General features: G+C 39.1%; 1 protein-coding gene across 2 annotated transcripts; it reads right to left on the bottom strand.

The window, feature by feature from the left end:
• Positions 1-34,843: 34,843 nt before the first annotated feature.
• LOC140693730 (uncharacterized) lies at positions 34,844-53,064 on the bottom strand. Of its 2 annotated transcripts, XR_012069428.1 has the most exons (12): positions 52,133-53,064; positions 50,558-50,643; positions 49,970-50,090; positions 48,610-48,675; positions 47,667-47,730; positions 46,272-46,339; positions 44,180-44,311; positions 42,722-42,829; positions 40,742-40,852; positions 40,299-40,360; positions 37,993-38,077; positions 34,844-35,080 (listed from the first exon to the last, which is right to left on the bottom strand). XR_012069428.1 is itself a non-coding variant. In XM_072957413.1 (3 exons), exons 1-2 carry the CDS (start codon positions 52,923-52,925, stop codon positions 50,588-50,590), a joined length of 849 nt encoding a protein of 282 aa, XP_072813514.1. In that variant the 5' UTR covers positions 52,926-53,064; the 3' UTR covers positions 50,173-50,276; positions 50,558-50,587. The 2 variants fall into 2 exon arrangements, 1 of the variants encoding a protein (XP_072813514.1); XM_072957413.1 differs by lacking the exons at positions 34,844-35,080; positions 37,993-38,077; positions 40,299-40,360; ... (5 more) ...; positions 48,610-48,675; positions 49,970-50,090 and adding an exon at positions 50,173-50,276.
• Positions 53,065-72,089: the final 19,025 nt, after the last annotated feature.

Raw genomic sequence — 72,089 nt, 5'->3', positions numbered from 1 at the left:
GCATGTACTCAACACACTTGTATTTGGAAATCAGAGGCGTGCATTCATATTCGTAAATATTGATTCTTAAGAGCATATCGTGACCTAACCCAAATGCCGATTTGGAAGAAAATAGAGTCCTAGTCCGTGATATAGACTTGCAAGTCTTCCAACAGGATGAATGAATGCCATATTCTTCCCTACGTAGAGAAGAAATGGCATAAGCCTATAACAAAAACAATTAGCTTTGCAATAGTGTACTAAGGGCAAAAAAGACAGACAGTAAAGTGCACATTGGGGTTGGTTTCATTTCTAGGAATTTCAGCCCCCATGAACCAAATGGATCCATGTCCTGAGAGTGCGGGTGTTTCAGCAGAAATCAACCGACGGATATGTGTTCCGGGTGTATGGATATTATAGGAACATAAGTTTCCTTTATTGGGTCTCTGTGTGCTGTGAACTGTTAGAAAGTTTAAAGACGTGTGAAACCATTAACTGAAAATGGACACACTTCCCTCCGTTGGTACTGTGCATACAGATCTGGACCAAAGAAAGAGGGAAGAAGAAAGGCCCATGGGATGCTAGTGGGTAGAATCACATTTACCTTAGGAACCTCTCGTCGGATGCAGCCCCTCCCCCAACACTGACAAGATGCAGCAGCCATTGGGGATGGCAGTTATCTGTTGGATTCCAGGTGGAATATTATTGTGTACCGCGAGGCTTGTTGTGGCTGGTGGATCCTAGGTAACCGGGCAGAGTTCTGTGGGTGGATCAGTTTGATGGAGGGTCTGCCTCCCTCTGTGGAGCTTGGCTTAAGTCTTTGGTCCGGGAAGCTGTGTAAGTTCGAGATACACTTGCTGCCCTATGGCCTGTGTTCACGGGTCAGTTTCAGAAACTTTAAGAGCAAACAGTGGAAGAAATGCCTGTCATCTGCTCACTGGTGATTCTCCGAGGTACTTTCAGAATTGCCCAATCCTTTAGAATTTGACTTTATAGGAGACACGAAGTGAATCTGGCAGAAAAGATATCTGCATTGATTGAGGAGAGATGCAATCTCATTGATGAGATTTGTTTTGCTACAATGAATAATACTGGCATGGAAACAGCTGTAGAGAATACCAAGCTTGGAAGTCATTCATGGACATATTGAGCCTCGTTGATACTGTCATTAACATGTGGAATGTGAACGTGCACTTGAGGAAGGTACTTAATTCTCTGCTCCAAGTACGTGTCCAAGATTTCTTCCATCCAAAACATAAGAGAAGATAGAAATGATAGAAGCTCTCATGTTCTTCGAAGATGTCTTGAAATTCCAAACGTTCCACGGGGCATTTACAAACCACTCAGACGACCAAGCACCAAGCCCTGCTAAGCCTTTTCCCAGGGTTGTTCCTTGCTCTCAAGCACTTGCTTTTCCCTCCCCTTCACTCAGTTATACATTTCAGAGAATCAGCCCTTGAACTGCATTGAAGCCAGTAGGAGCACAGGAAGACCCTCCTAGATTCAGAGTTCCTCCACCTTCACATTCTGTGCACAACAGTGAACTCCTCCATGGTCAAATACTCTGGACTAAAATAGGTTGGTTTGAATTCTTAGCTCACACTGTGAAATGATGACCTTCCCCCAGGTTCAGATCATGCTGGGGTTATATCTACTTTGGTGTGAACGGTGTTTTGTAAGTGAGTGGATTCTTTGCCTGAATTTGAATATTTATTTATCCTCAGTTTTTCAAAACAGTATTTGTAACTATTATAATTCTGTTATTGAAATGAAGTGTAATTGTTGGCATAGATATGTAGTGACACATTTTTTGTGGACCATTTTTCCCTTCAGGCATGTACCGGGTGCAAATATGTGGTTGCCATATTTGTCAGGTTTAATTGTGTTTCTCAACATAATTGGATGATTAAACATTCTCATCTTTCATAGAAGAGCACATGATTCTCAATAGCCTAGCAAAACTTTTGCAGTGTTCTCGTATCTATAATGTCTCTAAGTGCTATTGAAACCAAGCCTATATAAAAATACATTGTTTGGATTTCTTTGTGCTTTCCTAAATAGTAATGTTGCCCCTTGAATCGCCAACATTGACCAGTATGTGCCATTATTAGGAAAGGGCACCACATGAACAATGGAAACCCATGGTTGTGGTTGTTAATGATTCTAAGAATTATTTCATTTTTTTTCTTAGTGTTGGAAGCACCAAGAGAAAAGTGTTGACCTGCCTCCTTCATGACTTTTGGCTGCTAATTTATATTTTCTGTGTATTTTTCTTATTTGGGTATTTCAAGCTGATACCTAAATATGGCAACTCTGTCTTGTAGTTAGATTTAGTATATTTCTAAAATTATCTTTATTTTGATACACTTCCCATAGTATGTAATTCAATTCTGTTAACTATTTGAAAGTCTGCAATGGAGGTATGTACACATTGTCAGACTTGGAATCTTCGAAAACATCCTTCCACAATTGATATAGAGAAAAATATCTAAACAAGGATCAAGTGTCTGTGAGTTATGTCTAAATTGTGTTAATTTATCTATGCCAAACTGGCAGAGTACCAGTGCAAACTTCGCTCACTCTCTCCCATATATACAGCAAGGTAAACATCCACTCTCCCGGCCCTTGGCTCAGGATCCCTGCTGAATAATGGCCAAACATCTCTTACTTCAAAAGTCAGAAAGAATTCTCACATAACCTGGAAAGAGTAGAAGGCAAAGTAGAGAATGGAAATCAGTACAGGTCCTGACCTTTGGTGAAGGAGCAGTAAAGGGGAAACTGTTTTACTGGGATGCACACTCTAAAGTGGACAGGTCATTTAAGATGGAAGACGATGCGCTGAGGGTTAAAAGAGTGCATAGTGGACGTTTGATTGACATAACTGAAAGCAATAATCACAAAATTTCTCTGCAATTGATTCCCAGACCAATACTCCATCTGCCAATTTTGAGTTAGGAGTGCCTGTGGAATCTGTGTGTTAGGGGTGTGGCTGATGTCACAAATTTATTCCCAGGGGTTTGGAGATTGTTTTGGGCTGTGGTTGGTACTATCTAGAGAACAGATCTGCCTGGGTCCTCTCTTAATATTAAATCTGCTGGCATATGTGTTGTGGATTAGCTTAGTAACCCAGGGACTTTGTCACAGTCTTTTCACATCCACAGTATAATTGCTCATTTTCTCCATAAAGGAGAAATGGTCTCAATCAGAGCCATCTTTATCTGGTTTCTAGAATCCAGGGCAATTTAGTGTTGAAATAAGATTCTATAGCCAAAAGATCTGCAACTTTCATAGGCAGGATTGAAATTTCTTATTGTCCAGTGCAGAGGTTTTTGAAATGCTCCATGCTTGCCTTTGAGTTCCCATGCCTTATTGACAAAAGTTCTTGGAGCAGAGATCTGATGAAAAATAGGAGAATTTGAAGCCTTTCCATCAACCTTGCCTACCACATGCTAATGCAACTATAGTTGTGGTGCTGACCCAGTACTACACTAAGGACCCAATTGTGGCACTGCAGGATTGTTTCAGCAGGTTCTAATGCGTGACATCATTAGATTTGTTTCCACTTTTATTTTTGTTTGCAGAGAACCTGAGGGAACCCACTATAAAATTTTGACTTTTCCGTGGCAACAGTGAGGACGAATGCACTTTCATGAGTGTGTATTGGAACAATTCCCTCTCCACATATCCAGCCTGCAGCCCAGAAACCATTTGGAAATCTCTATTCCAGCAAAAATTAGTAGTCCCAGCACTGTCAGAGCTATGATAAACATTTAACCAAAATGACACTCTGCTAACTTTACTAGAATAGGTTATATTCACCACAACAAAAACCGCAGTAGCAATCATAGATATAACAGGCAACAGACACAGAAGGAATGCATGGCATCATTACATACCAAAAACAATCCTCACAGCATTAAAACTAAATGTGCACAGAAATGATTTCACTTACAAAAGCCGTTCAAGTCTATAATAGATAACTGATAATCTTTAACCCATAGCGATAGAGAGATATAATAAAGTTAAAAGAACTATTCCAAATTTTCAAAAAACAGGAGTCTCCTGAAAGAACATCCAATGTATTAGACCCCCAAAATTTAATAGAACATGACTTGAAAAGGGAGGACATAAAAACATTGAAGGAAATCTTGAGTCTATGAATACAAATGCAGGCTAGTATAAATGGAAAGAGAAACACTTTAGATGAGCCAAATATAATCAGAAAACTCAATGGTGAGAATAGCTAAGCTAAAGACAGTCCAAATCGGACTAGATAATGCACAGGAACAAATAAATGACTTAGAAAACAGGATAACCGCAATCACTCAGTCAGAACACGACATAGAAAAGCTAGTGAAAACCAATGCAAGCAATGCAAATGAAATCTGGGATAAGAGAAAACATACCAGTGTATGACTCATAGGGATCCCACATGGAAAAGAATAAAGACAAATGGTTTGAAAAGGTATTTGAAGAAATCAGACTGAAATTTTCTTAAACCAAATATAGAACCGGTTATCTCAACACAACAAGCACAGAGCGTCCAAGCATAACGAACCCCAGTAGGCCTACAACAATATATATTCTAATTTAAATGGCAAAAATTGATAATAAGGAAATGATTCTAATTGCACCAAAATAGAAACAAGTGTCTTGCAAGAGAACTTTTTAATGTCTTCAGCTGATTTCTCAACAGATAGATTGGTATTTTTTTCTTCTCTCTTTCCTTTTGTGTTGATCTCTACTCCAAGAACTGATGAAAGGCAGATTCCTTCAGTCTAAACAAGATGAATGGGCAGAGATTCTAAAAGTGTTCAAGTTCTTGGAAGAGGTCATCAGAATCAACACATCTCAAGGGGCTTTTTCAGACAATACAAGAGACCATGCACCAAGCCCTGTTTATCCTTTTCCCAGGAGTGGGCCAATGTATTAAGACTTGCTGTTCCTTCACACTAAACCAGCCATGCAGGTACACCCTCAGTCTGCTACTGCAGGAGAATTAGATCCAGGTCCAATTTTACCAATACTGTAGGGAGAACCTGAGCCTGCTACTGCAGGAGACACAGCACTGTGTCCCATTTCACCAATCTTTCAAGGAGACCCTAAGCCTACTCCTGCAGGAGACTGAGAGCCGAATCACATTCCACCAGCTGCATAGGAAGACAATCATGCCTTCACTTGCAATGGATCCAGGAATGTGTCCAATTACACTAGCCTTGTAGGGAGACCTTGAGCCTGTTCCTGCAGGAGAAACAGATCTCTGTCATTTTCCACCATCCCTCCAGGAAGATGCAGGGCCTCCTCCTGCAGGAGACTCAGGAATTGGTCCAATTTCACCAGTCCTGCAGGAAGACTCTGAGCCAATTCCTGCAGGAGACCCAGGACTGGGTCCCATTCCATCAATCATGCACTAAGACCTTGAAGTGGGTCCAATTCCACTAGCCTTGCTGGGTGACCCACAAGCCTGATCCTGCAGGAAAATTAGAGATATGTCATATTCCAGAAGCCCTGCAGGAAGACTGAAAGCCTGCTTCTGCAGGAGACCCAGGAATAGGTCCAAATACGCCAGCCTTGCTGGGAGAGCACAAACCTTATCCTGCAGGTGATACACAGTGAGGTACAATTCCAACAGCCCTGCAGGGATATCCTGAGGCCACTTCGGCAGGAAACACATGACTGGGTCACATTCCAATACCCCAGAAGGGAGACCGTGAGCCTGCTACTCCAGGAAACCCAGAACTTAGTCCCATTCCACCAAACCTGCAGTCAAACACTAAGACTGTATCTGCAGAAAACACAGTGCGGGTCACATAACACCAGCCCTGTAGTGAGACTACAAACCTGCTCCTGGGGGAGACCAAGCCATTCACAGAGAATATGAGCCAGCTCCTGCAGGAGAACAAGAGTTGTGTGACATTCTACCAGCTCTGCAGGTAATCCATAGGCTTGCTCCTGCAGGAGACAGACATCCCAGTCCAATTCCATCAGCCTCTCCAGGGAGAACCCCAGCCTCCTCCTGCAGGAGAGCCAGAACTAGATCCCATTCCACCAACCCTGCATGGAAACACTGAGCTTGCTCCTGCAGCATACCCACAGCCAAGTCATATTCAACAAACCCTCCAGGGAGACACTGAGCCTGCAATTGTAAGAGACCCAGGACTGGGACCAATTCCAACAGCTCTCCAGGGAATCCCTCACCTGCTCCCATAGGAGACTAAGAGCCATCAGTTCTGGTGGGGTCCCTGAGCCTGCATCTGCAAAAGAACCACAGGGTGGAGTCACATTCCACCAGCCCTGCAAAGAGAACAGAACCTGCTACTGCAGGAGACACAGGACTAGGTCCCATCCCACCAACCTTGCAGGGATACCCTGAGCCTTGGACCAAGGAATGGGACAAATTCTGCTAACCTTCTAGGGAGACCATGAGCTTCTCCTGCAAGAGAACCAGAGATGGGTCATATTACAGTATTCTTCCAGGAAGAACCAAGGCCTGCTCCTGCAGGAGATGCAAGAACAGGCCCAATTCCACCAGCCTGAAGGCAGAGTCCAAATCTGTTCTGGCAGGTGACCTAGAGAAGGGACCCATTCCACCAGCCCTGCAGGGAGACTCTGAGCCTACTACTACAGGAGACCCAGGAATGGGTCCCACTAAACCAACCCTGAAGGGAGACACAGAATCTACACTTGCAGGAACCACAGAGCCAGGACACATTTAATCAGCCCTGTAGTGATCCCTGAGCTGGGACCAATTACACTATCCTTGCAAGGAGACTCTGTGCCTACTCCTGAAGCAGAACCAGTGATGGGTCATGTTCCAACAGCCCTGCAGGAAGACCTGGAGCTGCTTCTGCAGAAGACTCAGGACAGGGTCTGATTCCACCATCCCAGCAGTGAGAAAACTAGCCTGCTCCTGCAAGTGACCAAGGTCTGAGTCATATTCAACTAGCCATGCAGGAAGGACATAAGCCTGCTGTTGCAGGAAACTCAGAACCATGTGCCATTCCAGCAACACTGCAAGGAGACTCTGAGCCTGCCCCTGCAGGAAACAGAAACCCAGTCACATTCCACAAGCCCTACAGGGATACCAGAGCCTGCACATGCAGGAGACCCAGGCCTGGGACCAATTCTACCAACCCTGTGGAAAGACCCTGAATCAGCTCTAGCATTAGACTAAGAGCCATGTCACATTCCACCAGCCCTACAGGTAATTTATCAGCCTGCAACCTACACCTTCAAAAGACCCAAGAATTGGACCAATTCCAATGGCACTGCAGGGAGACCATGAGCCATGTCAAATTCCACTAGCCCTTCAGGAAGGTCCCAAGCCTACTCCTGCAGGAGAACCTGAGATTCGTCATGTTGCAACATGAGCCTGCTCCTCCAGGAGACCCAGGACTATGTCCCATCCACCAGCCCTGCAGGGAAACCCTGAGACTGTCCCTTCAGGAGAACCACAACTGGGTCACATTTCACTAGCAATGCAGGGAGACTTAGAGCCTACACCTTCAAGACACCCAAGAATTGCAACAATTCCAGCAGCACTGCAGGGACACCATTAGCCAGGTCCAATTCCACTAGCCCTGCATGTAGACCCCGAGCATGCTCCTGTAGGAGACCCAGCACTGGGTCTCATTCCACAAGGCTTGCAGGGAGAAACTCTTCCTGTTTCTGCAAGAGACCAACAGCTGAGTCACATTTCACCAGCCCTGAAGGGAGACCCCAGTACTGCACCTGCAAAGGACCTAAGACTGGAACAAAATCGACTAGCCCTGTAGGGGGACCCTGAGCCTGCTTCTGAAAGAGAATCAGAGATGGGTCATATTCCAATAACCCAGCAGGGACAGTCCAAGCCTGCTCCTGCAGGAGTTATAGAGCAGGGTGAAATTGCAAAACCTTGCAGGGACACCCTGAATCTGCTGCTGCAGGAGAAAAATGATGGGGTCTCATTCCACAAGCCTTACAAGGATACCCTGAGCCTGGTCTTGAATGAGATCCTGAGATGGCTCCTTCAGGAGACCCAGGACTGTGTCCCATTCTAACAACCCTGCTGGGGAACCCGAGCCTGCACCTGCAATACACACAGGACCGTGTCACATCCCACCAGCTCTGCAGACTGTAGGACTAGCCCTACAGGTGACCTAGAGCCAGGTTACATTACCAGTCCTGCAGGGAGACCCTGAGCCTGATTTTGTAGCTCCTCCTGCACCGACACACATACTTCTATGAGGCCCAGAGCCAATTCAGGCATCACCACCCCTACAGGCTGAGATGTCTCTGCAACCACCAACACTGTCATCTAATTCTAAGAATCAACCCACTCCCAGACCCGAACTTTACGTCCCTTCTCCTGGCATCATTTTTGTTTCTTTTTTCTGTCATTTCCTTGTTTTCTTTCATGTCATTTAGAGTACCATCTATTTTTATGTTTTAAGCTTACCATAATAAAATTTAGATGTTTTTTCCATTTTAAATTGTGCAATTCAGGAGCATTAAGTGCATTCACAATGCTGTGTAACCATCGTCACTGTCTAGTTTCAGACTGTTTCTTTCCTCAAAATAAAACCCCGTATCTAAAGCACACATTCTCTTTTCTCCCTCCCCCAACCCCTGACAAGCTCTAATCCTCTTTCTCTCTGTGTGTCTTTCCCTACACTGGATGTTCCCTATCAATGAAATCATACAAAAGATGGCTGTTTGTGTCTGCTCTCATATTTTAACAAGGGATTGGTGTTTTTTTTTTCACTTGAAGTAGCATTTTGGTTATTTCAAAGGGAAATACAGGTGGATTAAAGATGAGATGTACAAAATGAATATTTTTAGTAACTATGTGCATAATCTCGAGATAGGCACTGCTATTCTTTGTATGAAACCAGAGCCAGGAGGGAGATGCTTAGCTCTTCCTGTGGCAAAACATAACCTAACAAAATAAAAAATAATAATAATAATCAAAATCCATGAAAGACAAACCACAACATGGAAATATCATTTTTCATAACCTAAAGTCAGAGAAAGGTTTCACATCCCTGTGGTCCAAAAATATCTTGAAACACTGTGTTCTAAACAGAAACAGAACAAACACATGCAATTCCAACAAGAGGCAATGCAGGTGGCCAGTGTATATTAGAGATGCTCGACCTCGCAAGTGAGAATGCAAGATGTTCACACTTCGGAGACAGCATTGGTCAATATCACACTGGCAGGCCTTTAGCCTGGTGACAACCAGCTCTAGTGACAACATGAGGAGACAGAGGCCACAGTAGATCCCCTGGAGGGAAGAGTGAGCAGACTATCCTCTCTGGGAGAACAGTATGCAGGATGCATCACAGATCCACAAGTGCACCACTTTTCGAGCAGTGCTAATGCTTACCGTTGATCATACTAAAATTCTTGCACAATTTTTCAAAGATGTCTTTTCAAGGATGTTCATCACAGTCCTGTTTAAACTACTAGGGAAATGGAAGCAACACTAATGTTCATGGAGAGGGGGTAGGATTCATCAGTTCTGGTTCAGATGGAGGAATGATTGTTGTGCAGCTGGAAAAATGAGTGCTAGGTCTTTACCTGATGTCAAGGAAGCCCTCAGTTTGGATGCCTGTTAATCCATCATCTACATCCAAGATGCCATCTCTATGACCACATATGTGTCAAATCATCATAGATGTAAATGAATCTTGTGGTGTGTGAGACACAGAGGCAGAGAGAATGAGAGAGATAGAGACTGAGAGATGTTCACCAAACCATTAATGACGGTCACTTCTGGGAGTGGGATTTGCAAATCTCTGCACTTTTCCTTTAGGCAACATTTCAAGCGTTTATAATGTATCTATGTTGCTTTACTAATTCTAAGGTATTAAAAGCATATGTTACTTGAGATTCATTCATATTTCATCTATAGAATAAAGTTTATTATTTTTATTTTAAAATATTTGTTACAAGTACAATCAGCATTTATGAGAGTAAAATGATAAATTCTAAAGAATTAAGAATCAGATAAAGAACAAAACCTTTTGGTGACTCAGACACAGGCCAGCTATTTGGCAGTAAATGGCAGGGTGGGACAGGTTTCTCCAGAAGGTTGTGTATGTTCTGAATCAGCATCCAATAGAGGCAAGGAAAAATTACAAGACATGTACGCTGAAAACTACAACAGCTTGTTAAGAGTAATTAAGAAAGACCTAGCCCTATTTTAAAATTTGAAGGAGCCAAAATGGCAGAGTAGACAGACTCACAGCTTGACCTCTCCCACAAATACGCAAAGAATTACATCTACAAAAACATTGAATTGCACAGAAACCTCCTGAACTCTGGTAGAGTGTCTCTTATTTTGAAATACAGGAAGATTCTCACAAAATATGGCAAGGAGTAAAAAGAGAAAAGAAAAATTCAGTGCAGAACTGATCCTGCAGGGAAAGAGTAGCATAGGAAGAAAGGCACACTCACACTGGGACACAACCTCTCTAGCTGGGAGATCAGCTAGGAAAGAAGCAGAGCTTCCAAGGTTTGGAGGAGACAGTGGCAACTGCATGGCAGGCAGAACTGGGGAAAACTGACACAGAGGGTCCCTGTGATGACCAGCCCTAGACATGAGCTAGCAGGGATGAGCCAGAACTGGCTACTGGAGTCAGTGAAGAGCCCAGGCAGAGGGCTGGGTCACACTGCAGAGAGGCAGCCTCAGGAAACTAGAGGGCAGTGTGAGCTCTGGCTGTGTGTGTGTGTGTGGAACAGAACAGACTGAAACTCTCATAAAAAAGCACCAATGTTGGTATAATGGGGGAGGAATGAAACACAGCTGTGCCAAAGTCACTTTCTCCACTTGGCTCCATTGTTGGTGTGTTCTCATGAGAAGAGAAATGGGGCTTGGTGATAGCCAACACTGCTGCACAAAGGCAGAGCTGAATGTTGACGCCATACCCTGTGCCATTGCAACTTCACAGGCAGGACTGAGATTTGTTTACAGCCCCAGGCAGAGAGGGTGGATTTGCTGTATCTGGTCACTTTGTGGATCCACACCTCTGAGACTTACAGGCAGTGAGTGGAGTTCTGACTCAAGAAGGGTGGCCAGTGAGGGTATTTACAACAGGGTGGTGTATGGTTCCATATGTGGGTGCGGGATTGGGGTTTGAGGTGAACCTGTAGTGGACCACAAATTCATGTGTGTGACTGCACACTTGCTAAGGCAGGTCCAAGGGACTGACACTGCTGGATCTGCACTGATGTTTCCTGGGGCTCAGAACCTGAGGGGCACCAGAGTAGGTGGCTGACATTCCCATAGCTAAGGCAGGGATAAAGCCAACATCAACAAATAGTACTTTGTAAGTCTGCATAACAAGTGACAGGCAACACCACAGAGAGAACTCCCCAGTGAACATCTTCTGCCTATTCTTCTTCACAACTGAATTGCTCCAACCCTGCCTACTACATATCACAGCTCAGAAACGGGTCTAAAAGAAATACATAGAGCCAGAGAAATATAAGTAAAATAAAGAAGCCGAGGAACCACTTTCAATTAAAAGAACAAGAGAAATCCCCTGAAAGAACAATCAGTAAAATAGACTTTGATAGTCTACTAGATTTCAAAAAGGAAATGATCAACTCACTGAAAGAACTAAAAGAGACTATCAATAGAGACAGAAAACTTTAAAAAGAAAATTTAAACTATAAAGAAGAGCTAGTTAAAAATAGAAAATTCAACTACAGGCAATCAAAAGAAGACTAGATAATGCAGAGGAATGAATAAATGACTTAGGAGACAAGATAAAAGAAATAACCCAAAAAGAACAGCAGACAGAAAAGTCAATAAAAACCAATTAAAGCAAGATAATATAAAGTGTGCCAGCCTATGCATAATGGTGAGTCCCAGAAGGAGAAGAAAGAGAAAGTGGGATTGAAAAGATAGTTAAAGAAATCATGACTGAAAACTTTCCAAACCTTAAGAAGGAAAGAATTATCCAAGTACAGGAGGCACAGAGGGTCCCAAACAAGGAGAAACCAAACAGACCTACACCAAGACATACTATAGTTAAAATGGTTAAAGTAAAATAAAATATTCTAAAGGCAGTGAGAGAAAAACAAAGTGTTTGTTACAAGGGAGTCCCATAAGCATTCAGCTGATTTCACTACCTAAAATCTTCTGGCCAGAAGGGAGTGGCAAGATGTATTCAAAGTCCTGAATAAGAAAAAGGCTGCAAACTAGGATATTCTATCTAGAAAGACTATCCTTTAGAACAGAAAGAGAGAAAGATTTTCACAGACAAGCAAAAACTAAAAGAATTCAGCAGTACTAAATCTATGCTAAAAAACAATTTGAAAGTTCTAATCTAAATAAAAAATAAACAGGAAGCTATAGAAATGAAGAAACCATAATTGGAAATGCGATAAATACAGTGAGTTGCAAGGGAAAACATGAGGATATAAATAAGTCAGTAAGTCAATAAAGAAAACAAGAAGGCAAACAAGAAAGAGAGAATAGCAAAATCATGAAAGGTGGAAGAGGAGAGCAAGAGAATATATATTTTTTCTCTTTTTTTTCTTTTTTCTCTTTGTCTTCTTTCTTTTTAGGATGCACTTGAGCCCACATGACTATCAACTAAAACCAAACAGATGAAGTAAGGGGTTACCATACTTGAATGACAAGGTAACCACAAATCAGAAGTATATATTAGAGTCATAAAACCCAAAAAGAAACCAAGCTAATAGAAAAGGAATTTATCAAACCACAAAAATAAAAATAATTAAAAGAAAGAAACAAATAATTACCAAAATCAACTGGAAAACAAATTTCAAAATGGCAATAAACCCACATCTATAAAATAGCTACTATAAATGTCAATGGACTAAATGTTCCAATCAAAAGAAAAAGAGTGAAGGAGGAGGAAAGATGGTGGAGTTAAAAGGATGCTCAGAGCTCACCCTCTCCCACAAATTCACCAAGAGTGACATCAACAGACACACCCATCACCCAGAACACCTGCTGAACTTTGACAGAATATTGACTTCTTCAAAAGATAAAATTTTCCACAAATCTGGTGGGAGAACAGGAGAAAAGAAGAAAAAGGAAAATAGTTCTGGACCATTCCAATGGGGAGGGAGCTGCAAAGGAAGAATAGCATTAATACACTGGGTCTCTCCAACTCCAATGGCCAGTTCAGCAGGATGGAGATGGAACCTCACAGGCTCAGATCTGTATAGAATAGACTTTGACTGACAGAAATAAGTTAATGGGGCACAAAGGGTCCCAACGATCCCCAGCCCTAGATGCGAACCAGCAGGTGTGGGATGGGACAGGCTGTCTGAGTTGAGCAGAGGACTTGGGCTGACTCTACAGAGGAAAACTTGGGGGACTGCAATGTTCTGTGTGCCATGGCTGGGAGAGTATACAGAATAGCCTGGGTCCCCCATAAAATACAAAAAAAAAAAAGGCAGAAAACACTGCTGGTGTGCCCTGGGGGGAAGGGTAGCCGTAGCCTTTGTGTCCGCAGACCCACAGTGCCATTATTGGAGACTTCTTGGGAGAAGAGAGTCAAGGCTCAGCCATAGCCACTATATTTTCTGGTGCATGTTTCCCAGGTAGAGGAGGGGTCAAAACCCAAATCCCTACCTAGGGGCTCCACAACCTCATAGGTGGGACTGAGATTTGTTTACAGTCCCAAGAAGGGACCATTACACACCGATGCTTCTCTGAGTTGGCTCTTCTAAGACAAATGCACAAGAAGCAGTGTTCTGGAACAGAGCAGGGATGAAGGCTAGTGAAGCTGTTTCCTCTGAGTCCACCTACAAAGCATGGACCTAATGCGGCAGGGGAGCTACCTGCCAACTACCTTGCACAAGTGTGGTCCTGGGACCAGGCATCTGGTGGGGGGTGCAGACCACCCATTTACTGATGCTGGGACACAGACCAGGGGCACGACTAGATGGCCTCTGGAACCAGCAAGTGGAGTTTTCACAGCAGGATATGGGCAGGAGTGTGACAACCACAGGAAAAAAAGTAGCTCCTGCTCAATAGCCAGGGCAGATTCAGGCCACCAGAACACCAGCCACACCACCAACAAAGGGGATAACAGGAAAAAGGCGTGGAAGGAAGACTTGGCAACCACCCATAGTTAAAAATAACCTTATGACAAAATTATTAAGAGTGTATATTCTTGGAGAAAGGCCAAGATAGTGGAGTATAAGGATGCTTGTATCTTATCCTCTTCAATAAATTCACCAAGACTGACATTCACAGACACACCCATCCACTCAGGACATCTGCTGAACTTTGATAAAACATTGCCATCTTCAAAAGACAAAATGTGCCACCAATCTGGTAGGAGAAAAGGAAAAAAGAAGGAAGAAAATGCAAAATGGCTTGGGGTTGGTCCTTTGAAGAGGGAGAAGCAAAGGAGGGATAGTGCTGGTTGACTGGGTCTCCCTGTTTCCAACAGAGAGGTCAGCAGCATGGACAGGGAACCTCTGAGGCTCAGATGTGTACAGAACCACCCTTGACTGACAGAATTAAGTTAAATGGGCACAAAGTGTGTCAACAACCCCCAAACCTAGAAGTGAATCAGGGATGGGAAGGGACAGGCTGCTGGATCCAGGCAGACTCTGGTTGACTGTACATAGGTAACCCTGGGGGACTGCAGTGTGCTGTGGACAACTGCTTGGATTGTATACAGATCAGAACAGCCTGGGCCTCAAATAAAATAAGAAAAAAATAAAGCAAAGCAATATTGCTGGCTTGCCTGGGGGAAGGGGTGTTTCGTCCTTTGTTTCTGCTGACTCATGGCAACATAACTGGTGATTTCTCAGAATAAGAGAGATGAGGCTCAGCCACAGCCATCATACCCACCCAGGCAGACATGGGGTTGAAACCTGAATATGTACCTGGCAGTTCTGCAACCTCATAGGTGGGACTGAGACTTGTTTACATCCCCAGACATATAGGAAGTTTCTGTCCTGGTGCCTCTACGAACTCACACCTCTAAGACAAGTGAACAAGGAGCAAAGTTCTGGCAAAGAGCAGGGACTAGGGCTGGTGTGGCCATTTGCCTCAAGCCCACCCACAGAGTGTGGAACAGATGTGGAGTGGGGAGTTGCACTGAATATGGGAGCAACCAACCCAACTATTGTGGAGGACTGCTGCACCTGGACACGGCATTGGGAAGGGGCACAACCTGCCCACCTACCATGCAGGAGTGCAGCACCAAGATGCAGCACTGGGAGGAGATGTGACATGTCTACCTACAGGCACTGGGAGCAGCACAGACCAAGGGTGTGACCAGAGGGTCTCTGGAAACAACGAGCTGAGTTCATGAAGCAAGGCAAGGGCAGGAGCTGTGACAACCACAAAACAAAGAGGAGTCCCCATTCAATAGCCAGGGTAGGCTCTGGTTAACAGGTTAATGGCCACATCATTAACCAAAGGGATAACAGACAAAAGGCACAGAAGTAAGACTTGGTAACCACACATATTTAAGAAGGACCTCTTGATAAAATTACTAAGGGCACACAATCTCCACGGGAACATACTCTTTTCTTTTTCTGTTCCATTTTCTTTTACTTTTTAAATGTTACTTCTTAAATAATTTTTATATTTCTATTTTTAATCCCTTTTAAAATTTTCTTTTAAAATACTTTTATTATTATCTTTCAATTTGTCTAATTTCATTTTTATCCTTGTTTTTTTCTTCTGTTGTGATGATTATACTCTGTTGTCAAATATTTTTTCTTCCTTTAATATTTTAAAAATTCATCCCAACTCAATTGTTATCTTGTTTCAATATGTTCTTCTGTTATTGATTATACTGCTTTTAAAACTAATTTCTTTGTGCTTAGTTTTATTTCTGCATCCATTTTATATAAATAAGTAAACTCTTAAAAGACCACAGTAGATAATTGATACTCCATAAGCCATAGTGCCAGAGAGATATAAGCAAGATAAAAAAGCAGAGCAACCTGTCTCAATTAAAAGAACAAGATAAACCCCCTGAAAGAACAATCAATGAAATAGACATTGATAGTCTACTAGATGATTTCAAAAAAGGAGTGATCAAAGTACTGAAGAAACTAAAAGAGATTGTGTATAGAGACAGAGAATATGTCAAATAACGAAATTGAAACTCTAAAGAGGAGCCAGTGAAAATTGGAAAACTCATTTGCTGAGATGAGAGTTGAGGTAAAGGATGTAAAATGTAGGCTGGATAATTGAGAGGAATGAATATGTGACTTAGAAGACAGGACAACAAAACAGCTGAGAGACAACAAATAAAAACCAATGAAAGCAATATAAGGGACCTATGGAATAACATAAAGCATGCCAACCTACTCATAATGGGGGTCTCAGAAGGAGAAGAAAGAACAAAGGAGATTGAAAAGATATTTGAAGGAATCATGACTGAAAACTTCCCAAACCTAAAGAAGGAATCAGATATCCAAGTACAGGAAACACAGAGCGTCCCAAACAAGGAGGACCCAAACAGACCCACACCAAGACATATTACAATCAGGATGACCAGGGTTGAGAATGGGAAATGATTCTAAAGGCAGCAAGAGAAAAACAAAGAATGAGATACAAGGGAACCCCCATAAGACTTTCAGCTGATTTCTCTACAAAAACAGTAAAGGCCAGAAGGGAGAAGCAAGGTATATTCAAAGTCCTGAATGAAAAAATGATGCAGCCTAGGATACTTTATCCAGCAAGGGTATCCTTTAGAATAGAAGGAGAGATAAAGAACTTCACAGACAAGCAAAAACTAAAAGAAGTTAGCAACACTAAACCTATGCTAAAGGAAATATTGAAAGACCTACTCTAAATAGAAAAGAAGCAGGATGCTACAAAAAGGAGAAAACCATAATTGGAAAGGTGATTGCTACAATGAATTACAACAGAATAACCATGAAATCATAAAAGAGGGCATCTAAATCATTAAGGGTGGGAGAGGCGAGCAAGAAAATATACAGGTTTCTCTCTCTCTCTCTTTCTCTCTGTCTCTCTCTCTTTTTTGTTCTTGGTAGGATGGGTTTGAGCTTATATTACTATCTGTTTAAAACAAACAGATATAGTAATGGGTTAATATATGTACAAAGTAGGTTAACCACAAGCCAAAAAGTTACAATAGAGTCACAAAACTAAAAAGACACCAAGATAATAAAAAGGAAAATTATCAAACCACAAAAAGGAAAAGTAAGGAACAAAGAGGAAATACAAAATGAACTACAAAACAAAGTTCAAAGTGTAATAAACACATTTCTATCAATAATTAATATAAATGTCAGTGGACTAAATGCTTTAATCAAAGGACATAGAGTGCAGAGTGGATAATAAAGCAAGTATCTACAATACGCTGTATAGAAGAGACCCACGTTAGGGAGAAGGACACACATAGATTGAAAGTGAGAGGATTGAAAATGATATTCCACACAAATGGAAATGACAAGAAAGCAGGAATATCAACAGTGATTTCAAATAAAATAGACTTTAAAACAAAGATTATAAAGAAAGATTAAGAAGGACAATTTATAATGATTACAGGAGTCATAGATGAAGATATTTCACTCATTAACATATATGAACACAACATAGGAGCACCTAAATACATAACAGATAACAAGAAAATACTAACAGATAAAAAGGGAAAATTTGATCGGAACACAATCACAGTAGAAGACTTTAACAATCCATTAACATCACTGGACAGATATTCCATACATAAAATTAATAAGACAACATAGAAATTAAATGATACAATAGAACAATTTGTCTTGGGTAATATTTTCAGAACATTATATTTCCCTAAAATAGAACATACATTCTTCTCAAGTGCACATACCACATTTTCTAGGATAGATCATATACTTTGTCACAAAAGAAGTATTAACAATTTGAAGAAGATAGAAAATATTTGAAGCAACTTTTTCTGACCACAATACCATGAAACTAGAAATGAACTACAGAAAAATAAAGGAGAAATAAATGACAGTATGGAGGTTAAACAACATACTACTTTAAAAAAAAATGGGTGGATGATGAAATCAAAGAAGAAATAAAAAACACATTCAGACAAATGATGATGAAAACACAACCATACAGAACCTATGGGATCCAGAAAAGGCAGTGCTTAGAGGGAAGTTTATAGCGAGAGAATCAGGTCTACCTCAAAAACGAGGAACAACTGCAATAAACAATCAAACTTACCACCTAAAAGAATTAGAAAAAGAAGAGCAAAAATAACAAAAGTAAGCAGAAGGAAGGAAATAATAAAGATCAGGGAGGAAATAAATAAAATAGAGATATAAGGAACATTTGAAAAAATCAAGCCAAGAGATGGTTTCTTGAAAGAGTAAACACAATTGACAAAATTATGTTCTATGCTGGAAATTGACACAACAATGCAAACTGACTATAACTCAATAAAATAAAAATTAAAAAAATAAATATATTAACAAAAGAAAAAAGAAAAGGTAGTTTCTACTCACCAGACTGGAGGAGGGGACTGCAACCCATGCGGGGTCACACCCCATGGGAAAGCCTGGGGTCAGGATCGGAGGAGCAGGGTGCTGTGGACATGATCTGTCACAGGGTTTCTGCAGGAGGGGAGTGTGAGGCATGTGAGCAGGCTGAGGACTGGCCATTTGAGTAAGTTCATGGGCTCTGTGGTGGAGGGGCTCCCCCAACTTTCTGGACTTGACTCTGGGTGAGTTGGGCAGGTGGACAGTGGCTCAGTGTGAGTCCAAGTCCAGTGGAGGAGGTAGTGAGTTAGATCTAGAAGGACTCCTTCTGGGGTGGGAGGGCCCACAAGGGAGGCAGGAGGCCAAGTCCAGGTGACTGAGAACAGGGTGTGTCCTGCACAGGGCTGCAGGGCAGATGAAAGCATCCAGTCTACAGAAGGTGGAAACACGGTCCATACAAGGGCTCAGCTCAGATGTCACCTCCTCAGAGGAGCCTTCTCTGCCTGCACAGTCTACAGGGACAGCCTCCTCCAAGCACATCTCCCCAGCAGACACCTGCTCCATTTCCTGCATAGCATTCAGGACACGGGCCCCTGCTCCGTACCCAGCCATGGTTCCGCTGCCCTGAGGAAAAGCCCTCACAGGAGCCATAAAGCCCTACACGACCTGGGCCCCACCTCTCTGTCTCCTCTGGCACCACTGTCTCCACCTGGCCCTCTTCTCCTCCACTCCTGCACTCCTGACTTCCCCCAGCCTTATGTGCTCTCCAGAGCACAGGTCCCTCCTAACATGCTGTGTGTGCTCACTGTGTCTAATCCACTGCATGCCTCCCACCCAGGTCAGTAACCAGCACACAGTAGGGCTCAGTAAGTAGAGTATGAATGACTCTTACCATGACTGCTGGGAAGGCTTTTGTCTGTGGCCTACAGTGATCACACACCCGTCACACAATCTCTGAGGTCCTACTGTGTTGGGTGGGTTCCAGATACCGGGCACAGCAGGTAGTGAAGCAGTCAGGTCTCCATCCTCATGCAGCAGACAGCCTGGTGGGGGACACAGAGAAAATTAAGTAAAATATACACAATGTCCGGAGGTGATATGTTCCATGGAGAAAAATAAGGTCAGGGAGGACATTTGAGCAGATTCCTGGAGGTGTTTAAGAAGCAGGGGGAGAGAGAGCCTGGCTGAAAGAGCAGCCATCCCAAAGGCCCTAAGGGCAAAGTGGGATGTATGTGGAGGGTCTTAGTTATCCGTGTGAGTTCTTAGTCCTGCCTTGAGTATGTATGTTGCTTTCATTTGTAAACCTTGATTTCACCTTTATAGCAAATTAACCTGCATCATCAGTCTGCATAATTTAGTCAACTCTGTTTCAGGTGTTGTGGGCACAATGGCAGGCTAATTACTTGGGTTGGCAAAGAATTACCAGCGTCTGAGAAGGGTTTAGTAAAGTTCAATAGGGACACTGCTATAGGCAACATCAGGCCACACAGGCAAGAGGTGCCTACACGAGAGCCAATGTTGAGTGTGTGGGATCTGTTATTGGGGGGGTGCTGTGCACACAAGGAGGAGGGGGCTGCATGATCAATTCATGCACAGGTACCTTGTTGGTTGTGAGATCTGTCAGGGGCTTCTCTGAACAAAAGGCTTTACCAATTTAATAAGGGAAGGATGTGAGTTCTCTCTTCCTGGGGCAATGAGGTTTCATAGGGTAAACACACAGCAAGAGAAGATGTTTTATAGCTTGTGGAAATGCAGGTGTGCAAAGGGTCCTGCAGTGGGGAGTGGGAGGTAAGGGGCCACTGGGCTCTAGGCACACAGAGAGCCCATGGGTGAGGGTGTATGACTCTGAAGAGTGCCTGCTGGCTTCACACCAGGGACTTTATGTGGAAAGAGGAGAATCTAGGTTATCGGCACGTGTCTACTCAGTGACCTCCCTAAGCCTAACTCTGTCAGGCACCAGGTGGCTATGAAGTGAACATGAAGGTCCCCACCCTGAGGACCCCAATGAATGAACATCTTGATATCCTCAAGCCCCTACCCCTGCACCACCGCCCCACCATATCTGGGTCTCAGGCTTTGACCCTGACATCAGTGGCATCTTCGTTCCCTACATCCAGCTCCTCTGGACATCTCTGTGATGAGCTGTTCCATGTCAGCAAGCCCCAAACTGAGCTCTGCCTTTACCCCATGTTTGCTTCCTTCCTGTGAAGCCCCTCGTGAAGGAGCCACCACTAGCAGGATCCTACAGCTCTGAGGCTCTGCCTTCCCCACCCCTCCGATGTCTCCCAGCCCATGATCCCCTATGGAGGTCCCTATTATCCTCTCCCTCCCACTTCATTCTTGGGATGCACACCAAATCCCTCTTCACAATCTCCCACAAGACAGGTCCAGGTCCACTTGGGGACACTGAGGTGACACAGGCGGATGTTGCTGGGAATGAAGAGCAGGATACTTTAGCAGAGGAGAGGAAAGGGCTTTAAATCCAACAGAACACACGCTAAAGTGGTGGCAAGACACCCATAAAGGGTGAGGCAGGCATCACACTGCAGCCCCGCCCTCTGCTCCCCCAGGGTGCCCTGTGTTTCCTGCTTTGGCCTAGGGGACTCCCCCCTCACTCTCTGTTAGAGGGGTGCCCATCCATTCATTCACACCCTCATTAACCATGTACATGGGTCCTGCTCAATGCCAGGCCTCAGCTAGATGACAGCCCATCCTTGGGGACACAGCTCAGATCTTACCTCCTCCATGAAGCAGTTCTGGATTCCCACCCCCCCTGAAGCTCCTCTGGCCTCAATTGAGACCACTAGGGCTGTGACCACACTCTGATTACATCCCAAGTCTGTGATCTCTGTGAAAGCCCTGGGCCCAATGTAGAAAGAGACTCAGAAAAATGGGGCCAAAACGGGCTAAGAAAAATGTTACTAGTTCTCTGTTACAGAGAAGGGCACTGAGCAGAGAGAGGGCAGTGTCCAACCAAAGCCACAGAGGAGGGTCTCAGTGAGCCCTCCCATGGCCCTGTTACTAGTTCTCTGTTACAGATGAGGACACTGAGCCACAGAGAGGGAACAGAGCCCTGCTATAGCCTTGGCCCCACGACCTGTGTCCTTTATGACTAGCTCCATGCTGCCAGCAGGGGTGTGGGCCTGGAATGGACGTTGAAAGCAGCCTGACCCCCAGGCCCCCTTCATACACAAAGTCAGTCTCAGGAACACCCCTCAAGACCTACCCTATACCCCTGGGATTGGGACCTGATTGCTGTTCCTGGAAGCTGTCTGGGTTTCCCTGTGAATTGCCCCAGGAGGTGCTTGGGACAGCCACAGGGCCCCTGAGGCTTCCTGTCCCCAGCTGAGCAGCTCTGGTCCCCTTGACTGTCCCTGGCCCAGGCCTGATTACACAACGTTTTGGCCGGGTAGCCAGCTGTGGAGATGAGGAAATGGGGGCAACATGCAGATACACGCAGAGGTTCAGGTATTCACTCAACAATCACTGATTCAGGCTTTGCAGTGTGGCTGGCCTGGGCCCAGGCCTGGGTGTCCAGTAGTGAATACAGTCAACCCCTTGAGCCTTCTGGGAAAGCAGTCCTCAGAGAAACGGGCCCTCAGTGCAACCACCCTGCTCCCCATGAACAATCACACTGAGATGAGGCTGCGGCCATGGGTCCCAGTGGAGGATGAAGGGAGGAGGAAAACCCAGAATGGGCACTTACCATGAGCCTGGACACTGGAACCAGATGACCTGGGCTCTGTAATCTGGGGTGGTCACCTCAGCTGTTCTCTCTGCGCCTCAGTTACTTCTGCAGAAATGGGTGATAATGCCTGTCCCTGCCCCACAGATTTTCATGAGGAGTCAGTAAGCTTCTCTAAGGTGTGTAGGACAGTGCCTGGCTATGGGTCAGGATCCTGCTCACCTCACAAGAGTCTGTCCCACTTTAAAGATGATAAAGTCAAATCTAAGGGGGTTATGAGACCAGCCTGGGCTAGCCCCCTTCTCATGGTCTGCTGTCCATGTCTCCTGCTTTTACATCATACCTCTGCCCCCATATCCACCCAGCAAAGTAGGTGCTGAGAATCTGAGCAAATCAGAGTATGAATGGAGGCACACCCTCTCCCCATCTTGGGCACCTGGTGTGGTGGGCAGGTTGGGGATATCGGGCTCCTCCAGACTGTCCAGGAGGCCCAGCATGTCGGTCACCTCATTTCCACTCAACACGGAGTAGGTGTGTGGCCAAGGGCCAGAGGGCGCTGGAGTAACCCAGGGTGGGTGGATGCTAGGTAGGTGTGGGAGGCACAGAGTGGCCCCTGGAAGACAGTGTCCAGGCAGCCAAGGGGCAATGAATGAGGGTCCCCAAAAGGGGCAGAGGACAGAGTCCAGCCTGGACACCACCCCCTGCTGGACCCTGATCTGGGGTGAGAATTGGGACAAGCCAGTGCCCCTCTGGGACTCTACATCCAGCAAAGAGGTGAGGAAAAGTTAAGGAGACCGTGCTCCCTGTGTGAGGGCGCTGCTTCCAGGATCCTGGAGGTTCCATAGACCCTTGTGAAGTGGCTGCTGTTTGCAGCCCCATGTGGGCAGAAGAACTGAGGCAGGGAGGACAGAGTGACTCAGGACAGAGCTAGGATTCATCCAGGAGTGTGTGCTGAGCCTCTTGCTAAGAGCAGCCTCTGGGCATTATGGACTCAGGAAGTGTCTTGTCGTCCCTCTTAAGGCTCCTGGCATGTTAGGCAGGAAAGGTCCCAGTGCCCATACCTGGGCCTCTCTGGGTGATTCTGACATGTGGGATCATGATGGTCCTGAGAAAGGAGAGAGAATGTGGGCTGGGCGTCAGGTCTGCATCAGACCCTAATGATGCCCCTAATGTTGTGTGACTTGGAAACTCCCTGACCTCTCTGTGCCTGGCTTTCCAGCCCTGACTCAGAGGACTGCTGTGATTGGCACACAGTAGGACCTCAATCAGAGGAAAAAGCCAGCCCTTCCCCAGGAACCTCTCCTCTTACATTCCCAAAGCTAAGCCCATGTTCCACACATCACCAGAGCTGAAACTTGACAAACAGGGCAAGTGAAATCCAGCAACTCCTCCCTCCTGCCTGAGGCCCTTCCCTCCTCAGTGACAGTGGCTCTGAGCAGGTCTCTGCATCCCAGAAGTCTGAACTGAGCCTTGTGACCTGGAGGAGTCCCTGTTCCACACAACTTTGTTTCCAGGTCCTTCCAACAAGACACAAGATCACCTGGTCAGTGTCTTAGCTACAAGGTCCTCCCTTTGCAAATTGCCCCATCACACCCGGGCTAGATGATGTGAGTTCCAGAGCACATGACCATCCAAATGATGACTTCAGGGAAACATCCCTGCCCACACTGCACTCTTCAGAGCCCACCTTCTAAACTAAGGGGTAGTGACCCACGGTTGTGCACACTTTTATCAGAACACAGCCCTCACCCACCCACCATTGGAAACACGTGAGAAGCAGAGATTCCCAAGTGCCTGGACCCCTGTCATCCAGAAAGCAGAGGGTAGGATAACAGACAGAAGGGGAGAAAGTACTTTCAGACTATATATCTGATAAGGGGTTAACACCCAAAACATATAAAAAACTCTTACAATTCAACAGCAAAAAACAAGCAATCTGATTTAAAAAGTGGGCAGAGGAACTGAATAGACATTTTTCCAAAGAAGGCACACAGATGTCTATCAGGTACATGAAAAGGTGCTCAACATCACTCACCATCAGGGAAATGCAAATCAAAACCACAATGAGATACCCCCTCTCACCTGTCAGGGTGGGTGTCATCAAAATACAAGAGATAACAAGTGATGGTGGTGGTGTGAAGTAAAGGGAAACTTGTGCAATGTTGGTGGGAATGTAAATTGGTGCTATCACTCGGGAAAAGAGTAAGAAGTCTCCCCCAAAATTTAAAATTAGAACTTCCATATGATCCAGCAAGTCCACTGCAGGAAATATATCCAAAGGAAATGAAATCACTATGTCAATGAGACAACTGCACCCTCATGTTCACTGTATCATTATTTACAATAACCAAGATATGTAAACAACCTAAGTGTCCATCAGCAGATGAATGGGTACAGAAAACGTGATGCATATATATGTATATAAAATGGAATCTTATTCAGACATTAAAAAAGTGAAATACTGCCATTTGTGACAACTTGGGTGGACCTTCAGGGTATTATGCTAAGTGAAATAAATAAGACAGAAAGACAAATACCTATGATCTCATTTATATGTGGAATCTACAAAATAAACCGAAACACATAGAAACAGAGATCAGGTTGGTGGTTGCCAGAGGTGAGTCAGGGGGTGATTGAAATTCGGGAAGATAATCAAAATGTACAAACTTCCAGTTAGAAGATAAACAAGTCCTGGGGACATAATGTACTGCAAGGTGACTGTAGTTAACAGCACTGCGTTGTGCATTTGTTAGTTAAGAGAGTACCTCTTAAAATTTCTCATCACAAGGAAAATAGTGTGTCACTATGGGTGATGACAGAGGTCAAGTAAAGTTAATGAACTGATCATTTCACAATATGCACATGTAACAAGTCATTATGCTGCACACCTAAAGCCAACAAAGTTATGTGAAAATTGTATCTCAGGAATACTTATGTCAGGAAGCGGGGGTGCGAGCCTGGACTACCTACTGCAGGAGCTGCCTTTGCCCTCCAACAGCAGAGGGTGGTAGTTGTGACAGAGACTGTAGGTCCCTCAAAGTCTAGAATGTTTACTGTCTGGACCTTCACAGGGAACGAGTGCAGACCCTGCCCTGGAAGACAGTGGTCATGGCAGCAACAACGGCCTGCCTGTATGCAGGCTCAGCCCAGACAGCTCCTATGCTCTGCTGTCACCGCATTTACTTCCCTCCACACCCTCAGAGGGAGAGGCTTCAAAGTTCTCACTTTACACGTGAGAAAACTGAGGCTGATTTGCTCTGAATTATTGACAAAGTGGTGGGGGAAGCTTTGAATTCCAGTGTTCTGATTTCAAAGCCACATCTCAGTCCTGATTTTTAGAAGTTGGAGGTCCAGGCACTGGGGACCCTCCACCTTCCTCACTTGTAGTCGTACTCCAGGGCTGCCACTCCCAAGGCGTCTGGGTGAACACATTTAATCCGCTTACTCTGCACCAGCTGAGCCCTTGGCTGCCAGTCTCTTGTCACTGCCTGAAACCAGCTGAGGTTTTACAAGTGAACCATCACCCCCTGCCAGCCCACCTGCCCTGCCATGTGGAGAAGACCCCTCCTAGCCTGGACATTCTAAACCCTTAGCTCGCACATTTGCACAACTGCATCAAAAGGACCCTACTCCCTGTGTGGAGATATCGACAAGGGGAAGGGAGGGGAGTTTGGGGTGGCCGCTTACTGTGAAGGTGACACATGACAGGGACATGTTCATGTCCATAATGGCACTCAATTTGAAGCTTAGAACATGGTCACAGCGAGGGGTAAAAGCTGAGAGGCTACAAGGCTGCCTAGAAAGGGGCTTGACTATTGAATTGTAAATGTGTAATTTAATTTAAAAATTAGCCCCCTGGGTGATAAGAATTTGCCCCTAAGGCCAGAATTGGCCACCAGACCCCTGGGAACCCCTCAATTCCAGGATGTAATCATCTGAGCATGGAGGGGGCTTAAATTGGAGTGCTGTCCTCTCAGTCATGGTGCACCTGCCCACGTGTGCACCCATGATCTGCAGTGCTCACACATCAAGGAGGTCCAGGTCATAAGGAAGGGATGACAGACTGTGAGGTCACACGTGTGCCCCTGCAGGGGTGAATGTTGTATAGAGAAGAGCCTCCCACTCTCACCTCCAGGAAGGGTGATGGAGGGAACAGGACTCCTGAGCCCCGAGGCTTAGCAAGCATCCTGGCTGAGGGTGGGAAGGCTGTCCACTCCGAAGTCATAGGTCAGATGGTAGATTGGGGTCCCACCCCCACATCTCACCAGTGAGAACGTCTAGTCTGTTTTCTCTGTAAACTGGAACCCAGTCACCCTCACCCTCAGAACTGGGGGCAGCCTGTGTAAATTACTACACAAAGCCCTGGGCTGTTTCAGGTGCCCGGGGGTGTCCAGCCCCCCTAGGCCCGGCAGGTGGGAGAGGAGAGTTGTGGGTTAGCAGGTGTGACAGCAGAGCTGAGACTTGGCTGAGTGCAGGCACTCTAATATCCAGGAACTGGGAGCTACCAGTAGCAAATCTGTTCACTGAGGCCATGTGTACTCTCCCTTGTCATTTACAATCCCCTGTTTGAACAGAGGCCTCTGGAGTCTATTTGCCACATTGTTGCCTGTCACCTCACTGTTGCAGTTCCAGGGTCTCCATTTAGCCAGCTTGAAGGAATAGTCAAACTTTTTCTTAAAACCAGTGACAGAAAACCAAAGTGGCTTTAAGAAGCAAACAGGGCAGGAGAGAATGACTTACCTAACTGAGACGTCCACAGGGAGATAGCTTCAGGCAGGTCTGTACCTGGTGCTCAGTGACATCAACAAAAGTCATCCTTCCCCACCTCTGGGCTCTGCCACTGGTGTCATCTTCACATGGCTCTGCCTTTATAAAGCAAGATAGTCACCAACTGCCACAGGCTGACATCACCACCCCTCAACTCCCAACTGAAATAGAACTTCTCTGCTCCCAGGATTCCAGCAACTAGGCCTGACCTCCGTGGAGCCTGATTGGGCTGGTGCCCAGCCTTGAGCCAATCACAGTGGCCAGGGAGGATGGAAAATGCTGATCGGCCAGATCAAGGCCATGTGACCATCCTCTTCAGGAAACCTGTGAGCTGTTCACCTGTTTCCAGCTTGGGAGAGTGTGATGTCTCCCAGAGGATTCTGCTTCTAGCACAACCTGCTGGTGGCACAATGAGCTGGAATGAGCCTGTCTGCTTGGTGACAAGTGACAGGTCACTTAGTGGTTCCTTGCTCCGGGGAGGGAGGCATGTCCACACAGTATTGGGGCTTCAGAGCCAGAATGTAGTAGAAAAGCCTCCTGGTCTCCCAAAAGGTGGGAAAGTGAGCAGTGACACTGGAAAGGCACTCCTCTCTGTGGCCCTTGGCTTTCTCCTTGTTACAGTGGAGAGTGCAGTGCTGCCCCTGACAGCCCACTTCCCTGCTTGGAGGCCTTTGCAACAGGTGGAGAGTGCTTGGAAAAGCCCATTTATTCTGAGGAACTGTTATTGCTCCTGGTGGGATTATTATTTTCATGTCACTTGTGAGGTGGGCCCTGAGGGGTCCCTGATCTGGGGGCACAGACACCCACACAAACTTGGCCCAGTATTGCTGTTCATTCAACAATGTCTTACCAAGCACCTACTGTGTGCCAGATTCCCAGGGTAGAGCAGTGATGTTGACAGCACAGGTCCCTGCCTCACCTCATCTCTGCATCCCAGGTGGGGTCACCAGAGTGGGAGTTCAGGAAGCAGAGGACGTAGCCGAAGCCTTGTGGGAACCCCTGGGTTTTTCTCTGTGCTGAGGGACCTAGCAGCACACCGATTGTGGGACTCAGTACCCGCAGCACCCAGCATTGATGGGTAAAGGAGAGGGGCATTTCTACAAGCCCATCCTCACTAACCCCAGGCTCTGGAGGGCAGCTCCAGTCTGCTCAAACCCAGGGGGCATCTTCCGACATTCTGATCACCCTCTGGTATTACTCCCCGCTCAGATGCAATTTTCCCTGTGGTAGCTACACTCAGAAAATGTGTTTGTTTCTCTCCGATGTGGTTAAGTGGACTTCAGATGCATGATAGCGATGGAGTGGCTAAGCCTCTGGGCAGATTGCTGGGTGACCCGTGGAACTTGCTGCACATGGTGAGCTCCCTTCTGTCAACCAATGGGCCAGGCCCCACCACTGTTCTGTCTGTTCTACCTCACTTAATCTGCACAGACACTCTTGCGGGACATCCTGTTATCCCCCATCTCTGCTAACCGTGGGTGGACAAAGCTTGGGTTTGAGAAATTTGCCCAGGTCACATGGTTGACAAGTGCGGAGCTGGGGATTTGCACCCTGGTCCCAGGAGTCTGGATCATGGAAAGGGCTGGGTGGGGCAGCTTATTGCAAAGGGAAGTCCTGCCCAAGCCCCTCCCATGAGAGCCCACCCAACAGCACAACTCGGAGAGTCAGCATTTCCTGGACCAGATGGACAGAACCTCAAAACTTCTTTGCAGATAGTTTCCATGTTCTTTTGTAAGCACAGAAAGGCCGCAGACCAGGGAAGGATAAGGCCAAGAGTGTTTTCACTGGGGAGAGTGAAGGACAAGTGTGAAGACACACAGCACTCCCAGCAGCCCTCTCGGCAGAGCCTGACACTGGGTGAGCAGCTACCGTGACTACCTACCATAACCCTGTGAGGTTCATGCCTGTACAACTCTGCCTGTGAGAAGAGCAAAGTGAAGCTCAGAGAGGTGTGGGGACATTCCAAAAAGAAACAGATAAGGTGGGATCATCACCACCATGCTGTGCAGGTGTCACACTGTCACACTGCTCATGCATGGCCTGCTGGGAGTAGTGAAGGCCTGATAGGAGCACAGGAACACTGTGGTGAAGGTGACGTTTCTACCTGGGACAGCTGGTACCGGGGACTCTAGCTGGTTCTTCATTGTGCCTGCTTTGAGTGTCAGCGTGTTGCAGCCTCATGTAGGGGAAGGGCTGTCTCCTTTCCACACCGGTGCAAAAGGAAGAGCATGTACACACTGGCATCACCATAGACCACCGGCAGGATCAGGATCTGGAGCTCAGAGCAGAAACTGCCAACACCTCAGGAACTGGTGCAAGAGGAGGACCTGAGTGCCCCCTGAAATATTTCTAGTTTTAAAAACATACTTCATTAGGGGGAAGTGATAAACAGTTGATCCCTTCAAAATATTCTGTTATCCAAGGAACAATAGCACCTCAGCATTGTAAGAGGTTTAACTCAGTCATCAATAACCATCACTATAGGTATGAGAAAACAGAGTGTTAGGAGTTACAAAAGGGTCTCAAGATCATGCAGGTCAGAACTGAGAACCATCCAAAGCATGTGCTGCATGATAGCCTCTCTAAGCTACCTGAGGCTTGGTCTGCTCCTGACACAGGGCAGATGGTTCTGAGAAAACCACACTCCTCAGGGGACCCCAGGGAGTTGACAGAGTTGAGTCTGGGTTCCTGGTCATCTTCTAAGTCTGGAATTTTGAGATTCTTCTGCACCTGTCCTTCCTCCAGAACAGAATCTGATTCAGGCGGGATTCCAAGGACTGAGGCATGTGCCAGGCAAGAGAGCAGGCATGGCTGGATGAGAGCATCACCAGTGCCATTAAAAAAGAGGCCAGGGCACTGAGATTTCCATTGATTTAGCATCATGGCTGGGAGGGGTCATGTGTTCTACAGTGAGTTCCGAGTATCCTGCACCGCCCTCGAGGACCTGCAGGGGGCGAACGAAGCCAGCGTGCCTTAGGTGGCGGTGCGCATGCGCAGTCCGCGTCAGCAGCCAGCGTCTTCCCTGGGGGCGGAGCTTGCTTTCCTCAGGGCTGAGAGGGCGGCGCCAAGGAGGCTCCGGGACACCGCTGCCTGCGTGTCTGCGGGAGGATGCTCCCCGCTCTCTGTCTGAAGTTACGCCGGTTTCCCACGACCTGAGCCCGCTTCCTGCCGGGGTGTGTGTGGACCTGACCGAGCTGGGGCCCCGGCCAGCAGGGCAGGAGGGGACGGGTGCGCTGGCGGGCCCGCTTCGACTATTCTCCTCGCCCGCCGGGAGCGGGTGAGTGCCCGTGTCCATCGGGGCCGCTGGGGTGTCCGCGCCCCTGGTCCTCACCGCCCGGGTCCCCCCTTCCCCCGTGTGATCGTAGGTGTGTACACCGCGGGTCAGGAGCGGGGATGCGGGTGTGAGTGTCCGTGTCCATCCGGGCCGCGGGGGTGTCCGCGCCCCTGGTCCTCACCGCCCGGGTCCCCCCTTTCTCCGTGTGAACGGAGGTGTGTACACCAAGGGTCAGGAGCGGGGACGCGGGTGTAATGGGAAAGGGGCTGAGAAAGTACTGAGAGTTAAAGAGAAGTGTGTAAAATTACATTATGTTAATTTTTATATTTTAAGTGTGTCAAAGTCAGAGTTTATCATGCTTTTACTTTCTTGTCTTTAAAGGAATGCAATCATTTAGTTTATACTTAAAATATGCTTCTCAGCTTATCTCATTTTCAAGTCAAAATACTGCCACGGTTGACATTTTCTCATAATACAGTGACAATCTTAAACATGTGTGAATATAAACTCATTGAAAAAATCTTGCAGTATTCCATGGTGAGTTGTCTTCTTAAAAATAATATCCAGGCCATTGCTAAATTATTACAAAAATATAAATTTTTTGAAGCACTTTTAGAAGTTCCACACACAGTGGTATTTTTAAAACACCAACCACTGCATAGTGCTTAAGATCATTTAAGATGAAATATATTCAGACCTAAAACTTTAGAATACTCAAAAGGCAGGGTAATGGCTGCTTTTTCATTGCAAATACACTTTTTTCTTCATAAGTGCAAAATACGAAGGTATTCAGCTAAATTTTGTATATCTTAATTCAAAAGGTGAAATTAGAATATAATCTCCTTATTTTTTATTTTAAGGCTATTTCCCATAAAAATTGGTATTTTTATCTGTAGGACCTTAATTGTCTATTCATTTGTTTTTTTCTTTTCGTTTATTTTCTTTAACAGAGAGTGCATTCTTGTGTCTTGTTAGAGTTTTTAATTCTCCTAACTTATTCCAAGACTTTCTGACACTGATAGTAAATAATGGGAAAGGCCTTATAGTAACTGCATCTTTTCATGTAGTCAGGATTTTTTTTTTTTTGGATAACTTTTTTTTACAATTTCCATTTGGTTCACAATATTATCCCATTATGACAACTCAATAAAAAATTGTAATCTGTTTACACCAAGACACTTATGTCAGCACAGTGCTTTTGCTGATATGATTTTACATTAGATTATAATATAATATTTGATTTGATTTACATATAGACTAATACCTATTTTATATATTTACACACATATATGAATATCTGCTAAATGTCATTAATTTGCATGGGGTGGTAGCTGATAACATGTGATCTTTCTGACCATTGGCTATTCTTATGTGTGTCTAACGTACTTCTTAGAACAGATACTAGAACATCACACCTCTCATTATACAGTATTTTAAAGGTTATATTTTATTTTATTTATTTTTAAACATTTTTTATTGAGTAATAGTCATTTTACAATGTTATGACAAATTCCAGTGTAGAGCACAATTTTTCAGTTATACATGAACGTACATATATTCATTGTCACTTTTTTTTTTGCTGTGAGTTACCACAAGATCTTGCATATATTTAAGATTCCACACATGAGTGATCTCACATGGTATTTCTCTTTCTCTTTCTGTACTGCTCCACCATGAATAACATTCTTCAGGAGCATCCATATCTCTGCAAATGGCGTTATGTAGTCAGTTTTTGTGGCTGAATAGTATCCCATCATATAAATATCCCACATCTTTATCCAGTCATCTGTTGATGGACATTTTAGGCTGTTTCCATGCCTTAGCTGTTGTAAATAGTGTAGAAAAATCAGCTGAAAAACTTATGGGGGTTCCCTTGTAACTCACTCTTTGTTTTTCTCTTGCTACCTTTAGGATCATTTCTTTATCCTTGAATCTGGCTATCTTGATTAGGATATGCCTTGGTGTGGGTCTGTTTCGGTTCTTCCTGCTTGGGACCCTCTGAGCCTCCTGTGCTTGGATATGATTCCTTCTTTAGGTTTGGGAAATTTTCAGTCATGAGTCCTTCCCATACCTTTTCAATCCGCTTTGTTCTTTTTCCCCTTCTGGAACTCCTATTATGCATACATTGGCACAGTTTATATTACCCCATAGGTCCCGTATATTGTTTTGTTTTTCATTTGTTTTTCTCTCAGCTGTTCTGATTGGGTGCTTTCTGTTGTCCTGTCTTCTAGGTCACTTATTTATTCTTCTGTATTTTCTTGTCTGCTTTGCACAGCCTTTAGGTCAGCTCTCATCTCAGCCAATGAGTTTACTAATTCTACCTAGTTCTTCTTTATAGTTTCTATTTCATTTTTGATACATTTTATATACCTAAACACTATTTCTTTTAGTTCCTTCAGTACTTTGATCACTCTTTTTTGAAATCTTGATTTAATAGACCATCAATGTCTATTTCTTTGTTCATGCTTTCAGGGGATTTCTCTTGATCTTTTCATTGGGAGTGGTTTCTCTGCTTCTTCACATTGCTCATATCTCTCTGGCACCGTGGCTTAAGGAGTAGCAGTTACCTACTTATCCTGGAGATGGTGTGCCCTTAATGATTTTATCGAGAGGACTTTGTGTCTTTGCCCTGCTTCATGAACTCAGCTTGCTGTTTCATAGGCCTTCTGTTGGCACCCTCATCTGTGCTGCTCTCAGTGGCTGTTGGCCAGCAGATTGTGCCCCCTCCTAACATTAGGTCAGGAGCTGAACTCTTATCCAGTGGGTGGGCAGGTCACTCCCCCTCCTGATGCCACAGTCAGATGCTGTGCTTAGGGGGAAGCAGGTGGGCAGATCACACCCTGTCCCAGCACTGTGGTCAGGTGCTGTGTTCCTGCCAGGAAGGTGGGTGGCTGCCCACCTGCCCTCTCCTGGTGCTGGTCGCTCCGCTGCTCTGTGCAGCTGCCTGCTCTGCCTCGGGTAGGCGGTCTGTAGGTGGGCTCAGGGAAGACCACGGAACAGCCCCGCCTACGCTCTGTGCCAAATCTGAGCTCCTTGTTTCCCTTGGCGGCACAAGTTCTCTGAGGTGTCAGGGTAGAAAAATCCTCTCTGCCTCAGGCTATAAACAAGTCTCAGTCCTGCCTAAAAGGTTGTGGGGCCCCCACGTGCAGATTCAGGTCTCAGCCCTGCCCCCGCCCTGGCAATATGCACAGGAGGAGATGGTAGCTGTGGCTGAGCCCTGCCTCTCTTCTTGCGAGATGTGCCAGTAATGGCACAGGTCTGAGGAGACAAAGGCTTCAGCACCCCTCCCCCTAGGGCACATGCCTGCTTATAGTTTTGTTTACCTTCTGAGTTAAAATTTACCTGACAATGAAATGTATAAATTAGCCTTTTGAGGTTCATCCTTGTATCGGTAGTTGATTCTTTTTTATTGTTGAATTGTATTCCATTGTTTGAATATACTATCATTTGTTTTATCCATTCTCCTACTGATAAATACTTAGGCTTTGGATATCTTTTTTTGCAAGCAAACATTTTTTTTTAAAAATGCAAATATAATATACATGCTTACATGTGAACATATCTTAAGTATACAGCTCAGTGATTTTTCACAAAGTAAACACATCTATGTAACCTTCATCCAGTCAAGAAACAGAACATTGCTGTTCCACTTTGGGTTTCTTCCCAGATACTATGGCACCCCTTTGATGGATTCACCATCCTAAATTCAGCCACCATGGATTGGTTTTTTTGCTTTTGAAATTTTTAGTCCCGTACATTCCACTCAACATTATGTAAGATTCATCCACTAGTGTTTTCTGTAAACTAGTATATTTATTTTTATTGCTTTAAAGTATACAACTTGTATGCATGTGCCACCACTTATGGTTATGTATTTATTGTTGACAGGTGTTTGGGTCATTTTCTATTTGGGGCTATAACAAATAGTGATTATGAGAATTTTCTGGATGTCCTTTTGTGCTCTGATGTAGAAGCTTCTGAAGGGTACACAGGGAGTGTGTGTTTGTATGTATGTATATGTGTGTGTGTGTGCATATATACACACACACACATATACATATATAACTTTCATTCAAAAAGCCTACTTTCAAATTATTTGTAAGAATTTATATTCCCACTGGCCATGTGTAAGAGTCCCCATTGCATGTTACCCTCACCAATGCTTCATATCACTTAACAACTAACTATTCTAGTGGATGTCTAATGGTGTTCCAAGTGTGGTTTTAGTACGTATTTTTATTATTACTAAAGAGCTCAGCCACTTTTCATAGCTTATTTGGATTTTTCTTTTTGTGTGTGAAGCACCTGTTCAATTTTTTTGCACATTTTAATATTGAGGTTTTGCCTTTTTCTCCACTGGTTTTTGTTCTCTATATGCCCTAGATACAAGTCTTTTGGTGGATATAGATATAGCAAATATATTTTCGCACCATGTGGCTTTTCACTTTCTTAATGGTATCTCTTGATAAAAATAATTCTTAATTTTACTGAAGTCCAACTTAAAACTCTTCTTTTATGTTTAGTGCTGTGTCCTGTTTAAGAACTCTTTGCCGCTTCAAAGTCATTAAAATATCTCCTACACTATTTTCCAGATGCTTTATTTTGGTGGGGGATTAGGTTATTTATTTTAATGGAGGTACTGGGAGTTGAACCCAAGACCTTATGCATGCTAAGCACACATTCCACTTGAGCTTTACCCTCCCCCAGATGCTTTGCTTTTTGTTTCAAATTTATTAGATTTATAATCTATCTAAAATTACTGTTCATGTATGGTACAGGGTTTAATTCAATACTGTTCCATTGGTCTATATGTCTAACTTTAGGAAGTTATCACATAGACTTAATATTGTTTTATAATAAGTTCTTTAACATTGTTCTTTAATATCAGCTTGGCTATTGTTGGCTCTTCAAGCTTCTCTATGTATTTAGAATCAGCTTGTCAAGTTCTACAAAGAAACAGTAACAACAATTAAGTTTTGGGGATTTTGATGTGCACATATAAATCTTTGAATCAGTTGAAGGGGAACTGACATCTTTAAAATGTTGAACCCTCCAATCCATAAATTTGGATTACCTCCCCTATACTTATTTTTATCACTGCTGTTACAAATTATCACAAATTTTGCAGCTTAAAGCAACACAAACTTATTATTTTATGATTCTGTAGGTCAAGTCAGGAACAGGTATCACTTGGCTAAAAATCAAGATGTCAGCAGGGCTGTATGCCCTTCTGTAAGTCAAAGGAAGAATATATTTCCTTGTCTTTTCCGGCTTCTAGTGTTCACCCACATTTCTTTACCCATGACCCTTCCTCTATCTTCAAAGCTAACAGCTTTACAGCTTTCTAATCCTTCTTCCAAAGTCATATCTTTCTGACCACATCTGGGAAAGATTTTCAATTTTTAATGACTCCTGTTGTTAGACTAGGCCCATGTAGAAAATCCAGGCTAATCTCCCTGTCTCAGAGTCCTTAACCTGATACATCTGCAAAATACCCTTTGCCATGTAAAATAACATATTCACAGATTTCAGGATTAGAACATGGATATAGGTAGGGGTCAGTGTGGTGCACTATTCTGTTTATCAAACTGTTTAACATTTGATACTTTCTGACAAACGTATAAGATAGAAGATCCTGGTCATGTTTAGAATGCTTCCTCTGCAAAATATTGGGCACTGAGTTTATTTGAAAGGACTGAAAATAATATTACCACAGGAATGGTTTCCTAATTCTACTGACATTTACTTACTTTATACTTAAATACCCAAAATGGTCAGCCAGGAGTGGGATCTTGGCAAATAAAATAAAAGTATAATTCAAGCTTTTATCACTGAATTTATTAGCTAATTCTATTTTAGAAACAGACAGAAAATAAAACAATTTAGAGTAAGCCTGCTTGCTTATATATTAAGTGAAAATAAAGTTTTAAAAGCATGTCTGAATATGGGATAAAGTGAGCATCATAAAATGTAATGTTAATATTTAGTACCTGGAAATCTCAAACTCCCAATTTATAAACAAGTTCATACTGTATAGCACAGGGAACTATATCCAATAAAGTTTTGTAGTAACTTATGGTGAAAAAGAGTATGAAAATGAATATATGTATGTTCATGTATGACTGAAGCATTGTGCTGCACACCAGAAATTGACACAAAATTGAAAACTGACTACATATATATATATATATTTGAAAGGACTGAAAGGACTATATATACCAAGAAAAAAATTAGATTGCTAACCAATAAAAAATCTGTCAGTAATATAATGCTAGAAACACTGAGACACAAAAGAAAATTTCAGGCATACATCTGTTTATAGAGTCATAGAAAAAATAATGCCTATGCAAGTCCCTGATAAGCATGAGAAAATAGGAAAGGCAATATAAAAGTTCAAAATGCTTTGCTATGTAAGAGCTGCAACATGACTCAGACACAAACTTCAGTGGTCAAAATATCTATATAATTAATGATAACTTAAAGTAATTGAGGGCATCATTTTAAATGAGATAAAAATAGCTGCTCAATTTTCATATTACTAACCAAGTCATTTCTGTTTATAGTAGGTTTATATTATTTTTATATGTATTTATATTTTATAAAGACATATCAACTTAGATCCTGGCAGATAATTGACAGTGGAGCAACTGATTGATTTAAATGGGCATCACAGGCTTATCAGATTTCATATGCTTTAAATATACATTAGTTATTAGCTGTCAGGAAGAGTTCACTTTTCATTTATTCTAACATAGCTGTGCCACAGGCAGGTTACTCTGTATTCACAATGGAGGATCATGATAGATATGAAGATATCAAGCCTTATTGATCTTCATAGGGGTGCTTTTATAAGAAAAGGAGAATAAAATAAAAAAAAATCTAAAATACTACTTTTTTTATAGTGTTCTAACAGTTATATCTTTTATTTTTTAACTGAGTTATAGTCCATTTACAATGTTGTGTCAATTTCTGGTGTACAGCACAATTTTTCAGTCCTTTATGAATATACGTATATTTGTTTTCATATTTTTTCACCATGAGCTACTACAAATTCTTGAATATATTTCCCTGTGCTATACAGTATAAGCTTGTTTATCTATTCTATATATACCTGTCAGTATTTACAAATCTTGAACTTCCAGTCTGTCCCTACTCACACCCCTCCCCCCTGTAAAATACTATTAAATCAACATATATTTTTGAAGAATTATGAAAAATGGGAAACTATAAGTTGTTTCTTTAAATTGGAGCAAAGAGAACTACTTTAACTGGAAAAATACTTAAAATCTGGCAAGTTTTATGATTTCATGTTCACCCCTGACAGCTTTTCTTTCCTCCTTTCTCCTTCAATCTTTATTGGACCTTCTAAAGAATTAAATTACAAAAAAGAAAAAAAGAAAGAAAGAAAGAAAATTAAGAAACAGCTCTGCATCTAAAATAACCTCCTAACTGGAAAGATGGTATACTTTGTGAAAAATTTACAGCTGCCAACTTATGATCTATGTCTCTGTCCACACTGCCTTACTTGTTAGGGAGGGTCTTAAAAAAAAAGTAAAGAAAAATAGCAAATTATAATGGCTTTTACATTTTAAATGCTTTTCTATGTGTCTACAATCTGCTCTATCATGAGTTATTAAGATAAACATTATCAGCTATACTCTACTTTCCTATCAGGCACATTGTGACTCTAAGAAGCACGCACGCTCTAACTTACCATCTGCTGGTGGTGTACAGGTTAATGCAGTTCTTTTGGCAATATATGGTTTTGTAGTCTAGTTGTCTAACTACTACATAATGGAAAAGATGTAGAACTACTGGTACCACTGCCCTCGGTCTCTGTCATTTACCTTAAACATACCTGGAAAAGTAGATTCAAAAACTCATTGGCAAGAACATTTTTCACACTCCAGATCTGATATTCTTCTAGAGTTAAGATGGCCATTCTGAAAGAGAAACAATATTTAAGAATATCTTAAATCTTCATTTTCTTATATTATTTGAATTAAACTTGTTTTACTAAACTTGCAATGGTCATTTGTCTGAAAGAAAACTAATGATTTAATGTAGATGCTGTGTATTCATCCGAAAGTAGGCCAGCAAGAATAAGTTCAAAAGTAACCAAACTCTGAAGTAGTCACTCATAACGTGGGCAATTTATCACCAAAAATCTTCCTCCAGTAAGACCTGGGAAATAACTCACAGTATCTTCTGGTTCAAGGTGAAGATTACTAACAGAACCCACAAAAGGTTCTGGGTAGAGAAAAAGGACTATTTACTAACTTTGAAAGCATTTTTCCAAACTCTTTGGATTATGCCCTTTGACCCTAACAATTTTCTAAGATCTTTAAAACATCTGGCAATATTATTAGACTTCTTAAGAGATTTAAAAGAACTAAATATATATAATAAATGAGTATCTATATTAACATTTCCTCAAAATAAAATGTAACATTACTTTCACAAGTTGAGTAAAGCAGTATTTTTTTTTTTTGGTGTCAAAGTGTACCAAAAATTACATTTATATACAGTAGACAATATTTCTTGGCAGGCAAAAATATAACCAAATGCTTCTTACTTCATGTTTTGAACAATCACCTTAACAATCCTAGATGAATAATAATGTTCTTAGCGTTTATTACTTAATTATATTTTTATTATCTAATGATTTATTATTTAAAGATATTTAATAATATTTACTATTAATGATATTCATGTATTCATTCAATATATAATACCATTTATTACAAGAAAAGATTTTAAAGCACTGTGATGGTAATTAATGGCTTTCATGATGCAACTTCCATTGAAGTATATTAACACCAATGTAATGGTACAAAATAATGGGTAATATTGTCACCGTCTAGTCACCAGTGAATATGGGTAATAGGTTTGGTTGAAAGGTCCAAAATCTATTCTAAATTTTTACCATTTCATTATTATGGTTACACGGAGATGGAGCAGCTAAATGATCTTTTTTTTTAATGTTCAAAAGTACAGCCATAAGAAGAAACTCGGTCTTATATAAAAATAGACAGCAATGATAACCTCCATACTTATCAAACACCCAGAAGAAAGGCGATGGAAATTGTATCTCTACATAAGGTATTTCCTAATAGAAACATTCCTGTGTTTCTGTTTTCATATATACCAAATAGAAATGGCTACCTTAGTTTTGGGCAGAAAAGTAAATGAAGACGGTTATCTGAATTGCCAAACAAAGATCAAGCCCTGAAAAATTCATTTCTATTATTTATTTCTATTGAGTGTCAGTTAATAAGACTATGATGATTTCTTCTGGATTTGTGATTGAAAAAAATGTTACTTATTTTTCTAAGCCTGTGTAAGGCCACTATGGTCTACATCCTACCATTTGCAACTTGGTACATGTCAACATTTGAATAGAAAGGGTCAAATTAACTCATATGTGTCTCACATATATGGATTATCTTCAGTTTCACAGGGATACATAGACATTAAGGCAAACCTATTATAATATCTTTAATAAATGTTGTGAAACTAAAAAAATTCAAGGCTTTATTCTTTGTAAAGTACATGCTTGTTTCTGCTATTATACACTTATTCTGGCTGCTATTAAAGAACTTAGGACAGACCCTCACCATTATTGAAAAAAAAATTTAAAAACTATATACACCACCCAGATTGAGATGAAAAATAATTTCCATCATCCCAGATATCCTATGCTCCTTCTCAGTTAACTCACCCATCTCCAAAATCACTATTGTAACACTTATTAACATTAGTTCTGTCTCTGTTCTAGAACTTCATATAAATTAAATTGTACAATGTGTTCTTTTATTGTGGCTTCTTTTGCTCAATATAAGTTTTGTCTTACCATAATGTATTAAACTGGGAGAAGTAAAGATTATAAACTACAGATGGCAAGGGCTGTCTCTACTTAATTTTTACAAAATGCCTAGCTTATAAAATATAATGTTTTTATGTAAATAACACTTAATGGAGTTGTTTAAAGGTCGAATGGGCTTTCCTTAGGGACAACTTGGAGTTATTGTAACCACAGGTCCAAATAAGCATTTAGCAGGGATGATGCAGAAGAGATTCAAGTATGTATATGTAACGTATGTATACCAATTCAGAATATAATGTATTTTTAGAAAAGAATAAATTAGTCTCTGCTAGACTCACCTTTGTGGTGTCATGTGCATTCTATGTGTCTCTACAATGTTGGATAGATCCACAAGTAATTCCTTTAAAACCAGAAACCCAAATCAGTAGTTAGGAAAGAGAAGGTATCATTTTTATTAGACAGTAGCTGAAGTATAAAATATTTTTTCGGTCAAGTTTTGTTTTTTTTTAATTCCAGAAATAGATTGCTTGTTTACCTTAAAAATTTATGACAATTTTCCAGTGGTTTCATTTTTTTTTTACATAATACATTCAGTTTATTAAATTTTCTAAGGTAAATTCTCTTCCCAATTTTGCATCTTTGGCTATGAATATTTTGAGTAGCATAATATAGAACCTAGAAGTAGTAAGAAATCTTTTTCTCAACCTCTTTTAAAAAATTCTTCACTCTATGTTCCTGTTGGAAGTTTACATGCAAGAAGATGTATACAATCAGACTTTACCAGGGTATCATCGGTGCAGTTGTCCTTCCAGACCTCTGTGCAACCACGTGTCTCTCAGTTCAACCCTACAGAGAACTCCATCACCATCAACATCAAATACCTTGAAGCAAACTAAAGAAAAGAAACTCTTATGGAGGAAAATTACTTTTATATTCTGAAGTATAATACATTTTATTACAACCTGCCCTAGTGAAATTACTTAGTTCCTCAAACAACTACATTCTGGATTAAGTTCTTATTTGGAGGAGATTGTGTCATTAAAGTCCTTTGAACTTGTAGGAATTCCTGTACACTTCACAAGTCTCTCTCCTTATATAATTAGCCAGCTTAGAGAACTCTATCCTTCATCTAAATCTAAAGTTAAATTTCTTGCAAACTGAAAAAGAAGGGCCAAGTTACTATACAATATCTCACAGATTTTGAGAAGGTAATTCAAGCTTTTAAATTAATTTCTAATATTTATAACTGATCACTTCAGAGTTGATTCTTACAATGCTGAAAATATTCCATCTACATTAAGAATCAACAAAAAGCTGGTACAGTCAGCTCCCCGTATCCATTGGTTCTGCATTCACAGGTATAAACAATAGATCAAAAGTATATATGTATATGTATATATATATATATATATAAATTTTCCCAGAAAGTTCTGAAAAGCAAAACTTGAATTTGCTATGCACTGACAACTATTCACATATCATTTACATTGTATTTACAAATAATTACATTGTATTAGGTACTAAAAGTAATCTAGAGATGATTTAAAGTATACAAGAGGATGTGCATAGATTATATGCAAATACTATGCCATTTTACATAAGGACATGAGCATCCATGGACTTGGTATCTGAGGGGGTCTCAGAACCAATCCTCAGCAGATAATGAGAGATGACTGTATAAAGATTTTGCCTCTCCAATGTAATTAATGTGCACCCAATATTTTTGCCTAAGAACAATTTCAATTCTTCAATGAAGTTTATATACAACAAGCTAAAAATCCAAAATATCAGCACTTTGCTAATTAACATCAATATCAGCAAAATTGCTAGTTAGTCTATTTGGTTAACTTCCACTAGTCCACTGGCAAAAAAATAAATTAAAAAAAAATTTAAGACAACAACCTCAATTGAGAAACAAAGACTTCAGCCTCTTTAATACCAGAACTTTAATGTGAACAAATAATCTATCACAAAGCCAGGTTAGAGTAATGGTATACTATCAGGGAAGATAAAAGAAATCTAAATTTTTAAGATTAAATAATTATCTACTTCACACACCCATGTAATAATTATGCTATTAAGTTAACTGAGTGCATCACAGTACAACATTACTAAAGAATATTGAACTATTAAGTATCATACCCAAAATATGCAGTATTTGTGAAGCTGTATTTTAGAAAGATGCAGAGATAATGACCCTAGTGAATATGTAAGAATTAGATTCCAATTAAATGTAAACTGCTGCATTTTCCTAAACAAATATGGTTAAGATATAGGAATGTAATATGCTTATAAATTATGCCATAATATTTTAGATAGGTTTAAAAGATAAATTTAGTATTTAATAAAATTGTTTTATCATAAATTTAATTTTGCTAATAAAATATCAATATACACAGTGATAGAAAATAAGTTGAAATTCAAGTTAAGCAAGACAAATTTTCTATATAGACTACCAGAAAATATTTTCTATATGCTTAACATTTTCAAACACATCATGACTGATGTAGTTCATTTATCATGAATTGTACATTTATCTGGAAAATCAACCATTATTAATAACAAAGATCTTAAATTACTCCACAGTAAAAAAGAATAGATGATTGAACCTTTACACTGACGTCAGTAAAACCTTAGCAAGAGATTGCTATTTGCAAAAGGGATGAAAATTCAAGCCTTAATCAGATGATTTTTTACATGAATGGATGCTAATTTTTTTCTCTGTATAGCTTCCAAATTTTGTGATGTTTAACACACTTACATTTCTGTCTTTCAGCCAGAGGTCCTCTGCAACAAGCTGATAGCCCACAGGATATCTCCTTAAAATCTATGTGGCTGTCATGATTTTCACCAAAAGCATTAAATAAACCTGTAAAATAGGAACACAGACAGAATAAATCACAGCCAACAAACTTTCTGTTAATAATGACATGCCTATGAAAGGAGGCATGACTCGCATAAACTGATTTAGTTTTTAAAAGTTATCAGTAGTTTCCACTGTCTTAGGAAGTTTTTCCCCCACCCCCTGGCATAATTATAACCAACATTTAACTTCCTAGAAGAAAATACTATCATTTAGTGTTTGGTTTTGTCTGCATACCTGTCTCTATCTTATATTAATTCCAAAAGTCAAAAGTGATTGTAGAATGTAAAAAATAAAAATGTATTTTAAAAATTTAACTGGAAAAATGTCAGAGACCACAATTATCCTAATTTGGAAAGACTAAGAAGAAAAAGGAAAAAAGAAAAAGAAAAGTTGAACTCTATCAAAGATATACTGTGTTGTTATTAATGAGATTCATACAGCTCCTTCATGAAGCAAAGAAAACTAACACACTATATTATAAGAGACAGAAATTCTGTACTGCAGTCTTCATTGTACCACTTAATCTGTATAACTAAATATATTAAATTTCAGAAATAAAGGGCAATTTATAATCTAATCCTGTGGTTTTTAAACTTTTCCTAAAAAATAAATGGAATCATTTTATTTTCAAATGAAATGATTTCTCAATCTCTAATTATAAAAAGGTAAAAACATAACTGCACTGCTGAAGTGGAAACCCTGTCTGTTCTAGCTCCCCTAACAAATAAATATTTCTAAAACACACTAGAAACCTGAAGAATACAGACTGTCTATTTCAAGAATCTAATTCTGTGCCCTCAAAGAGCAGAAAATTGAAGCTAAGAAGTAGTTAAATGACTTGCTAAAAGTAAGAAATTTTTTTTAAAAAGGTCTGAATCAGAAGAAGAACCCAAGCTTTCAGATTTCAAATACAGTTTTTGTGATTATCACCCACAACTGCTCCTTGTAAACCTCATTTAAAATATATATAGTAGTGAAAAGTTTAGAGCTAAGTGGGGACCTTAGAGATGGTCTAGTGGTTTCTTAATTTTTTAAGGGTGGGGGAAGTATACAGCAGTGGAACCTTCTTCTATATAAAAGAAATACAATAGACACTCCTCAGCTGAGGAAGAGGTGGGGTCATGTTTGGAAGCTAGAGCTTTGCCTATTCAGTGTCCACCACCCTGACCCTGCACCAGATGCTGAGGCACCACACTGGAGCACACTTTCATAATGATTGTCTTGGTCAAACTGATTTTATATATGAGAATATTCAAGTGCAGAAAGGTAAACCGACTTACACAAGGCTCCAAAGGTGGAACAAGGCTCAGGTGTTTAGCAAAGAACATTTGTAGAAAATAGAAGGATTCCCACCTTCACTCAGAGATGGACGAATTGGTGGTGAAGCCAATGGGCCAAATGTCTCTAAATCAAATCATCCAGTTCAGGATTGAGCCCTCAGCAACAAATAGCATTTCTCCAGATGAATGATGTCTGATTCTTCCACTGACAATCAAATCAAACAAGATTATAAAATCTCACTCTTCTCTTCTGGACAATTAATTAGTTCATCCTGATAATGTAACTTCTAAATACACATTTTAATTTCCCAGTTAAACTGTTAAAAAACTACCTAAAACAAAAACTCTGAAAGTCAAATATATTGTATCTAAAGTGGCATGAAAATTAAATTCAAATTAATGTAAAAGAGGCTTTAGAATGGGAAAAAATTTGCAATTTCCCATTAAGCAGGCTGTTTAATTCCAACATGTAAAATAATAAACTAAGATACTTATTTTTTGCTTCCCACACTTTTATCTGTATACCCTTTGGTGATTTTAATCTGTATCTTGGATTTGAAAATTCTTGATCATAGTCTCTCCTGGCTACACAGGTAACACACTAATAGCAGAAACTGTGTTTGATTTATCCTGTCACTATTGTAACCACTTACACATTTAATACTTATTAAATAAATGTACAAAGGGGATAGACCTAAGCTTCTCCTCCTTGGCCCTAAAATTCTTACTACCCCTCCTATAAAGGCAGGAGCCTCCTCTGTAGGACAGAGTGTAAATGTATCTCCTGAGAAGGATTCCCCAACAAGGGCTGTCTTTACAGCATGCTTTTAGATGTTTTTATGGGACATTTCAATAAAAGAATCAAGGACCTAAGCTTCCCAGTATGGTGGGCGTTGTGATGGGCATGGGAGGATGCTCACTTGGGAGGATGAGATGTTAAAGACACTAACAGTGAAAAGGACAGGGCAAGATGAAGGGCGATTGGGAAACAGGACCACAGAGATGTGACATCTACTTCCCACTGTCATCTAAGTGATACCTACTTGAAAGAAACATTTCTACAGTTAAATTCTATAATGGGGGTTATTTAAATGAAGCACACATATACTCAATGAGTAGATCACATAATTTTTAGAGATTCAGAGTGCAGTAGCATTTTCAGAGTACTTTTTACATCAATAACTAGTATTTATAAATTCCTGTGTACTAAATAAGTATGTGGAATTATTTCCATTTTGCTTTTAGACTTACTACAGCTTAACGTATTCACTGCACTGATACAGAGTAATTTTTCTAATGAATAAAAATGATAATGTACAACCTTGTTAAAGATTCTTTAATTTCACCATCACCAGATTTATGAACATTTAGGCCTATGTGTCAGGCCCTGTTTCTTACCAGCTTTTTCACCAACAACTTACATTGAGGTTATATTGCATTACCCAGAGGTCAGGAAATGTTCTTTCACACATCCACATCTTTATTAGGTCCTGTGTCCTCTGAGGAGAAACATTCTCCCCGCTTTCACATCCTTCCATTTTACAGCCTAACCACTAATCCTTCTCTAAACACCTTCTAATGCTTTCCAACCTCACCAGCTACCCTAGGATTTTAACTTCTCTCTTCTGCAACTGTCCTCCACTGTATATAGTATCCAATATTCAAGTGAAGTATGAGTCCTCATTTACAGGTCTGTGGCCTCTCTAGATTACAAAGTATTTGGATTCAGTAACCTTGTCCTTTTATCACTTTTGCTGCTAGAGTTCCTTTCATAGGACCTGATACATAGTAACCACACAATAAATATTTCCTGAATGAATAAATGAATGAATGAATGAATAGCCAAGGCAATCTTCACAGCCAAGGCTTCCCCAACCCAGCTCAGTATTCTTTCTGTTATATCAAAGAGACTCTGCCCCATGAAACAATAGACCCTGCACATTTTAACAAATGTATACAATTATTAGGAACTATTATTAGAACAGAGACTAGCACTACTGTTCTCAAAGTTATGTCACATAAGTAGTGTATTAAAGCTCGTTCTGATTTCTTGTTTATACAAATCAGCTATGTCTGTCACCAGTTTAAATATTAGTAATTTAGAAAACAAAAGTTATTGATTTATCTACTCATCAGAAATCATTACAACAGATCTATTTACATACCTCTTCTGTCAGTTTATATACCAACTGGAAAAGAAGGGGTGTACAGTCAACTCTGAGAGTATAATTGCCTGCAAAATAAATAAGAGAGAATTTTAATACCTCCAAATGGACTACAAACCTGTATTTAATTCTAACTTTATTTTCTAATTATAAACAATATATAACAGATTTCAAATTCAAGGCATCATTCCTGGAGAATTAAAAATAGGGTGGACCCTACAGATTATCATATTCAGTGAAGTATGTCAGACAGAGAAAGGCAAATATCACATTCTATCACTTATATGTGGAATGTAAACAAACAAAAAATGATACAAATGAACTTATTTACAAACCAGAAATAGACTCATGACATAGAAAAGAAACTATGGTTACCCAAGGGGAAAGGGGGAAGGGAAGAGATATGTTAGGAGTTCAGGATTAACAGATATACACTATTATATATGAAACAGATAACCAACAAGGACCTACTGTATAGTACAGGGAATTATATTCAGTATCTTATAATAACCTATAATGGAAAAGAATCTAAAAACAATGTATATGTATATGTATATGTATATAACTGAGTAACTTTGCTGTACACGTGAAACTAATATTACAAATCAAATGTACTTCAGTAAAAAGAAATAAATAAAATTTTAGAATAGACAGATAGGTAGGGAGATAAATAGACAGGCAGACAGTCTGGCTAAAACTAAAACACAAGGTGGAAATAACTCTTCAGGAGCCAGAGAGGCTGCAGCACACACTCAGGATAGGAGACTGCAGAGGCGGACTCTGCTGCTAAGGCTGCAGCTCCTGCAGTAAAAGTAAGGGTCATTGCTCATTACGGCAGCAGTACCTAGGGGTCTTTGGCAAAGGAAGTGGTAAGGCCATAATGTTCATGTTTTTATTCATTTATTCAATTCAATATGAAGACTTTAGACTAGAGCATGTCAGTAATTAACATGTGTCCTGTGACACTTACCTAGAAATAACCATAATACGATGAAAGCCTACAGATGCACATGCCACATGTCAGGGTCAAAAGGAAGTTTGTAGTGGGTGCTTATTTCAGAGTTGTTCCAATACATACAGGAACTATTTCTGTATGAAATATTTTAGCCCAACTTTTAAAAATAGCTCCACAGGAAGAATGTCAAAAGTACTAAAGTTTTAAGTAGTAATCCAAGATAGGCAAATGGTAAATATACTAAAGAAATTAGGATCAATAGCTTAGTTATGAATCATATTGATTCATTTGAATCATAATAATGTTCTCTCTGGTAAAATGGAGAAATGGAGGTATTATTGAGGCATCTCATAGAAAGAGGATAATCCTAGTTTATGAGTTGGAGTTGATAGACTTAAATACTGGTATACTATTTAATGACAATCTGAAATAAAATTTACCTTCTGTGTATGAGTCTGCATTGATATATGCAACCTCTCTCTCCTGGAGTGTTTTCACATTCTCCTGTAGTTGAAGCAAAGCAGTCACTTAACTCACAGCATTTACAATTTTGGAAATACAAGCAAAACAAATTAATTCAGTAAAAGAGTGGTTTGCAGATACCATTATAAATCAAACACCTATGCTTTTGACCATAATTTTAAGAAAATGCTATTAACTGGTTGATAATATTAATGCAATTAAAACAAGAAAGAAAAATATTAGTGATGCTGTAGCCGCTGTTCATAGCAACAGCAGGGAGACCCAGAGGAAAACTGCCCCTGATCCCCTGCACCATAATATGAAGGGGGAAGGCTCGGAGATGCTCAGCCTCACCCTGGATCTACTGGAAGAGGACTGCTCAAAGTAAGGCCTGGAAAACTGTATTTTTAAAAGGTGTCTCTGGAAATCCTTACAGACATTAAAGTATGAGATCCCTTGATGTTGGGGATCCAAGTAACTTTACCATATTAAAAGTGAGGTTGTACTGAACACTGGAATTTGACACAACACTGTAAAATGATTATGAATCAATAAAAATGTAAAAAAAAAAAAAGTGAGGAAGTTGGAAATTTGATTTATCAAGAATTTTTTGAAAGAGAAGATATTGATGAAAAAGAAAAATATAGGAGGGGAGGATAGAGAAAAAAACTCTAGGGAGAGAAGAGTGGCTATTAGGACAAAGACAAGACATTTCTCACACATACATGCACACACGCACACACATTCTAGAAAAATACAGCAGAAGAAGACTAATGCCATCACACAACATGGGAATATGCAGAGAGAACTCTTTTCTTCTCTCTGTTTCTCTCTCTCTCTCTAGCTTGCTACCTTATAAAAGCAGTTACAGTAAAAACATTTAAAGCTGTGAGTGGTCATCCCACAAATGAGAATTCTCACCTCTGCGCTTGACCACATGGGATAGATGACAGCTGATTCTGCGGCAGAGTATCCATTATGACAGAGCTACAGTAGAAATAAAAAAGATTCCTTAATTATATATAAAGGTAAATGTGCTGCTGAATATGATCAAGAAGCTAGTAGAAAATGGGAAACAATATTCAAATTGTCTTTTAACTCACATGAATTTAAATTAATGCAAGGCATATTATCTTGTATCTTGGATTTATTTTATCTGTATTTTAAGCTGCTTAAATTATAAAAAGACACATGTATTTCTATATACATGTGTTCACAAGAAATTACATATTTCTAAAAGTAAATGACCTTAATGAATAAGCTCTGATTCATCTAAATAAGTGTATTATGAAATGCATGTTCATAACAACAACATAATAATAAGACTTTGCCATATAAATGGAATCAAATGTGATACAAGTAAATGTGATTTTATTCCCATACTTATTTGATTCATATTATTATTTTAAAGTATGCAGAAATGAGTCAGAAGGAAAGCATTTTAAAAACCATTCACAATAATAAGAAAGATATGACATTCTTTAAATCAATTCTATAAAATTTGGACTCATAAATGAACAAAACAGAGGATAGTCACAGGAAAGTGCTTTTTGGTGCGCCTGCCTTTAAAAAAATACACAAGCCTACCTTGAACATGTAAGAACTTAGAGTTACTGGACAGAGAGCATAAGGGAAGAAGATGAAAGAAGGGGGTCTATGAGAGACACTTTAAAATAAAGCATTAAGAGCCAGTGACAAATGAAAATTAATCATAATTGAATTAAAAATAAATCCTTGAAATTTTAGAGTAATTCAATTTACAAAATCATTGTATTACACTTCCCAACCAGGCACTTTTGTAAATGGTAAAATATACCTATGGTTACAATTTAGTGTTGAATCCATAAAGGAGAGACTATAATCAGAGTATAGTCATCTAAAAAGAGCATGTTGTTTTCCTGGATAGAAGAAATCCAAGGAAACTGTAAAAACTTGAAAATTAATGCCAAGGATCTAAATCAGATTTTCAATAGGCTAATTCACTTGTCAGAAGTAGTTTCCTAGGTTTGACTATTTTCTGAGCTTACAGATTTTACTTACTTATCACAAAACCAATATAAATAGAAACTAAAATATTTTAAAAATAATGAAAAAATTGGTTTGTGCTTAGTAATTAAGAGGTTGTTCTGTTTTGCCAAACTGATGTAAAAGCAAAAACAAACTCTATTTCTTAAATTTTCTTGTTTTTATCCAATTTAAAACAGTATCAGGTAATGGAACACATCTGTGATTACCCTGAGATACATGTTGACCAAGAAGATATGTTTACTGTCTTAGTTACCTCAGCCCATTTGTGGAACCCAGAAGTCCAAATTTTTCTGCATCCCAGCTGGCAAAAATGGAAGTTCTTCTCAGTCTCCAGCTTGAAATCATTGTTAACATACATGGTTAGGTACATCTGCCTAAAAACAAAGGAAAATTCACTGAAGTCACTTTCTGTCATCACTTGCCATGGAAACATTATTTACCTCTACTAATCAGTTTTCCAAAATTCTGGACAACTTCTTATAAATCAGCAGTTCCACTGGTTAGGTCAATACCTCCAAATACCCAGAAGTCCTGATGATCTCCCAGAATAACACATCTGTCTGGAAAGGAAGGCATTCAAAAGAATGACAACTTAGAATGTATTATAAAGAGCAGTAATTTATGTTTTTAAATTAAACTTCCTCCTGCTTGAGTTTCCTCCATAGAAAACCATCAAGGTACTGTCTCCTTTTAGAATTTACCTTTTTTTCCCCACATTTAATTATATCACATCAACCAGGAAAAAAATATTAAGAGTTGATTAAGATTTACCTTCTCTTACTCCTGTAATCTTTGTAAAAACAAAATGTTTTAAGACATTTTAAAAAATTCACCAACTCACCAAGTTTCACAGATCCTCAGGTAGTTCTGATTACATCATAAATGCTTGTGACTTTCTTGAAGTTATGAACATGCATTTTAACCTTCCTAGAATTTCACAAAGGGAACAAATTACTTCACATAGAGCATTATGTCTAACAGGTTCCTTCCAATGTTTTATTATAAGTCTCAGAAGTACAGAAAACTGTTTAATAAGATGATAAATTCCCATATGCCCACCACCTAAATTCAATCATTGTTAATACTGTTGAACTATTTGCAAGCGAGTTGTGCAAATCATGACAGTTGTCTCCTATGTATTTAAGAATGCACCTTACGGTGAAATCAAATAAAAAAATCAGTATTTTATATTTTTCCTCCCTCATAGCTCTATTGTTGGTATTTATTTAAACTCCAAAATTATTACTCAACATGAAAAAGAATCTTGTTCTTAGCAATTTTTTTTTTAAAAAAAAATGTGTATTTGTCCATTTAGAGCTCAAATCAATTAAGGGATATAAGCCCCAGGTGCTTTTTTTGGTATTTTGACCAGGGAAGATTTCTGTTTCTGACTTTTCTCTTAAACTGTTACTGAAGCTACATGCTCTGTTTTCCTTGTGTCTGTATGTATCTGTTTATAAATCACATTTTTCATTGTGTACCTCTAGAGGGTATTAATACATGAGATAATAAAGTCTCCTATGTTAAAGGAACTCTGTTCTAATTGAGTTAAATAAACACTTTTTAAAAATTCTTATAAAATAAAACTGAACTTCTAATACCTTAAGAGTTCTGAAATTTTAAAACAAGCTTCTTACAGAACTTATAAAATACTTGCAGAATCCAAATACAAATTGCTAAGGCAAATCATTAATCAACAAGGCTCATTCAACCATTTTAGTTTAATAAAAAACAGCTATCTCCTCTCTGATTCATCAGTGTGAAGTTTCCCTTTCCCTCTACATTTCAAGCCAGTCAAACTAAAGTTCTGATCATGCCATGCTCTTTTCCAGCCCTGCACAAGCTGTCCTCTGCAGCTGGCATTTACTGCCTGTCTTGATTCCGTGGAAAACTTACTGTTTGTGTAAAATTAAGCTCAATGAGCACATGTTCTGTGGTCATGCCTCCTTAATACCATAACTGTCTGGGGTTAGTAACAGTAACGACTATGATGGTAAGCGCACTGGGCCATGTAGCAGTTACGCGTTCACCACTGTGACCACTTAACCCTCCCCCGCAGAAGTGACCGGTGAACTTCGCTCCTTTCCCCCTTCTCTCCTACTCCTTCCCTTAAGTTAACCTAGTATTTTGCATGTACAGTGTTTTGACAGTTATCTGAAACACTGTTTTAAACCGTCAGTTGAAAAGGGAAGACAAAATGTTACACCTGGCCCAGAGGAGGAGAGGGGTGGGGAGTGGCTCAGAGGAAGCCGAACAGGACGCGCGGCCCCCGATCACAACACAGCCCTGTTCCTTCCCGAGTTTCGCAGCCGGGAAAGCAGAGGCGTGGGGCCCGGACTGCTTCGGGGCCTTCGTGGGAGGCCGAGGGAGGGACGGAGACCCGCGCAGGGCTGGGGAGGGGCCCGCAGGGACTCACCGTCTGTGCAGCGGCTCCTGACCCACAGCTGGGCGGGCGGCGGTGGCGGTTGAGGCGGCGGTGCCGGCTGAAGGGGCTGAGGCGGCATCGGCGGCGTTACCTGCTGAGGCGGCTGTTCCGGCTGAGGGGGCCGAGGCGGCGGCGGCTGCAGTGCCGGCTGAGGGGGCTGAGGCGGCATCGGCGGCAGTACCGGCTGAAGCGGCGGCGGCGGCTGCGGTGCCAGCTGAGGGGGCTGGGCGGGCGGCGGTGCCGGTAGAGGCTGCGGTGCCGGCTGAAGGGGCTGAGGCGCCATCGGCGGCGGTACCGGCTGAGGCGGCTGTTCCGGCTGAGGGGGCCGAGGCGGCGGCGGCTGCGGTGCCGGCTGAGGGGGCTGGGAGGGCGGCGATGGCGGTTGAGTCTGCGATGCCGGCTGAAGGGGCTGAGGCGGCATCGGCGGCGGTACCGGCTGAAGCGGCGGCGGCTGCGGTGCCAGCTGAGGGGGCTGGGCGGGCGGCGGTGCCGGTAGAGGCTGCGGTGCCGGCTGAAGGGGCTGAGGCGGCATCGGCGGCGTTACCGGCTGAGGCGGCTGTTCCGGCTGAGGGGGCCGAGGCGGCGGCGGCTGCGATGCCGGCTGAAGGGGCTGAGACGGCGTCGGCTGCCGTGCCTGCTGAGGCGGCATCGGCGCCGCTATCGGCTGAAGGAGCTGAAGCGGCGGCGGCTGCGATGCCGGCTTAGGGGGCTGAGGCGGCGGCGGCGGCTGCTGGAAGGACTTGAGGGACTCGAAGGCCTTCACCATCTTTTCCAGGGTCGCCATGGCGGCCTCCCGCCACGCGGGGACAGCCCCCGGGGTCGCCGATCCGACCGGCGTCTCTGGTCATCAGCGGTGGCAGTGAACGGGGCTCGGGGCCGCCAGCAGTTGCGGACCCCAAGCGCGCGGCCATCTTGGAACCGTCCCGACAGTCCCCGCGGCCCTGCGTCCTGCCACGCTCGGCCGGTGGGGCGGGGCCGGGCCGCGGGATTGACAGCCAGAGGCAGCGGCCTCCGCCAATGGCTGCCTCGCTCGCCCCTTGAGCTCAAAGAGCCGCCACGGCTGCTGGAGTTACTGCCGTTCTTCCCGGCGATGGACGTGGGGTACTGCACGAGGATCGGGAGGGCGGTTCGGGGGCGGGGTTGCAAGGCAAGGCGAGGAGGGTGGGGAGTGACTTGTGATTGAGGGTCTCTCTTGGCGAGGGGCGTCCCCGGATGACGCATAGCATGTGGCAGGGAGGCCGGGCAGTGGGCTGGGAGCCCCAGACCCCTGCGGGGCGCTTGCCCACCCCGCGGCGCGGGCGGAGGGCCGGCTCGCCGGACAGCCTGCTATAATATGTTGACTGTTACATATTTGGCCTTACCCTTGTTAGTAGCCTCAAATCACTCCTTGTTCACCTTCAGGATCATTATCATAGATATACTTCTGACAATCCTCGTACTTAACTATGTTCCCTCATGCTACAGGGGCATGCACATGCTATTCTCACTCTTAGAAATAATCTTTTACAGATCAATCCCCTACTCCCCTCAAGGGATTTGCCTATCTAATTCCAATCACTCTCATTGCTCAGCTAATTTGTGAATTCATAAAGCCCATTACATTAACATAATTCCTTAACACCATGTAATTCTCCTTTATCACAATTATTAAAGTATACTTTATAATAACATAAAAACTCTTCCATGCATGAAGGTTGATATTCAACAATTAAGTTCACTGTATGAAGTTGTAAGTACATATACTGTATATTATGAAAAATGTTAAGGAATTACATACTATAGTTAAATTCATTCATATTTTTTCATAGAAATTTGGAAATATTTATTCCAAGTTGGATCATCACTATATGTGTGTGTGTATATATGTATATATCTTTCATCCTTCATTCACATTATAAGTTCTGATAAAATATTGCCAACAATTAACTTTTATACCAAGGAAGGAAAGAGGAAGGAAGGAAAGAAGGAAATGGAGGGGTTTTAGAACTCTTGAGATTGAGACATATTAGATAAAAACTCAGATCTGTACATTTGTATATGATAATTATTTTCCTGAAATTATATAAAAACGCATAAAGAAAACTGAAAGCTAAATATAAAATTATTTACAACCCAAATTTGAGGTTAATTTATATCTTCAAATGATATGCATTTTTTTAAATTTAATACTACACTGTTCCATTGCTATAATCAAATTCATAAACAGAAAACTATATATGATATATAATCCTCTCACCATTTATAACATCTCTGAAAGCATTTTTGAAGTAGAATATTTTATATTTAAAGTTTTTATCATTAGAAAGGCTTTGAATATTTTAACACTATTAGATTTAATTTACTTCATCGTATTATTTTTTCCAATACATGTGAAATAATATCTTATATGGTTTTGATTCATTCTTTAAGTAGTTTGTTAATATTGTGTAATAAGTGAATTCATGGAATATTGTTATAGAGTTAGACATTTTTATTTGAAGATGTCATCTTTTGTAGTATAATAATAAGGCCATTATTGTAGGAATGTGAAGGAGTTAGACATTGCTTTTAGTAAAATCATCACTCTAACGGGCATATTGGCAATAGCAGCATGCGGTTAAGATCATGTCACTTTTTTGTAAATCTTTAACAAATTCTGAAATCACTCTGGTTCCTTGCAAATTTATAAAACACAATTACTTAGTGGAAGAACAAGGCTGTAGTCAGTGCATGACAAAGGAATGCTGCTTAATAAATAAGTGAGAAGAATTAAGTTTAATTCAAGGAAAGCAGCATTCTTAAAATATTTTGAATTGATTCGAGAAACAGATTTTATGATTATTTAGCAGAGCTTATATAGACATTTATGTGTGTGTATGTATCCTTCATCTCTGTATCAATTCAAATAAGATTTTGCCAAAAAAATAAATTTTAGAGCCAAAAATACCAATCAAAAAGAAAGAAAAGAAGAGGGAAGGAAAGCAGGAAGGCAACTTAACATCAAAAAATTTCATCATTATTTAGAGTAAAGATCTATATCAACTAAACATTTGTATTGTGACCTCCACATTCCACTAAAACTTATGCCATTTACCTACAAATATAAGCTTTTATTTGCTTCTACAATAAATAATACATAAATTTAATGAAACTGCAGCTCAAAAGACGGAAATAGCATTAGAAATTCAGTCATCCAGTGCAGTAGCTAAAGCATGGGTATGACCTGACTCTAAGCAATCAGAGAACAACCAAGAAAATGTGCCAAACTGTTGGATATCCAGATTTGTTCCCAGGGCAGGGAAATAGGCATATCAAGATAAGTAAAAGAATATACCATGTTTAAAGCTTAATTATAATGCAAAATAGATATATATCTATATCTATTTCAAAATGTTAAATTTAAAAGTGGACCAGAAAAAAAACAAAAAACAAAATTACTTCTATAGAGAAAACAAAGAATAGCCTTGTCTTCTTCTATTAAAGACTGACTAGCCACCAAATATTATGGAAATAGCTATAAAGCTTTAAGAAAAAATATTATAATTCTATAATTGTGTTACCACTAATGTTGTTGTGTTTGTAGTTAAGCCAAAGTAATACCAAGACATTCAAAGAATCAGAAGGAATGGTAACTATATATTTATCCTAAAAAATAAATATAAATACTAAGAAAAGGATACATTTTTTAAAATTTAAGAAGTACGATATGATTATATAAATGCTATGTTAAAGGGTATTGAATCTACAGGTAGACAAAATAAGGATCACGTCTATTTTGAAAATATTTCAAAATAAATGCCAATAAATAAAAGTAATTCTTAAAATGATACTTCCGTCTAACTTGTTTGATTTTGTAAATGCATGTTACTTTATATCAATTTGCATTATTGATTATTATATGGTTAATAACACAGATACAATTAAAAGAAAATTATAAAAAAGTTGAGATAGCAAAAATAACTTTCTTTTCTAATATTTACAAATAAAAGATTTAACAGTGAATTTTTATCAATCATAAGTCTTTATATTTTAAGTATAATATAAAATTATAATGGAGAAAAAAGTAAGCAAAAAATGATTCAAATAAAAATGTTAAGGGGAATAATCGTTTATAACATTTGCCAGCTACCTCTGCTTGGTACTATAACCAATCACAAGCCACTGTAGCCGCTGACCTCCATCACTCCCTAAAAGTTCACAGTGGAGATCAGGAATGGAGCACTTTGTGCTGTGGGGAAACTGACAAAATAGAGCTTCAGATAGATGTTTTCAGGAGAAGATTTTATAAGCCCCAATTCTTGCATCTCCTTATATCTAGAAGAGCACAAAATTCATTAATGGTGACGTCTGCTCCTCATAACTGGCAAAAGAACTCAATGTGTGTTTGATTGCACGTAATCCCCTTCACTAAAATTACATATATAATATTGAATTTCCCCCTGCCTCTTCAGAAAAGGTCCTCAGAGCCATCTGAGGTGCTGTCTCCTAGATTATAGTCCTCATTTTGCCCCAAATAAAACTTAATCCACAACTCTCATGTTATACAATTTTATTTTAGTAAACAGCATGTATATTAAAATAGTTCAAAACATTGATGTAACAATTGGTGAAAAGATACCTCTGCCTATATAATTTCAAATTGAAATAAAAAAAAAACTGGGCCACCATGATAATGAATCTGTGTAAGGAGAGACATTTTCAGCATGATGAAAGGAAGATAAATCACTCTAAGCTTAAAACTATGCATCTGGACAAATTAGCAGTTGTGAGAGTAATAACCAAATATACTTCTAGAAATAAAAAGGATGAAAAAAAATTTACACCCAGACATCTTCACAGAGAGAATTTCTGGAGGATGTACTTCAGCCCAGTCTGCTTGATGATCCATGAACTGGTCCAACACAGACGGGAAGGAGACCATAGAAAGAAGCAGAGCCCTGCAGCTTAGTGGGCAGCAGGTTTTATCAGCAAGATAACTTAATTATGAGACTTGTCTTGAGCAGCCACAAGAGTCTCCCTGCAACCCTACCAGAATCTTAAAAGTTTATATAGAAGCCTTAAAATACTGTCCGATGGTCTCGGCAACAAGCACATTACTGTCGCAAGGCTGAGTACTTGGTGGGACTTCTGCAGGGAAGGCAAGCGAAACACATTCCAGTAGTCATGTCCTCTTGATGATCCCTTCAAGACTGATCCCTATCAGGTATAAGTAGTGGGGAAAAAGAAGAAAAGGAAAACAGAGTTAATGACTTCTTGGATATGTAAAACATTTTAAAATTTCTGTGCAAAATTTATAATTAAAATAATGAGTATATTTTTAATGATAGCATTCTGGAAGTCTCTATATCAAAGATTAAATTTAGTTAATTATGGGCTTGTGAGTAATATTTTTTCTGTTTCTATATTTCATAATCTATATTATTCACTAAAGATTTTTAATAATTTAATTACAAAGTTAAAATCATTTCAAATGTATAAATAAAGAGATATTAGAATGGTTATTTTAATAGAAAAATTACAGTGTGAAGCATTAAAAACAATGTAACAACATCAGTAAAGCTGAGTAATTATATTTCTTATGGTTTTCACAAATAAAATGTTACTTTGTTATTAATAATTATATTTACAGTCTTTGAAAACAATCAGGGATTCTCAATATAGAATGTCTAATGTTCATAAAGCAAAATTGTGTGCATAATTTGATTCTAGGACAAAAATATACATATATATAATATACACACACATAATACCCAGGAATTACATACAAAAAAGAATGTTTAATTCTTTATTTGTTACATTACAGTAAGATTTGATTATATTTTTTATTTGCATTTCTAAATTATGAAACATTTGATACATACAGGTTATGATTATAAAATATTTATCCATTACTCTACCACCCAAACTGAGAAATAAAACATGACATTTCCAATATATTTACCCTTGCTCATTTATGTTGCTTAAAACTAAAACTGATATAACTACATTTTATAGTAATAGGTATTTCTTTCTGGTGTTTCTTTTTCTATATTTTTATTTTCAATAATTTTTGCAGCATGTTTAAGTGTTCCTCTTGCAAATATCCTAGAGATTCCCCCCAAATTTCTGAGAATTTATGCATTTTAATGTCTTTTAATAGGGAAATTGACTTAATTTAGGCTTATCCATATGTATTATTGACTAATTTATTTATGACTTTATTTTGTTTTCCACATATAACTTTGTTCATTAATTTTCTTTTTTTTGAGTGACTTTCTTTTGTTTTTCCTTCAGATGCGTTTTTCAGGCATTAAACACCTCATTCATTATACCACTGAAGATAATTTCATTTATTTCATACTTGTATAATATTTTGGCCTTTTCTAGATTTTAAAATTCAGGATGACTTTTCTACAAAACATACATTTCAAGAAGCTGTCTTCTAATCCAGTTTTGCCAATATTATATAAAAAAAAACCTGTTTATTGTTATTTTCTGATAGTTATTATTCTATCCTACACAAGGATAGTTAAATTTTTTCTAATTATATATTTTTATATATATTTTCTACTTTATATCAAGAAAATAGTCATGTTAACTGTTTTTTATATTATAAGTTCATTATGGTATTTTGCTCCATCTTTGGAAATTAGTTTCTGCTATTTAAAGGATTATCTAGTCCATATTTTGACTTTGTTCACTTTACTTTTTGATATACCATCAAAGGCATGATCAATGAAAGGAATAATTTCTAAGCTGAACTTTAAAAAAAATTACAATTTGTTTTCTTTGCAAAAGACATTGTCAAAAGAATGATAAGACGCCACAGATTGGGAGGATGCATATTCAAAAGATATATCTGATAAAAGGCTATTAGCCAAAATATACAAAGAATTCTAAAAAGCTCAACAATAGAACATTAAACAACCTGATTTAAAAAATGAGCAAATTACCTGAGCAGATACCTCACCAAGGATGATGACAGATAACAAACATACGAAAATATGTTCAGCATTGTATGCCATTAGGAAACTACAAATTAAAACAAGAAAATACTACTACATACCTATTAGACTAACCAAATGTAGAACACTGACAACACCAAACATCCTGCCAAGATGTAGAGCAACAGGAACTCTTACTTATTGCTGATGGAAATACAAAATGATTAAAACAGTTTGGAAAGTAGTTTGGCAGTTTCTTACAAAACTAAATGTGCTCTTACCATAAAATCCTTCAAGTCTACTCTTTACAGTTTACCTAAAGGAGCTGAAAACTATGTCCACATGAGAACCTACACAAGGATATTTACATCAGATTTGTTTGTAATTATCAAAACATGGAAGCAACAAAAATATCCTTCAGTAGGAGAATGGATAAACCATAGAACAATCAGACAATGGATTATTATTCAGTGCTGAAAATAAATGAGCTATTAAGCCATAAAAAGATAATATAGATCCTTAAATGTATAATGATAAGTGAAAGAAGCCAATCTACAAAGGCTATGTATTATATGATTCCAACCTCATGATATTCTGGAAAAAACAATACTATGGAGATAATAAAAAGATGAAAAGTTGCTAAGTGTTATGAGAAAGGGAAGATTGATTAGGTAAAGCATAGAGGATTTTTAGGGCAGTGAAACAATTGTGTCTGGTACTGTAACAGTGGATAAATACCATTGTACACTTGTCCAGACACATAGAGTATTCAACACCAAGAGTGAGTCCAAAGGTAATTATGAGTGATTATAATGTGCCAATGTAGATAAGTATATATTTATATATGCTGCTGGGTCCTATAGATCCCAGGACATGGGCTTTCTCTGGGAAGAATGATTGTTGCATCAGGGTCTTGGTCCTCTCACATATGTAGATATAGGGTAGACTGACAAAAAAAGAATGTCTGGATACTGAGAAACTCAAAATTAAAGTGAGAAGATTTACAATAATAAAAACCAACTAATCCCTTGAAGATTTCTAGATTAATTAGACAAAAAAGAACAGGGAGGACTTTCTTATAGAGTTTCCAACCTTTGTCTAACAATTTGTACACCTCACAGAATATATATTTTTAAATGTACATATAAAAATGACAAAAAATAACTATATAGTAAGTCAGAAAGGAAGTGTCCACAAATTTCATGATGCTAAAGTTGTACTATTTTCATAAAAATAAGTAAGATAAAATTTAAACAACAAAAATGGCTAATTGTCTGGCTAACTGAAATTTATCAACCTTCTTTTTGAAATTAACTAAAACATGTACTTTATTATTAAAGCCCTTAATGTGCTTTTATTTTATCCTATTTACCTCTCTTTCTTCACTACGGAGTATCCTGAGATTTAAAAATGCATTCTCCTGCTTTTCTTTATAATTTCTTGAACACACTTATATATCAATAAAATGATATCATTTAGTTTAAGTTGCCATTTATATTTATTAAATGTTATATTGTTGTTCAATTTCCCCTGAAACATTCTCTTTACTGCAATTTTTATATTTAGAATTATTAATTTTTATAAAACTGAAATTTTTAGAATGCAACTTAAAAATTACTCCATTAATCCATTTTCCAAAAAGTGGATGTTTGAGTTATTTATGATGTTTGATTACTATAAGCAATGATGTTATAAACATACTTGTATATTTATCTTGGTGCACACTGAACACAGGCAGAAGGTTGAAGGTAACTTAGGAAAGAAATTGCTAGAGTTTGTGTGTTGAAACCTTTAATTTATAAGGATATTATAATTTTCTGAAGTTAATGTAATAGAGGAGAAAAAATCTGACTCTATATTAGATCTGTTCCTTTAGCTTTGACCACTGTGCCCTGTTTCCTAGGCTTGGTCTTGCTAGCTTTGCACTCACATAAAGATAACAAGCTGTAGAATAGAGAATAACATTTGTTTTTTGGAGGTTTACAGGGACACCATGAACTGCCCCTCATGGACAGCTGCAAGAACAAAGAATTTCTACAGCAAGATGTTTGCAACAACCTACCATACACCTTCCCTTGTTTTTTATTTGTTTGTTGTTGTTGTTTGTTTTTGTTTTTGTTTTGTATAAAAGAAGCCTGTATTGTGACTGGACCTGGATGGTTCTCCAAGACATTATTCAGCCATCCTCTCGGTCTGCCAGCTTTCCAAATAAAGTCGCTATTCCTTGCCCCAACACCACATCTCTTGTACTTAAAGTTTAAAGTTTAAACTTAAAGTTTCAAGTTTGGGTAAGTGTTTTTCTAACTTTTCTGCTAAGTGTTACTGCCTAATATTTATGGCTGGAATTTACACTCACCTAAATTTCTTCAAGAATAACTTGACTATCATTGGCTGTGTCTTTTTCCATATAAATTTTAGAGTAAGTTTGTTGAGTACCATTCAAACCTCTGCCAGCATTTAATCATAGAGATTAAATCTGTGAATCACTTTGGTAAGATTTTATATGGTTAAAATATAGGCTTTCCATATTCATGAAGAAGCTATATTTCTCCATTTACTTTTGTATCTTTAATGCATTTCCACACAGTCATATATTTTTTCTGATGGCTCACAAGACATTTACTTGGTGAATTCCTTTTCTTCATATTTTCTGTGGTTAAAATTGTATCTGTTTATTGTATTTCTAACATTTTGTTTCTAGGCATAGAAATACACCTGATATTTAGTCCCTGAAAACTACTCTTTTATATTTATTTTTTTAAACATAAACAGTTTAGAATATTTCTTTCAGATTCTAGTAAATAATACATTTGATTCTGTTTCTTACTAAGTTCTTATGTACCTCCCTTACAATGATGAATGGAAGAGGTCATAGAGGATATTGTTATCTTGTTTCTAATATTGAATTTAATGTTTTTACCTTTTTTGTATTAATCACAATAGTTTACTTTGGGTGTTTTTTTTTCCAGATATTCTTTGTCAGAATAAAGAAGTTCTTTCATTTCTTGTTTTCTAAGAGCTTTTTATCAGGAATAGTATTGGACTTTAAACACGTACTTTCTCTGCATCTTCTGAAATGATCAATTGCTTTTCCCCTTGTAGTTTTGTAATCTATTAATGTGCCATAATACATTAATTTATTGTATACAGGCAAACTAATTTGCATTGTTGGAATAATCCCATTTATTTTTACAGGTCAATTTTGTCTACAGATTCATATTTTTCTACTGTATTTACTTATTTTTGTTCTGTTATTTTGTGTGATAGTAAATATGAGACAGTTTACGCTTTAAGAATTAAATATGCAATGCTGAATCTCACTTTTTTCATAAGGGGTACCTGAGCTCAAACTATTTAAATTGTGAGTTATGAACAAGTAACATTTAGTCAACCTGTGATGAAAGATTCATGGTGAAAAAACGCCCACTATAAAACTATGTAAAGTGAACGCTAGGTCCTTGCTTCACCTAATCCACATAACTGGATATTTACATTTGCTTTTCTCACAGGAGGGTACATCCTTCTTTTAATTTTATATTTATATATAATATGCTGGAAGGAGCATATTCTTGTCAGAGATTTTATAGTTACTAAAAATTTAATCTAATTTTAAGGGGGTCGATGTCAAAGTGTACCAAATAACTACTTCCAGAGATTTGAGGTGTGACCATAATCACTGAAAATACACAGTTAATTTATGCCAAATGACTTTCTATTATTAATGTACATATGTACATGAAAAGGTTGTTTTAGTAAATTTAGTACATTATACAAGGACTAACAATACAAAGGTCCCTAAACATTTAAATTTTCATTAGTAATATATTTATGTGTGATCATTGTTTTAATCACGTAATACTATTTATTGCTCATACATGATATACCAAAATCATGAAAGACATAGCTCTAAGGACTAGAGGTGTATAATATAAAATAAGAGTGTGCTTTATTTTAAGGAGTTAACAGTTACATATTAATGGCTTTAAGTCTAGCATATATTTCTTTCTCTTAGTGGCCTTGAATTTTTATATTTACATTGCCTATTTGTCATTTTTTGAGCCAACTCAGATCAAACACAAACACAACTCTAAAAAATTACCTAAACACACTGACACAACTTTTTTTTTAAATCAAGAAGCAACTCCATCACTGTCTTCCATGTTTATGTAAACTGGTTAACTACACAGGGAGCTTACAGGGCCTTCTGAGGAGAATAATTTGCCTATACTTTGATGATCACTTAAGAAATTGTCATGGATACATTTGGTAGAATATAATCATTCATATTATTACATTTATACCATTGATGTTTTCACTGTTTCTGCCTTTGTTGCTTGGTTCTTAAATTATAGTTAAATAATGATGAAGCCTCTGTTTCCTTAAAACAGGGAACACATATTTATACTCCTGTAAATATTTTTAAATAGAAGATCTAAAAAGAAAAACATATCTGATATTGCAATCACTGTAAAACACAGATTCATTTGTGTCTGTCAGCTATGGGTCTGCAACAAAACATCCCATAACTTAGAGGCTGATAAAGATAAATATTCTTATGCACTGACTAATTGTTCAGCTGGGGTTCTAACTCAAACTGCTGACCCACTAGGCCAGCTCTGCTGAGACCTCTGATGCCCTCACTTTTGTTTAGTTCTAGGACATGGGTTCAGTTCAGGTCTAATCTTAAGTGCCTTTGATTTGTTTGAAACCAATCAGCCTACTCAGCATGTCTTCATGGTAGAGGTAGAGTACAAGAGAGAAAGCCCAGTGCATAGGCACATTTCAAGCCTTGGCTTGCATCACATCATATCTGCTGATAGCCTAAGGGCCAAAGCAGGTTACAAGTTCAAGCCCAAAAGTAGGAGAAGATAAATACTCCTCATGTGGAAATATAATGGCAAAGGATATTCTAATATGCACCATAACCTTCCCTGACCTCCACTCAAAAGTTCCCCACTGAAAATTAGAAGCTTAATTGTAATGGTTAGTAATTTTAAAAAAGATCTTTTTTAGAAAAAGGACTCTATATTAACACTTTCTATATCACTGACATTTAAGACAGTGCTGGTCACGTATTAGGCACTCTCTAAATGTTTACTGGCTAGCTGGCTGGGTGACCTGGTGTCAGACACATAGACATGTTATCAATATAATAATGTCCAACTAAAAGAAAGTTACATTATTGTACCAAGAACTGGATTGTCTTGCCCACGCAGTTTTTAAAAAATATGCATATAAAATACAATATACAGTATAATTCACTCAATTCACAATATGAAACACAACAATGAAGGTAATATTCCCACTGGATATTCCCCGTTGACATTCTCTGATGTATTAACTCTCCTGGAAGGAGTTGCATTAATTATTAGATATTTAATTAGATTTTCACTAATGGTGTAAACACAATATGAAAATTGACTTTGATTTGCATTGTCATTTAGATTCATTAATCAACTGAGAGATATGAACAATCATGGCAGGAGACTGAAACTTCAGCATTGAGGGGTTTTTAAAATATGCTTGGCATCATTAGATGAACATATAGTCTCGATTACAGAATGTGAAATTCCATTAAATTACCCCATATGAGTCAATGCCCAGAGGACCATTTTTGATCAGGGTAGAATAACTCATTCTCTAGGACCTTAGGATGGAAAATTTTATATTTTAATGAAAAGTAACATCATGAATACTCTTTATTCCTTCACTGTAAAAGGCAGGAACTGTTATTCCCCTTCAGTAAGTATAACAGTTGCTTGAAAGAATAAACAAACTTTGAATTTAAAAACTAGAAAAATTCTTTGTTTTTGTTATTGTGATTTAGATTCCACGTATGAGCGATCTCATATGGTATTTTTCTTTCTCTTTCTGGCATACTTCACTAAGAATGACATTCTCCAGGAGCATCTATGTTGCTGCAAATGGCATTATGTTGTCAGTTTTTATGGCTGAATAGAATTCCATTGTATAAATATACCACATCTTCTTTATCCAGTCACCTGTTGATGGACATTTAGGCTGTTTCCATGTTTTGGCTTTTGTAAATAGTGCTGCTATGAACATTGGGGTGCAGATGTCATCCTGAAGTAGATTTCCTTCTGGATACAAGCCCAGAAGTGGGATTCCTGGGTCATATGGTAAGTCTATTCCTAGTCTTTTGAGGAATCTCCACACTGTTTTCCATAGTGGCTGCACCAAACAGGACAGAAGTAGACTCACAGACAGAGAATACAGACCTGTGGTTACCCGGGGGGTGGAGGGTGGGAAGGGTAGACTGGGATTTTAAAATTGTAGAATAGATAAACAAGATTACACTCTATAGCACATGGAAATATACACAAAATGTTATGATAACTCACAGAGAAAAAAATGTGACAATGAGTGTGTATATGTCCATTTTTGACTGAAAAATTGTGCTGAACACTGGAATTTGACACAACATTGTAAAATGATTATAAATCAATAAAAATGTTAAAAAAAGAAAATAAAAAAATAAAAAATAATAAAAAACTAGAAAAATTCTGTACTTTTTACTTATTTTGCCAGTGTTTTTCTTTATAATTATTAGTAGTAAAAAATCACAAAGTCACTTGGGATCTATTGTCCACCCCCTTTTTTTTTAGTATTGGCTAAATGAGCTAACCCTGCAAAATACACATTATCTTTGCCCACAACAGGCATGTGTGTGTGTGCCCCCACATACAGAACACAATATATCCACACACCCTCCTTACTACTATTTATTGTAGTATAAAATCTCCTAAGTTTAGGACCAAAGTCATTGTTTTGAACTCTATGTCTCTGATGAAAACACAGAAATGAATCCTTCACTGCCTCTCCTATGAAACAGTCATTGTCAAACACTTGCACTGCTCTGTAACTACTGACTACATGTCTTTCACTATCTTAATAAGACCACATACTCCCAACATCAGGCACTGTGGTTTGAACCTCAGTCTATATACCGTGTACATAACAAGGCCTAGCCCAGATTTGTTTAAAATCTGTTTTCTGCAATAGGGCCATAGGTTTGATTGGGATAGTCTCTTGCAAATTCTCCTTTGATTTTTGTTTAAAATGAATTTCTAATTCCTCAGTTGTCTTAGTTATGATAAGGTTTGCAAACCCAAATGAATTTGGAACACACCATAATCAACATTTGTATGAATGAATCATAGAAATATGTGCACAATTGGTAAAATATATACCACAGTGGTTGGTGTAAGTAGTCAGTTGTATTACAAAAAACAATAATAAAATAAAACAGGCACATGAATAGTTCAGTAAATTATACAAAAAGTTTATTTATGATCTATATAATTTTTCTTTCTTTGGGTAATTTTCTATTTTATCTATCAAATGATAGGATTAAGAAAGATAATTTTGAAATTTCTCTTCATTTCCAAGAAAAATATAGTAGAACTTTAGAAATCTATATATTAATGGCATTTGCATTTATTTATACACAGTTCCTATGTGTTTCTGGCTAGAAGTAGAAATTACTGGCTTAAATGTGTGCTGGTTTCCACTGTTCACTAGCTAAAATTGAAGTAAATAACTATTAAAAATAATAACTATTTAAAATTCAAAGTACTGAATTTTCTTCCAACTAATTTTATCAGAGCAGCAGTTACATAAGATTAAAATCTATATTTATATTTTTCTTGGTAGTACATGAACTTCAGAATTCCATGTAATAGAATATGTAAGCTATCCACCTCTTTGTATGTGTCATGAATATTAAATTATTAATATATTATCTTAGAAGTTAAAAGTAAGGATTTAGTTAACAAATGATTATTGAATTTTTTATGTAAATTTTGTGTCCTGCACTGTAAAAATTTGAAATCTACAATCATAGACTATAGAACAAGCAGATATACACAAGACAAGTTAAGCCCACACTGTTTCAAGAGGCTTCTATTTTTAAAATGTATTAAATATTTATTATCACAGATTGATGTGTTTAGGCAAATCGTTTTAAAATATGTTGTCACAATTACTTTGGAAACAACAATAATTTTTATCACTATCCTAATTTTCAGTGTATATTCACATGTGATTCCAACAACTATGACACTGAGTTGCTGAAGCAAAATCAAACATTTTAGAAATAAAGAAATTAAAGTATAGGAAAATTAATTGACTTGCAGCAATTTTTTGCACTGTCATCTTGGCTAAGCTAGAAAAGTTTACAAGAATCCCCTATTCTGTATGATACTTTGTTAACTGGCCCAAATAAGAAATTCTTTTTACAAATTTTGGAAGGGGAAAATAAAGCAGCTCATCTGAAATCTGTTATTTTAGAGGTACGAGTAACAAACAAACAGATACATGTGGATTCTAGCTAGTTCTTGCTGTCTTTCTCTCCACACCCACATCATCTTCCCAAATGAAAATCTTGCTGACCAAAAGCCACTGAGACCCAACAGATTATTGGAGACAGCAGCTTTCCCTAATCTTTTCCACCTTTGCAGACTCACTTGGGCAGCCCAAACTGCTTTATATCAAAGGGTTGGATATCGTCTTTTCTCTGATCCTCCAATTCTCCCTTTTAGAAATTTATGACCCCAGCAATACACACAATTTGGGGAAGTGCTATCACATATCTAACCCTTTTTTACATAATACTCATATTTTTTTTCATTTTCAGATTGAATATGACTGAGATATAACTTTGATGAGATCACACTGTTATTAAATGTCAGTATTGAAAATCAAATATTTCTTACTATATCTCAATCTTGAAAGAAAAAATATTTCCAAAAAAAAAAAAAGAGGATTTGTTAGGGTATGTATTTACTCAAAAAGAATTTGGGAGCAAGAATAAGAGGTTTCAAGAGAGAAAGAAGTGAGAAAAAAGGAGATAATATAGCAGGAGAGAATAATTCATGCTTAAGAATGTTTTCATGGTACCCAATGCTAACTGCCAGGTGGCTGGTTATATCAGAAAATACTGGTATAATTGATAACATGGAAAACTTTCAAAGTTTCATGCTCTTAAATTTCATTGAGGATAAAAATGTCCTGATTTTGTATATAGGCTAGGTATACTCATGTGTGTGTGTGTGTGTGTGTGTGTGTGTGTGTGTGTGTATGTGTGTGTGTGTGTACACACACACACACATATATATATATCTCCAAATTTCAGTGGATTAAACAACAAAGATTTAGAATTTACTCAAGCAAAGTCTGTATCCAGATAAGAAGCGAGATGAACTGTTCCAAAACCAGAAACTCAGTGATTCAGAACAAGGAAATTACCGCCATCTTGAAGCAACACCATATGGAGCTTACTGCCTCCTCATGGGCATCTCAGAAAAAGAGGCACCTGCAGAGCCATTGCTGGGTTTTCCATGCTTTGTGCCAAAACTTATACATGTAAATTTGACTCATGGCCATTGGACAAAGCTAATTACATGACCTCAATTATCTTAAAGTGGATAAATAATATAGTCTTGCTTGTGCACAGAAAGGATACTAATGAACACTGATAATAATTTTTCCATAAAGCTTAATATTTGAAATATTTGACTTTGGCATAGGGCTTTATGGTATTGGGTATATTATCTGTTAAATTATCTGTTCCTCAATTTTCTCACTAATAAAATGGAAGGCAGTAATATTCCACTATTAGAACAATTAGGGAATCAAATGCAGGCATATAGCACTCAATAATATTAAACATTATCAAAATCATCATTATCATCATCATCATTCTCTATATCTCTAGTCTTTGACAACATGTATCACTGAGGCTGATAGATTTTGACAAAAAAATAAAATATTAGAGTTGAAAAGAATTTTAGAAATTACATACTCTGGTCCTGTCCTTTCATTTATGAGAAAAGAGATGTCCATCAGTTAAGTGACCTTCCTGGGCCCAAATCTCCTTAACAGCAAAATTGAAAAAAGATGTCTAAGTCCAGTGTCCTTTTTTCTCAAGATAGGGAAATTAGAACTTTCTATCAAGCATAGACTGAAGATATCCAACTCTTTTGTATATTGCTAAATCTGTTCCATGTTACCTTTGCCCATTTTACTCCATCGATTAATTGACATTTTGTAATTAATTAAAATCTTCCCAAAGGTGCAAGCTTAATGACTTTATAAGCATGGCAGAAATATGTTGATATAGTAAAGTGCTTATTGCCTGAGCAAATGCATTTTACAATTTCTAAGAACTAGTCACCCAAGGAAATTTTGCTTACTGTGCTAAAAATTAGGGATATTCATGGGGGGAAATGAACAAGAAAAAATTAAAAAGAGAAACTGTTAATAGATAAGTTTACTTAAAATATTTCATTATTGAAAGAATGTAGTATTTGACTTATAATGATACAAATGATTTTTTATTCTCCCATTTCCATCAAAACAGAAAAAAAGATGCTATTAGAATTGTATGGATCAATAAAACCTTACAGAACACAAAATAAAGAATATAACTAACATTCTTGCCATTATGAACTTTCTTTGGGGAAGAAATTTGTACCATCTGGAAATATATGAATAAGACAGAAAAGGCCAGGTGACAAAAACACATAAAATTGCTTAATAAATGGATAAAACTTAAAATGTTAAATGCCAAAATGTCAAAATTCCACTTCAAGTTTAGAAATGCTATTTTAAAAGACATTCCAAAGCATTTTACCACTTTTCTATGAAATCAAAAATTCCCTTTTAATCACCTACAGATGCACAAGAACCTCATTTAGACTCACAAAAAGACCAACCAAGAAATATGTTTGCTATATCCATGGCATGTTGCTGACACAAAAGAGAAAAAAAGAGAGTGATGACTTTGTGTGTGTGTGTGTGTGTGTATGCATGTGTTTGGGGAGGGGAAGGAGGTTTGAAGGTGAAGTAGACAGGGAAAAAGAGGCTTTGATTATGGTGTTTTAAACTTGAGATAATAAAAACTCTGATGTAAATTTATTTAAATCTGCAATGTTTCATCATTACAAAGAATGGAAATCAAAATGCATTAAGATTAAAGAAACCTAGATGCTAAAAATAGATAGATGTTTTGCATAAATGAACTGCATCTAAAAACTGTTATTCTCATTAATGTGTATTAAGAAACACAATTTCAATTTATTTGTCAATTATTCCTGAGTTAAATAAAAAATAAAATTAAAAAGTCACAATACACTCTGTTATATCTTTCAGAACAGAATGGGTCTTTAAACAGAACAACTTTCAAGCAATGAATTGGGGGAAGTACATAAGGCAGAAGTCAGAAATGCTAGGTAGGAAAGTACTGTAGTTGACCAGGAGAGAATGTAAAGTGTTATAAAAAGCTGGATTTATTGAAGAATTTTTAAGGAGATAGAATTGATGGGCTTATGTACTATTTAAAATTAGGACATGAAGTTGACAAATATAGATTGACCTTCATTCAAGATTCTTGCTGGAGTAACTGAGTCAAAGGAGTGACTTACAACAATAGAGAGAGTGGGGAAGAGACAAGAAGATAGGGAAATTCACCAAGTGTAGTGAATTCAGTTTAAGATATGTTGGGTAATCTGTGCCTGATTTTAGAAGGCATATGCAATTTCGGTATATAAATGAGTACTAGTTTAAACCACAGATTTTGATATTATTCTAAAACTGTATATAAAGGACGATCCTCAAGAAGACCAGCATTTTAGGCATTATAGGGGATGGTAAATTCAAATTTTTTAGAGACTCTTAAAGAATCATAATAAAGATGAAAAAGCCTGGAAAGAATAGTGGATTTGATAAAGAAAAGAAAAGGCTATATATTAACCGATGAGGCCTGCAAAATACCACAAACTAAGTGGCTTAAGCAGCAATTTATTGATTAGGATACTAAAAGTCTGAGATCTAGGTTTTAGTGGGGCTGATTCCTTCTAGGGTTTCTCCCCTAGTTTCTGGTGGTTTTCTGGCAGTCCTGAGAATTCCTTGGTGTGAAGAAGCATTGCCCCAATCTCTACCTTCATTTTCACGTGGCATTGTCCCTGTGTCCATGTGTATTCATGCTCTAATATTCCCTTATCACAGGGACTCCGGTCATATTAGGTTAGAGGCCCACACTAGTCCAGCATGATTTCATCTTCACTAATCACACCTTCAACAGCTCTATTCCATATAAGGTAACATTCTGAGGCAGCCAAATTTTAGACTTCACATACAAATTATACAGGGACACAGTTCATTCTATAACAAAATTCTTGCTCAGTGGTAGAGTGCATGCTCAGTATACACAGGATCCTGGATTCAATTCCCAGTATCTTCATTTAAAGACACAAACAAACAAACAAATGATAAATAGATAGATAGATAGATAAACAAATAAATAAATACCTCCCCCATCAAAACAAAATTTAAAAAATATGATCACAAGGAAAGTCATTTTTTCTAACCAATTTCAATTGGTGGTATAGGCTGATGTTGAAAATCATTTACTTAGTTTAAAACATAAACTAGAGACAATAAATTTAAACTCATTTAAAAAGGCACTTGGATTTGAAGTGAAGGCCAAATATAAAGACACGGTTAGAAGAGGGAGATTGATCTTGAATTAAATATGAGAAAAAGATAGATGTTCATTTTTTTATTTAATTTGGCATACCTTGAAATTTCTTTTGAGAAAGTATTCTGTGGAGATAGACCTGGGCTGCCTGGATCTATTTCTGGAAGTAGCATGGTCTAGCAGAATGAGTAAGAGATTTTGAGTCACAAGATTCACTGTGTGGTTCTGGATCTGAAATCTAAACTGTGCAACTTTGAACATGTTTACTGACCTCTCTCGGACTCACTTCTCTTCAATTGTAGATAATAGCATTCCTGTACCAGAGTGTTATGAAAATTAAATATTATAATGTTGTCTAAATGCACTTTTATCAAAATATTATATGTGTATAATTTTTTTATATTGTCAGCATCATTTTATACTGTCTAGCTATAAAGCTTTTATAAACATTTAGAAAATGCAGAATTTGACTTCCTATGATTACCAGAGCATAAGAAGGATTGTTAGAAACATAACCATCTTTCCAAAATAGTACAACTTTTTGTCT

Source organism: Vicugna pacos, unplaced genomic scaffold (genome assembly GCF_048564905.1).
Source record: "Vicugna pacos unplaced genomic scaffold, VicPac4 scaffold_20, whole genome shotgun sequence".
Classification (NCBI taxonomy): domain Eukaryota; kingdom Metazoa; phylum Chordata; class Mammalia; order Artiodactyla; family Camelidae; genus Vicugna; species Vicugna pacos.
The sequence above is the reverse complement of the archived record's forward strand: the minus strand, read 5'-3'. Positions and strand labels throughout refer to the sequence as shown.

Bases quoted from the DNA above. Each gene is read 5' to 3' on its own strand.
- LOC140693730 (XM_072957413.1), bottom strand. From the start codon at position 52,925: ATGGCGACCCTGGAAAAGATGGTGAAGGCCTTCGAGTCCCTCAAGTCC. The intron at 50,644-52,132 runs GTGAGTCCCTGC...GTGAAATTCTAG, and splicing joins CAGGAGCCGCTGCACAGACG to GAAGGTTAAAATGCATGTTC.